Genomic DNA, 54,444 nt, shown 5'->3' on the forward strand with positions numbered 1-54,444 from the left:
CAATTTTAGTGTTTGTAGTGGTTTTTATGGTTTTTGGCCTATTTTAGGGTCGTTTATATAGTGTTTGGTTAATTTTAGTGTTTGTAGTAGTTTTTTATGGTTTTTGGCCTATTTTATTGTTTGTCGTTGTTTTTATGGTTTTTGGCATATTTTAGTGTGTGTAATCGTTTTTATGGTTTTTGGCCTATTTTAGGGTCGATATTTGGGATTTTGGCGAATTTTAGTGTTTGTAGTCGTTTTTTTGGTTTTTGACCTATTTTAGGTCGTTTATATGCTTTTTTGGCCAATTTTAGTGTTTGTAGTCGTTTATATGGATTTTGGCCAATTTTAATGTTTGTAATTGTTTTTATGGTTTTTGGCATATTTTAGTGTTTGTAGTCGTTTTTATGGGTTTTGGCCTATTTTAGTGTTTGTAGTGGTTTTTAATGTTTTTGGCCTATTTTAGGGTCGTTTATATAGTGTTTGGCCAATTTTAGTGTTTGTAGTCGTTTTTTATGGTTTTTGGCCAATTTTAGTGTTTGTAATCGTTTTATGGTTTTTGGCTAATTTTAGTGTTTGTAATCGTTTCTATGGTTTTTGAACTATTTTAGGTCGTTTATATGATTTTTGGCCAATTTTGGTGTTTGTAGTCGTTTTTATGGTTTTTTGGCCTATTTTAGGGTCGTTTATATAGTTTTTGGCCAATTTTAGTGTCTGTAATCATTTTTAAGCTTTTTGGCCAATTTTAGTATTTGTTGTCGTTTTTATGTTTTTTGGGCTATTTTAGTGTTTGTAGTAGTTTTTAATGTTTTTGGCCTATTTTAGTGTTTGTAGTCGACTTTTTATGGGTTTTGGCCAATTTTAGTGCTTGTAGTGGTTTTGTTATGGGTTTTGGCCTATTTTAGTGTTTGTAGTGGTTTTTAATGTTTTGGGCCTATTTTAGGGTCGATATTTGGGATTTTGGCCAATTTTAGTGTTTGTAGTCGTTTTTTATGGTTTTTAGTCTATTTTATTGTTTGTAGTTGTTTTTAGTCTTTTTGGCCTATTTTACGGTTGATATTTGGGATTTTGGCAAATTTTAGTGTTTGTAGTCGTTTTTATGGTTTTTGGCTAATTTTGGTGTTTGTAATCGTTTTTATGGTTTTTGGCCTATTTCAGTGTTGTAGTGGTTTTTAATGTTTTTGGCCTATTTTAGGGTTGTTTTTATAGTTTTTGGCCAATTTTAGTGTTTGTTGTAATTTTTATGGTTTTTGGTCAATTTTAGTATTTGTAGTCGTTTTTATGGTTTTTGGGCTATTTTAGTATTTGTAGTGGTTTTTAATGATTTTGGCCTATTTTAGTGTTTGTAGTCGACTTTTTATGGGTTTTGGCCAATTTTAGTGTTTGTAGTGGTTTTTTATGGGTTTTGGCCAATTTTAGTTTTTGTAGTGGTTTTTAATGTTTTGGGCCTATTTTAGGGTCCATATTTGAGATTTTGGCCAATTTTAGTGTTTGTAGTCGTTTTTTATGGTTTTTGGTTAATTTTGGTGTTTGTAATCGTTTTTAAGGTTTTTGGCCAATTTTTGGGTCGTTTTTATAGTTTTTGGCCAATTTTAGTGTTTGTTGTCATTTTTATGGTTTTTGGCCAATTTTAGTATTTGTAGTCGTTTTTATGGTTTTTGGGCTATTTTAGTGTTTGTAGTGGTTTTTAATGTTTTTGGCCTATTTTAGTGTTTGTAGTCGACTTTTTATGGGTTTTGGCCAATTTTAGTGTTTGTAGTGGTTTTTAATGTTTTTGGCCTATTTTAGGGTCGATATTTGGGATTTTGGCCAATTTTAGTGTTTGTAGACGTTTTTTTGGTTTTTGACCTATTTTAGGTTGTTTATATGCTTTTTTGGCCAATTTTAGTGTTTGTAGTCGTTTTTATGGTTTTTGGCCTATTTTAGGGTCGATATTTGGGATTTTGGCCAATTTTAGTTTTTGTAGTCGTTTTTATGATTTTTGGCATATTTTAGTGTTTGTAGTCGTTTTTATGGTTTTTAGCCTATTTTAGGGTTTTTGGCCAATTTTTGTGTTTGTAGTCATTTTTACAGTTTTTGGCCAATTTTAGTGTTTGTAGTGGTTTTTATGGTTTTTGGCCTATTTTAGGGTCGTTTATATAGTGTTTGGCTAATTTTAGTGTTTGTAGTCGTTTTTATGGTTTTTGGCCTATTTTACAGTCGATATTTCGGATTTTGGCAAATTTTAGTGTTTGTAGTCGTTTTTATGGTTTTTGGTTAATTTTGGTGTTTGTAATCGTTTTTATGGTTTTTGGCCTATTTTAGGGTCGTTTATATAGTGTTTGGCTAATTTTAGTGTTTGTAGTAGTTTTTTATGGTTTTTGGCCTATTTTATTGTTTGTAGTCGTTTTTATGGTTTTTGGCCTATTTTATTGTTTGTAGTCATTTTTACAGTTTTTGGCCAATTTTAGTGTTTGTAGTGGTTTTTATGGTTTTTGGCCTATTTTAGGGTCGTTTATATAGTGTTTGGCTAATTTTAGTGTTTGTAGTCGTTTTTATGGTTTTTGGCCTATTTTACAGTCGATATTTCGGATTTTGGCAAATTTTAGTGTTTGTAGTCGTTTTTATGGTTTTTGGTTAATTTTGGTGTTTGTAATCGTTTTTATGGTTTTGGGTTAATTTTGGTGTTTGTAATCGTTTTTATGGTTTTTGGCCTATTTTAGGGTCGTTTTTATAGTTTTTGGGCAATTTTAGTGTTTGTAGTTGTTTTTTTAATGGGTTTTGGCGTATTTTAGTGTTTGTAGTGGTTTTTAATGTTTTTGGCCTATTTTAGTGTTTGTAGTCGACTTTTTATGGGTTTTGGCCAATTTTAGTGTTTGTAGTGGTTTTTTATGGGTTTTGGCCAATTTTAGTTTTTTAGTCGTTTTTATGGTTTTTGGCCTATTTTAGTGTTTGTAGTGGTTTTTAATGTTTTTGGCCTATTTTAGGGTCGATATTTGGGTTTTTGGCCAATTTTAGTGTTTGTAGTCGTTTTGGCCAATTTTAGTGTTTGTAGTCTTGTTTTTTTGGTTTTTGGCCTATTTTATTGGTTGTAGTCGTTTTTATGGTTTTTGGCCAATTTTAGTGTTTGTAATCGTTTTTATTGTTTTTGGACTATTTTAGTGTTGTAGTGGTTTTTAATGTTTTTGGCCTATTTTAGGGTCGATATTTGGGATTTTGGCCAATTTTAGTGTTTGTAGTCGTTTTTTATGGTTTTTAGCCTATTTTATTGTTTGTAGTTGTTTTTAGTCTTTTTGGCCTATTTTACGGTCGATATTTGGGATTTTGGCAAATTCTAGTGTTTGTAGTCGTTTTTATGGTTTTTGGCCTATTTTATTGTTTGTAGTCGTTTTTATGGTTTTTGGGCTATTTTAGTGTTTGTAGTGGTTTTTAATGTTTTTGGCCTATTTTAGTGTTTGTAGTCGACTTTTTATGGGTTTTGGCCAATTTTAGTGTTTGTAGTGGTTTTTAATGTTTTTGGCCTATTTTAGGGTCGATATTTGGGATTTTGGCGAATTTTAGTGTTTGTAGTCGTTTTTATGGTTTTTAGCCTATTTTAGGGTTTTTGGCCAATTTTTGTGTTTGTAGTCATTTTTACAGTTTTTGGCCAATTTTAGTGTTTGTAGTGGTTTTTATGGTTTTTGGCCTATTTTAGGGTCGTTTTTATAGTGTTTGGCTAATTTTAGTGTTTGTAGTAGTTTTTTATGGTTTTTGGCCTATTTTATTGTTTGTAGTCGTTTTAATGGTTTTTGGCCTATTTTATTGTTTGTAGTCATTTTTACAGTTTTTTGCCAATTTTAGTGTTTGTAGTGGTTTTTATGGTTTTTGGCCTATTTTAGGGTCGTTTATATAGTGTTTGGCTAATTTTAGTGTTTGTAGTAGTTTTTTTATGGTTTTTGACCTATTTTATTGTTTGTAGTCGTTTTTATGGTTTTTGGCCTATTTTATTGTTTGTCGTTGTTTTTATGGTTTTTGGCATATTTTAGTGTGTGTAATCGTTTTTATGGTTTTTGGCCTATTTTAGGGTCGATATTTGGGATTTTGGCGAATTTTAGTGTTTGTAGTCGTTTTTTTGGTTTTTGACCTATTTTAGGTCGTTTATATGCTTTTTTGGCCAATTTTAGTGTTTGTAGTCGTTTATATGGTTTTTGGCCAATTTTGGTGTTTGTATTCGTTTTTATGGTTTTTGGCCTATTTTAATGTTTGTAGTCGTTGTTATGGTTTTTGGCCTATTTTAGGGTCGATATTTGGGATTTTGGCCAATTTTAGTTTTTGTAGTCGTTTTTATGATTTTTGGCATATTTTAGTGTTTGTAGTCGTTTTTATGGTTTTTAGCCTATTTTAGGGTTTTTGGCCAATTTTAGTGTTTGTAGTCATTTTTACAGTTTTTGGTCAATTTTAGTGTTTGTAGTGGTTTTTATGGTTTTTGGCCTATTTTAGGGTCGTTTATATAGTGTTTGGCTAATTTTAGTGTTTGTAGCAGTTTTTTATGGTTTTTGGCCTATTTTATTGTTTGTAGTCGTTTTTATGGTTTTTGGGCTATTTTAGTGTTTGTAGTGGTTTTCAATGTTTTTGGCCTATTTTAGTGTTTGTAGTCGACTTTTTATGGGTTTTGGCAAATTTTAGTGTTTGTAGTGGTTTTTAATGTTTTTGGCCTATTTTAGGGTCGATATTTGGGATTTTGGCGAATTTTAGTGTTTGTAGTCGTTTTTTTGGTTTTTGACCTATTTTAGGTTGTTTTTATGCTTTTTTGGCCAATTTTAGTGTTTGTAGTCGTTTATATGGTTTTTGGCCTATTTTAGGGTCGATATTTGGGATTTTGGCCAATTTTAGTTTTTGTAGTCGTTTTTATGATTTTTGGCATATTTTAGTGTTTGTAGTCGTTTTTATGGTTTTTAGCCTATTTTAGGGTTTTTGGCCAATTTTAGTGTTTGTAGTGGTTTTTATGGTTTTTGGCCTATTTTATTGTTTGTAGTCGTTTTTATGGTTTTTGGCCTATTTTATTGTTTGTAGTCATTTTTACAGTTTTTGGCCAATTTTAGTGTTTGTAGTGGTTTTTATGGTTTTTGGCCTATTATACGGTCGTTTATATAGTGTTTGGCTAATTTTAGTGTTTGTAGTCGTTTTTATGGTTTTTGGCCTATTTTACAGTCGATATTTCGGATTTTGGCAAATTTTAGTGTTTGTAGTCGTTTTTATGGTTTTTGGTTAATTTTGGTGTTTGTAATCGTTTTTATGGTTTTTGGCCTATTTTAGGGTCGTTTATATAGTGTTTGGCTAATTTTAGTGTTTGTAGTAGTTTTTTATGGTTTTTGGCCTATTTTATTGTTTGTAGTCGTTTTTATGGTTTTTGGCCTATTTTATTGTTTGTAGTCATTTTTACAGTTTTTGGCCAATTTTAGTGTTTGTAGTGGTTTTTATGGTTTTTGGCCTATTTTAGGGTCGTTTATATAGTGTTTGGTTAATTTTAGTGTTTGTAGTAGTTTTTTATGGTTTTTGGCCTATTTTATTGTTTGTCGTTGTTTTTATGGTTTTTGGCATATTTTAGTGTGTGTAATCGTTTTTATGGTTTTTGGCCTATTTTAGGGTCGATATTTGGGATTTTGGCGAATTTTAGTGTTTGTAGTCGTTTTTTTGGTTTTTGACCTATTTTAGGTCGTTTATATGCTTTTTTGGCCAATTTTAGTGTTTGTAGTCGTTTATATGGATTTTGGCCAATTTTAATGTTTGTAGGGTTTAGGGTCGTTTATATAGTGTTTGGCTAATTTTAGTGTTTGTAGTCGTTTTTATGGTTTTTGGCCTATTTTACAGTCGATATTTCGGATTTTGGCAAATTTTAGTGTTTGTAGTCGTTTTTATGGTTTTTGGTTAATTTTGGTGTTTGTAATCGTTTTTATGGTTTTTGGTTAATTTTGGTGTTTGTAATCGTTTTTATGGTTTTTGGCCTAGTTTAGGGTCGTTTTTATAGTTTTTGGGCAATTTTAGTGTTTGTAGTTGTTTTTTTAATGGGTTTTGGCGTATTTTAGTGTTTGTAGTGGTTTTTAATGTTTTTGGCCTATTTTAGTGTTTGTAGTCGACTTTTTATGGGTTTTGGCCAATTTTAGTGTTTGTAGTGGTTTTTTATGGGTTTTGGCCAATTTTAGTTTTTTAGTCGTTTTTATGGTTTTTGGCCTATTTTAGTGTTTGTAGTGGTTTTTAATGTTTTTGGCCTATTTTAGGGTCGATATTTGGGTTTTTGGCCAATTTTAGTGTTTGTAGTCGTTTTGGCCAATTTTAGTGTTTGTAGTCTTTTTTTTTTTGGTTTTTGGCCTATTTTATTGGTTGTAGTCGTTTTTATGGTTTTTGGCCAATTTTAATGTTTGTAGTCGTTTTTATGGTTTTTGGCCAATTTTGGTGTTTGTATTCGTTTTTATGGTTTTTGGCCTATTTTAATGTTTGTAGTCGTTTTTATGGTTTTTGGCCTATTTTAGGGTCGATATTTGGGATTTTGGCCAATTTTAGTTTTTGTAGTCGTTTTTATTATTTTTGGCATATTTTAGTGTTTGTAGTCGTTTTTATGGTTTTTAGCCTATTTTAGGGTTTTTGGCCAATTTTAGTGTTTGTAGTCATTTTTATAGTTTTTGGCTAATTTTAGTGTTTGTAGTGGTTTTTATGGTTTTTGGCCTATTTTAGGGTCGTTTATATAGTGTTTGGCTAATTTTAGTGTTTGTAGTAGTTTTTTATGGTTTTTGGCCTATTTAAGTGTTTGTAGTGGGTTTTAATGTTTTTGGTCTATTTTAGGGTCGATATTTGGGATTTTGGCCAATTTTAGTGTTTGTAATCGTTTTTATGGTTTTTGGCCTATTTTAGGGTCGATATTTGGGATTTTGGCTAGTTTTAGTGTTTGTTGTCGTTTTTATGATTTTTGGCCTATTTTAGTGTTGTAGTGGTTTTTAATGTTTTTGGCCTATTTTAGGGTCGTTTATATGGTTTTTGGCCAATTTTAGTGTTTGTAATCGTTTTTATTGTTTTTGGACTATTTTAGTGTTGTAGTGGTTTTTAATGTTTTTGGCCTATTTTAGGGTCGATATTTGGGATTTTGGCCAATTTTAGTGTTTGTAGTCGTTTTTTATGGTTTTTAGCCTATTTTATTGTTTGTAGTTGTTTTTAGTCTTTTTGGCCTATTTTACGGTCGATATTTGGGATTTTGGCAAATTCTAGTGTTTGTAGTCGTTTTTATGGTTTTTGGCTAAATTTGGTGTTTGTAATCGTTTTTATGGTTTTTGGCCAATTTTAGGGTCTGTAGTCGTTTTTATGGTTTTTGGGCTATTTTAGTGTTTGTAGTGGTTTTTAATGTTTTTGGCCTATTTTAGTGTTTGTAGTCGTTTTTTTATGGTTTTTGGCCTATTTTATTGTTTGTAGTCGTTTTTATGGTTTTTGCCCTATTTTAATGTTTGTAGTCGTTTTTATGGTTTTTAGCCAATTTTAGTGTTTGTAGTCATTTTGGCCAATTTTAGTGTTTGTAGTCGTTTTTATGGTTTTTGGCTAATTTTGGTGTTTGTAATCGTTTTTATGGTTTTTGGCCAATTTTAGGGTCTGTAGTCGTTTTTATGGTTTTTGGGTTATTTTAGTGTTTGTAGTGGTTTTTAATGTTTTTGGCCTATTTTAGTGTTTGTAGTCGACTTTTTATGGGTTTTGGCGAATTTTAGTGTTTGTAGTGGTTTTTTATGGGTTTTGGCCAATTTTAGTGTTTGTAGTGATTTTTAATGTTTTTGGCCTATTTTAGGATCGTTTATATAGTGTTTGGCCAATTTTAGTGTTTGTAGTCGTTTTTTATGGTTTTTGGCCTATTTTATTGTTTGTAGTCGTTTTTATGGTTTTTGGCCAATTTTGGTGTTTGTAATCGTTTTATGGTTTTTGGCTAATTTTGGTGTTTGTAATCGTTTTTATGGTTTTTGGCCGATTTTAGTGTTTGTAATCGTTTATAGTTTTTGAACTATTTTAGGTCGTTTATATGGTTTTTGGCCAATTTTGGTGTTTGTAGTCGTTTTTATGGTTTTTTTGCCTATTTTAGGGTCGTTTATATAGTTTTTGGCCAATTTTAGTGTTTGTACTCATTTTTATGGTTTTTGGCCAATTTTAGTATTTGTAATCGTTTTTATGGTTTTTGGGTTATTTTAGTGTTTGTAGTGGTTTTCAATGTTTTTGGCCTATTTTAGTGTTTGTAGTCGACTTTTTACGGGTTTTGGCCAATTTTAGTGTTTGTAGTGGTTTTTTATGGGTTTTGGCCATTTTTAATGTTTGTAGTCGTTTTTATGGGTTTTGGCGTATTTTAGTGTTTGTAGTGGTTTTTAATGTTTTTGGCCTATTTTAGTGTTTGTAGTCGACTTTTTATGGGTTTTGGCCAATTTTAGTGTTTGTAGTGGTTTTTTATGGGTTTTGGCCAATTTTAGTTTTTTAGTCGTTTTTATGGTTTTTGGCCTATTTTAGTGTTTGTAGTGGTTTTTAATGTTTTTGGCCTATTTTAGGGTCGATATTTGGGTTTTTGGCCAATTTTAGTGTTTGTAGTCGTTTTGGCCAATTTTAGTGTTTGTAGTCTTTTTTTTTTGTTTTTGGCCTATTTTATTGGTTGTAGTCGTTTTTATGGTTTTTGGCCAATTTTAATGTTTGTAGTCGTTTTTATGGTTTTTGACCTATTTTAGGTCGTTTATATGGTTTTTGGCCAATTTTGGTGTTTGTATTCGTTTATATGGTTTTTGGCCAATTTTGGTGTTTGTATTCGTTTTTATGGTTTTTGGCCTATTTTAATGTTTGTAGTCGTTTTTATGGTTTTTGGCCTATTTTACGGTCGATATTTGGTATTTAGGCCAATTTTGGTGTTTGTAATCGTTTTTATGGTTTTTGGCCAATTTTAGTGTTTGTGTTTTTATGGTTTTGGCCTATTTCAGGGTCGATATTTGAGATTTTGGCTAGTTTTAGTGTTTGTAGTCATTTTTATGGTTTTTGGCCTATTTTAGTGTTGTAGTGGTTTTTAATGTTTTTGGCCTATTTTAGGGTCGTTTATATGGTTTTTGGCCAATTTTAGTGTTTGTAGTCGTTTTTATGGTTTTTGGCCTATTTTATTGTTTGTAGTCGTTTTTATGGTTTTTAGCCAATTTAATTGTTTGTAGTCGTTTTTATGTTTTTTGGCCTATTTTAGGGTCATTTTTATAGTTTTTGGGCAATTTTAGTGTTTGTAGTTGTTTTGGCCAATTTTAGTGTTTGTAGTCGTTTTTATGGTTTTTGGCTAATTTTGGTGTTTGTAATCGTTTTTATGGTTTTTGGCTAATTTTAGTGTTTGTAGTCATTTTTATGGTTTTTGGGCAATTTTAGTGTTTGTAGTCGTTTTATGGTTTTTGGCCTATTTTAGTGTCGTTTTTATAGTTTTTGGGCAATTTTAGTGTTTGTAGTCGTTTTTATGGGTTTTGGCCAATTTTAGTGTTTGTAGTCGTTTTTATGGTTTTTGGCCTATTTTTGTGTTTGTAGTGGTTTTAAATGTTTTTGGCATATTTTAGGGTCGTTTGTATAGTTTTTGGCCAATTTTAATTTTGTAGTCGTTTTTATGGTTTTTGGCCAATTTTTGTGTTTGTAGTCGTTTTTTTTTTATGGATTTTGGCCTATTTTAGGTCGTTTATATGGTTTTTGGCCAACTTTGGTGTTTGTAGTCGTTTTTATGGTTTTTGGCTAATTTTAGTGTTTGTAGTCGTTTTTATGGTTTTTGTCTATTTTAGGGTCGTTTTAATAGTTTTTGGCCAATTTTAGTGTTTGTAGTCGTTTTTATGGTTATTTGGCAAAACGGTGTTTGATCGATCCAAAGCATGCACCTTGGACCATACCGCCCATGCAATGCAAGTGGACAAGAGACAGTAATGTGGTTTTCAAATTCAAGGACCCTGTTGCAATGCAACGCATACACGTCGCCTCTTCCTCATTTTGAATAATCCCCCGATCAACAAGTTGGCCCTCATTTGAAGGAAAGCTTTTCGAGAAAAGACGATAACCTTTTGATGAGAATCGCGGAGCGGTTGGAACAAAACAAGAGTTGTGATGATAGAGGTGGTGGAAAGACGCCACAATCGGGATGGAAAAATCCGATTGATAAGTCGTGAAGACGCCACAACCGGCTATGGAGTCTCCGGTTGATAAGTCAAAGATTAGCCTCACGACAAGCCGATAAGCTAAAAATGAGGTTCAGAGAACCAAAGAGAACAAATCTCATATTTTTACTCAATCCAAAATCCCTTTCTAGCAAGAGTTACATGCCTCCTATATATAGGAATGACTTATGATGATGTAATAAGCAAAAAGTAACTCCTAAGAAAACAAAAGGATTTCAGCCACTAACTATCATGATAGTGGGCCTGAATTATTACAAGGAAAATGGAAAATAAAAGAAGAGATAGTGGTGCTCTTTTATTGCTTGGTGCACCACTTTCATATGCTTAGTGGAGGAGCTCTTTATTTTCCATTATCACATGCTTGAATGATAATCTTCAACTTTGATTCTTTTTTTTCCAGGACCGAAATATTTCTTCTTGTTAAGGGATAGAATTTTAGGATCACATCATTCTCTCCCTCTTCAAGAGAAATCGACCTCGAATTTGTAGCTTGATAACCTCCTGGGTCAAAAATAAATCTATAGAATCCATGATATGTAAGAACTTCTACTTTAGAGAACTTTTCATTTTTATTAGCAAAAAGTGTGTGCTTTTCTTTCCATTGCTTTCTCTCAAATATGGAATTTCTCTTTTCTTTGATAACTTCTCTTTGAGATAATGAATCAAACATAACTTCAAGAGCACAAGAAGCAAAAGAAGCATTATCAATAGGAATTGTGACATTTTTCAGTAGTTACACAAACACTCTCAACTTATTTTTCAATAATTTCATCTTCTACCACTTTGTTCCCTTCATCATAAAAAAATGAAATGTTAGAGCAAGAAATAATATTAAAAGAATCCCAACATTTGACCACACAAACCAACTTAGAAGAAGGTACTAGTGTAGTTGCATGCCATAACTTCTCAACACTTTTCTCTTTCTCCCTCTCATTGATCTCTATTTTTTCTTTATTTTCCATCACCTCTACTTCTTCTTCTTCATGAATTTCTTTATAGTTCACCTCTTTCACAATTATCTCTTTTTCTTTCACCTCACTTTCAAGTATCTCCTTACACCTTTTTTTTTTTTTTTTTCATTTTCTTTATCCTTCTTCTCTAGATTTTTTAGGAGATATTCCTCCCACAATACTTCAAAACTTGTCATATGATTTTTTATTTGTTCCTCACTTTTCTTTCTTCTATCTTCTCTCTCCTTTTCTCTATCTCTTTTATCATAATTTCTTCTATATTTCATCTCTATGCGGTCTAACTTTTCATGAATTTTTTTAAACTCACTATGAAATAACTTCTCTAAATCATTGGTGAAGACTTGCAGCATTTCTTCATCCATCTTTTTTTTCCGGTTTTTTTTTTCACTTTTTTTTTCAAACTATGAAAAACAAAAATAAAACCAACAACAAAATTGAAAAGGATAGATAACACCTGATTTGAACCTGAGCTCTGATTACCAGATGATGAGAATCGCGGAGCGGTTGGAACAAAACAAGAGTTGTGATGATAGAGGTGGTGGAAAGACGCCACAATCGGGATGGAAAAACCCGGTTGATAAGTCGTGAGGACGCCACAACCGGCTATGGAGGCTCCGGTTGATAAGTCAAAGATTAGCGTCACAGCAAGCCGATAAGCTAAAAATGAGGTTCAGAGAACCAAAGAGAATAAATCTCATATTTTTACTCAATCCAAAATCCCTTTCTAGCAAGAGTTACATGCCTCCTATATATAGGAATGACTTATGATGATGTAATAAGCAAAAAGTAACTCCTAAGAAAACAAAAGGATTTCAGCCACTAACTATCATGATAGTGGGCCTGAATTATTACAAGGAAAATGAAAAATAAAAGAAGAGATAGTGGTGCTCTTTTATTGCTTGGTGCACCACTTTCATATGCTTAGTGGAGGAGCTCTTTATTTTCCATTATCACATGCTTGAATGATAATCTTCAACTTTGATTCTTTTTTTTCCAGGACCGAAATATTTCTTCTTGTTAAGGGATAGAATTTTAGGATCACATCAGATTTTGACAAGTGTTTTTTTAATAACTTCTAGTATCTAAGATTGCCACTTGTCCTTTTGAATAACTTCCGATAACTTCTTTGTAGGAGTTGTTTTCTTGATCGACGCACCATGTCAATATTCGACTCTTTGAATGACTTCTTCATATGTTAGTTTAGTCGAATTTCACTTAATATGGCTAATTTCGACAAATAAACACCAAATCTTTCTCAATACCAGAAACTTTATAATTTTGGTGTCAACACCCCGTTACACCTCTTTCCACATGAATTTAGATTGTATTTTAGTATTTTTTTATATAAAAAAAAAATTAAATTAAATGTCCATAATTATTTTCTCTCAACGATATTTTTTTAAATAAAGAACAAAAATAGAGAAAATTTTGTTTAATACTCAAATTAAAAATAAAAAATAAATATATGAATGTAATTTAAGATATTATTTAAGCGTTTATGATTTAAAAGAGGTGAAATCTAATTTTTAGTATAAGCGGGGCGGGTTCGGGGACGGGTTCGGGTGGGTATCAATGTACCCATTACCCGCTCCAACCCCATATTTTGAAATCGGGGAAAACCCAAACCCAAACTCAGTCAACTCGGGTTTTCCCCGTCAAAGCGGATATGATTTGGGCGAGTACCTGCGAGTATGAGTTTTATTGTCATTCCTAGTGGTGGAGCTTGTTGTTCTCCAAGGTTTACTCATCCACAATAAATAATAATTAGTAATTGAGTTAAAAATTGAATTAATACTAAAAATTAAATCAAAATAAAATGGGAATAAAAAAATATAAATTGGTGGGGTCAAGTATTTGTTGCTTGTTGCGATGATGACCATTGGAGTAAAATTGGTTGAAATTGCTTAGAGGTTGCTTAAATGTGCGGTAATTTAGACCCACAAAAAATAGCTCAAGCAACCGAAATTTATTCTTCCATTGGAGATGCTCTTAGTACACAATGTTTGTGGAGGATTTCTTTTCGGTGGCCCCCAAAAGTTTCTCTCGCGTTCTTTTAAAATACTAAAATATCACATGCACAAAAAAAAAACTAAAATATTCCGCTTACTATTTAAGTTGTAAACGATAATTTCTTTTAAACTTAAATATGTTGTTAGTCTCTATACTTGTACCTCATTTTAGTATTGGTCCTTTCAATTTTTTTGTTTGGTTCAAGTCCTTCCACTTTGAATAAAATTGATAAAGTTCTTGCTGTTAGTTTGACCGTTACAAAAATGGAAGAAACTAACATAGTGTCATGTGGCCCAATCATTTTATGCCAAGTGGCACAGTCAAAGTCATACCTATATATTGTTTTAAAATGTGTTTTAATATTATTTTATTAATTAGTAGATTTTTTTTTTAAAAGAAAATCAGCATCTCTTCGAATGCAGAAGTACTCTTAGTCCTGTTAAATTACCACCATGATCTATACCTCTGAATCTCACCACCATAATCACCATGTTTTCATCTTCTTTTTTTCAAATAAATAAATAAAATAAAAGAACAAAGTGGCACAAAGGACAAACAACACTCCACCGCTTCCCACTGTGAAACGAAAGCAGTCACAGAGAGAGCGATTTTTGCATTGCATGAACTCGAATTCACAAAGTGAGACAGTTACAGAGCCACAAACTCGAACAACACAGGCAGAAACGACAACAAATCGTGGCGGGCCGGCTGTTGGATTTAGGACCCAGATTTGGAGTTTAGTGTTTCGCTGATCTGGATTTCAATTATTACGCATGAATCTATTTATTTCAATAATGAATTTGGGTAGCGACTCAGTAAAAAATCGTTTGCCTGCAAATTTAGTTAAATCGCCAATAGAGAAACAGAGAAAATCACAACCAAAAGAGGAAAAGGTATTGGAAAGGGAGGAGCAAAACGACACCGTAAGGTTCTGAGAGATAACATCAGCCTACAATTCGTCGTCTCGCAAGACGTGGTGGTGTGAATATGTGTGATGATGAATATGAACATATTGGTGGTGATTGAAAGATAAATTGAAACATCGGCTGGTGATGCTTATTTTCTTCATTTTAGTTAATGTATTAATAAAATTATAAAAATAATAACATTAAAACAAATTAAAAATCAATGGTTTAAAAAAATGATACAAGCATGATTTTAACTGTGCCACGTGGCATAAAATATGATTGAGCCATGTGGCACTCTGTTAGTTTCTCATTTTTGTAAGAGCCAAACTAAGTAACTAGTAAGAACTAAAACCAATTTTATCCAAAGTACAAGGACTTAAATAAAATAAAAATAACTCACCAAAAAATAAATAAATAAATAAAAAATTGCAGGAATCAATACTAAAATGAGCTACAACTGCAGGGACTAACAACATATTTAAGTCTTTTTTTATCTCAACCTCAACTTTGCACCTGTCACACCCCCATAAATTAAAATATTATGAAAAACACAGTTTATTACTTAGAGTGCGAACCCAGTTTACACTTTAATTGGCCACTGTAACGGATGTGACATTGTATCGAACAATCATACACAAACATAGAATTCTATAAATTGAAAACTTTTTTTTTAGCCACTCGATCATTCGGTGTTTGTTTCATTCAAAATATTTTTCTAGTGTTTGTTTCACATTTTAACTATGAACCGTGTTTTATTTAAAAAAAACATGGGAGCATCAAAGAAAATGTATTAGATGATGTATAAGACTTCTCATAAAACATGCACCTAATCGCTAATAAACATTAAACGCAATTTAAAAGAAAACTTATTACTGCTTCAAAAAAAAAAAAAAAACTTATTACTCTTGCCAGTAGCAACTCTTTTTAGCATTTACTACACAAAATAACAAATAGATCAGTTAATTTAAAAACTCGCAAGTCGCAAGTAAAAACTATGAGAAAGAAGGATATTTTTAAGAAAAAAAATACTTTAGGCATAAATAAAGCACAGCACCAATAATAATGCAATGAACACAAATACTAGTCAGATCGCTTCAAGTAAGCTGTAAGCTGTAACCTGAAAAATAGATTAATGTAAGTCTTTAGTATAAAAATTATGAAGGTTTACATTCAAGGAAAAAGAAAAACAGAAACTGAACTATTATAATTGCACATTGTGAAAGAAGACTTACATTGGCTTCAATTACTCCATGTTGACAGCTGATGAAATTCGTTTCCAAATGTCTTAAACTTGTTTCCTTAATAATTTAAAGGATAAAATATGATATTTCATCTATGCAGTTCTCTTATATGTAAGACAGCCATTTGAAGTGACATACCAATTATATATCCATTTATAAATAAAAAATGCAAAATATATATTCAAAGCTTAAGCAACTAAACCTCTTCTTAAAATTAAGAGCAAAAAAGCAGCAGACAAATCATTTCATGGATCCAAGTAAATCTTTGACTTTCTGGATCTCTAATCTTTTGAGACTCTGATAACTATACCAGTTGGAGTCTGGTCACTTCTGAGATGACCGGAACCAATTAAATCACGAAGATGAAATCTGATATCAAGTGGGGACATTCGAAGACGCTTCTTTTCCAAAACAGCCAACATCATTTCCTTATATTGACGACGGCTGAGAAGGGAAATAATTTCCTTCCTTCCCTGAACAACAAAGTAAAAACAATTTCATTGTAATCAAAATATCACCTAAAGATCATAATACACAAAAGTTATAAACCCTATGGGGAAAAACAAAAGGCATCCGTCATTCTGGCTAAGAGTACAAATGTGAAAAGTGTAATGACTACCCAAACCATACCCCAACCAAAATGAAATAACTCAATCCGCACAAAATATCCACCGGACTCCTTAGAATAAATATCCCCGGCAATAGAATTCAAAGATGGACTTTGGCATGTAGTGGTGCTTAACAGTTCAAGCTCAACCTAGCAGAGATTAGAATTATGATGTAATCTATAATTAGACGTTCATCCGATAACTCCTAGTCTTTGTACGACTTTATTACTTTAGTGCTTTTTTTTTCACAGCTTTATTACTTTAGTGCTTGTTTCAGCTTAATTTTGGAAAAATAGTTGCTCTTTGCTTTCAAAAAAAGATCCAAACAAGTGAGATGGAAGTTCAATTTCGATGGTAACCACCTTTCAGACATGTCATAGTTTAGTTAATAGATTTAATAAGTAATACAAATATGTATATGATTGAGTACCATGCCCCTCACTTCCTCCCTCCCAATACTATACAGTGCCCTTAAATTCCATATAGCGGATTAACCTCAATAAAGCAAATACTGAACAAACAAACAAACAAACAATTGAAGTACATGTATTATTATTAAGATCAAGCATATTACATGAATGAATAATAGGAAGGTTATTTGGTTATTTATACCACGCGCTAACTTTTTTTTTAATGGCCAAAGTTAATAATTAGTTGTTAATGTTAGTATTTTTCAAGATGTGACAGAACTTGGTTCAAAATGTTATTTGAGATATACCTTTTTGTCCAAAAGATTCAAAGAAAATGAGATCTAGTTGCATTTTCTACTTCTGCATTAAAGCAAAAACTGAAGAAAAAAAAAAGGATACCTAGAAAGCATTATCAGAGTTCGCAAAAACAAAACAAAAAAAAACAAAAAAAAAAAAAAACAAAAAGAAAAGAAAAAAGAAAGCATGATCAGATTTGTTGAGAAGGCTCTTCTTATACTGAATGTCAACATGCAAGTCTCTCACTGGAAATAAGAAATGGAAATGATAGAGATTTGTGACGACAGGGGCGGAGCCTGGAGAGGGGAGAGAGGGTGGGGGTTTGTGGGAGAGGGTTGGGAACACTTGCACTCTCTCCCTTATTCTCAATTTACTATATAATTAATATTAGAGTATCTGTGTTTATCTCTTGAAACTAGTCTCTATTCTTATCGAGTATTTCAGATTATATCCATGATTTGTTTCCATATTACTTGGTTATTATGATATGTTTCTTAGAGTATCTTGGTTATTTAGGATTAGAAGTCTTGTATCCCCTCCTATACACGGGTGTTGTTTTTTTGTCATTTCATTTGTATCGTGTTATTTATTATCAATAATGTTCAAGCTCTTATTATTTCTCTCCTCCTTTTATCTTAAACTCGTAACTCCCAACACTATATTACCCTTTTAACCCTAATTTAATCTGGACAGGTTTTTTTAATAGTCTGAACATCTAATGGCTCTTTGATGTGATCCTAAAATTCTATCCCTTAACAAGAAGAATTATTTCGGTCATGGAATAAAAAGAACCAAAGTTGAAGATTATCATCCAAGCATGTGATAGTGGAAAATGAAGAGCTCCTCCACTAAGCATATGAAAGTGGTGCACCAAGCAATAAAAGAGCACCACTATCTCTTCTTTTATTTGGCATTTTCCTTGTAATAATTCAGCCCCACTATCATGATAGTTAGTGGCTGAAATCCTTTTGCTTTCTTAGGAGTTACTTTTTGCTTATTACATCATCATAAGTCATTCCTATATATAGGAGGCATGTAACTCTTGCTAAAAAAAGATTTTTGGATTGAGTAAAAATATGAGATTTATTCTCTTTGGTTCTCTGAACCTCATTTTTAGCTTATCGGCTTGCCGTGACGCTAATCTTTGACTTATCAACCGGAGCCTCCATAGCCGGTTGTGGCGTCCTCACGACTTATCAATCGGATTTTTCCATCCCGATTGTGGCGTCTTTCCACCACCTCTATCATCACAACTCTTGTTTTGTTCCAACCGCTCCGCGAATCTCATCACTCTTCATTTGTGTCCAACAGTATACCATCTAAAAGATGGTATATGTTATACATGGCCATCAATAATATAGATTAAACTACATAGCAAGCATCCAGATTCCAGACATAAAGACATGGTAAACGTTAAATATTTATACCTGAACAAGACCCTTAAGAAGTGAGCCAATATTTGGAATTGCTATCCAATACATGTTTGGATCAATAAGTTGCCTGGTCTGAAAAGTATAAAGCAGAGTTATATATATACTCAACCAAAAGAACATATATTCACACACATATTTTGGATGAAACTAAACATAAGCCATAAGAAGGAGACAATCAATATAAAATAAACTCAAAGAATCACATAACTGCGTAAAGTAATAGAGAAATTTGTCTTGATAAAGATTCCTAGCAAATTTGTGTTGATAAATATAATATGCTTAGTGTTGATAAATATAATATGCTTAGTCAAAGAGAAAGTTTTGCCTTGTAGGACTTTAAATCTTGAAATAAGATAGTGAGGCGCCAAGATTCTCAGTGCAGCTAACAACGTTTAATGTTAATGAAGGAACACACAAAATAAAGTGCTTCAGGGATTTTTAATGATGCCTAAATAAATCAACAATTTCATGTAGAAAAATGCCCATGAATATAAGATAAGATAAAACAGGAAACTGACATGTTAGAATCAGGGGATACTTTTCTTTTCTTTTCCTAATGAAAGAAAGAAAGGAAAAATAAGGTTTCATACTTTTCATAAAAGTGAATGCTTTTGATGTTGCCATGGTATGTTTAACCGAGTTGACAAAAGAATTATGAAGTTTTTGTAACCATTTAAAGCCACAAGTTGAGAAAAACTTGTATATGATTGAAAATCTCCAAGCAAAGTTGTGACAGTTTAAAACACAAGTGTTTGAATACAACCAAAATGAGCAATGTTACAATCCATTTCACTCACAAGGATGCCAGCATTAATTAGAAGGGAAATGTGGTTGTCCTTCACCTTTCCCCCAAGTGACAAGAGTGAGCACTGCATCAAAATGAATAGCCATCAGCATAAGAACTCATTTAGTAAAGATAACATGTATATTGAGCCGCTTCATGATTTAAAGTCAAGGTAAAAATTTAACATGGTAAAGTTGAAAAAAATGTCTTAATATTAGTACTTAATTTTTATCAGTAACATATATAGTGATGATTTATCCCTATATATGTGGACATGTCAGATTTTCACATTCTGTATTTGCATTCTCCCAAAACCAGACATTTATCAAATTATAAACATTTCTGATAAGTAGACAGTATAATAAGCAGAAGTGGAAATGATTAAAAACTGTAGGCTAGTTTGCATATCTTACTCACAAGCTCCTGATGTTCAATGCCGGTTTCTAGCTTTGAATCTAGGACATGACTTTTGAACCAATCAAAAACTTCACATTCTGCTCCTACCTTTCCTTCCATTCTTTTAACAACACGATCTATCTATGCATAAACAGTTAGAAAAAATAAACATGACAGTTCATCAACAATCCTTCAGAATCAAACTCAGTCAGAGTAATATGATCAAGGAATGGAAATAAAATAAAACAAAATATCCAAAATGAGGGTACTGGGTTAGCACTCGAAGTTTAAAACTATAATGACCATTGAACAACTGACATTCTATCCCAAAAAATACATTCTTGTAACTGAAGACATATATACAATATAAAAAAATCAAACCTAGGTAAGGTTTATGTGGATCAAGTAATATCATAAAACCCGCATCATTTATTTGATTTAGAGCCTATTTGGATTGACTTATTTGAGCTTATCTATTGGCATAAGCACTTGTGAAACTGTTTGTCAGAGTTTACGAAAACAGCTTATGATATGTCCATAAGTTTTTTTCAGCTTATTTCCATAAGTTCTTCAAGATAGTTTATGAAACCAACTTAAAGCTTATACGGAAATATTTTGAATTTATTTTATCTTTTGTTGTAGAAATAGTTTATACATAAGCACCTATATGACAAGCGCTTATGATCGCTTTTTTTGTAATGGTGCGCTCGCTTAATCAAGTTGTTTATCCAAACAGGACCTTAAAGATAAAGATAAACCATTGACCTCCAAATCTCTTTTAATAGTTTGGAGAGACAAACTAACAAGTAACAATATACATAATATTTTAAACCAACCTGTTTTAGGTAATCATCCAAAAACATTACAGCATGATCATCTTGTCCAGTATTTAATTTAAAAAGGCGAAGCATTTTATCCCTCCTTAGAGACTGCAAAAAGAAAATGTAATCTTAATACAAGTTATCACATAAATTAATCCATCAAAACTTAAAAGAGCTTAAATTAGCAACAAAACTAATCAGTAATAACAAGAGACAAAAAATTTTTAAAAAAATTAATAAAAAACCAGACCTCTAATTCCCTATCAACTTGTGTTCTGTCCTTCACACTGCTATACAATTGAGACTTCAAAATAAACGGTTCAACCGAAACCTAGAAATATAAGCATGATTAATCAAAACTTAATCATATATATATAAGTAGAATTCACAGGCAGAGGAAGAGATGAGATAATTAATGTTGTTACATTGTGAATTTGGGGAAATTGAGCTCGCATGATTCGAAGCGCAATAAGAGTATCAGAGAATGTAAGATCGTTCTCTGCGAATTGGAATGGAGATTAATCTAAATTACGAGTGAAGAGAAATAGAGGTGTGGAATGGGAGAAGATTGAATACCGAGTGATGATGAGGTGTTTCCGGCGGCGGCATCGGGATTATCAGTTCGACGGCGTTTGGTGCCTTTGGATGAAGATTCTGGAACGTTCTCCATGCTTTCTAGTTGCGGCTTCCAACTTCCTACCTATAATAACGCAGAGAAACTGATAAAAATCTAAAAGATGTAGTTCTTTGATTTAATAGAAACTAGCTGGAAATAATAATTTATTGAAAAGTAAATTAAAAGATAAAAAAAAATCAGAATCAGAAAGGATATAATCTTTTACCAGTAAAAGGAAGGTTGAATTGCTCCTAGGCCTTCATTGTGATGATGTGGCATGCTTTAGAGAGCTCTCATATCTATTTAAAATTTGTCCCACAATTTATTTTGTATGTAATTATCTATATGTTACAATAATAATGGCTCCCAATATTTTTTTTGCAAAGAACAAAAAAATAAATGCTATATTGATGTTGATAATTATACATGTGAAGTTCAAGTGACAAGTAATTTAAATTAGTAGCAAGTGTAACATATAACATAAATAATAGTAATAATGAAAAAAAGACAAAAAAAAGAGATCAAATTATAAAAGAAAAAATGAATAGATATATGCTCTTTCATATTTTACACTACCAAACATAAAATATAAACTATGCATGCATAAATATAATTTGCACTTTGCAAAAATTTACTTTAAATAAATAAACCAAATAAAAAAAATTACTACTAAAAAATTTTTCATACTTGACAAAATAAATAAATTTTATGAAAAAAAATACTTTAGTTATATTGTTTATTAATTAATTATTATTGTGCTATTATTTTTTTAAAAAAAAAAAACTTTGTCATACCAACTTTTAAACTATAATTCTTTCATATTCCTTAACTCTTATTCTTTAACTATGACAAATAAATTTATCATACAATCCTTTAAACCTTCATCTTTTCTCATTCCTAACCATTGTGTGTATAAATATATATGATTTTGTGCACAAATGTTAAATGTTTGTCGTGCAAATTTGAGTTTTCATCATCACTTTTCTCCAACCAACTATTGGATAGATGCTCTTCAATAGATTCTTCATCTTTTTCACAATTTATTAGTTTCTATATATATAGCAACTTATTAATTGTGTTACTCTTACATTGTGTGAAAATTTTAGAAATCCTTATTTTTATTGATATAATGTTTGTTAGCCTACTTTTCTAACTTTTTTCTTAATTTTTTTTTATTTCTTAACGTAGATTTGACAATTTTTTCATGTGAATTAGGATAAGCGAATAAAAGAGAGACCTTTATTTTTGTCTTTGTTGCGTCTTTGATGCTCAAGAAGTCTATGAAAAGTGACAATTTATGTAAGTATATATCTTTGAGTGCATTTCCACTATATATGTTATTATTCATAATACCATATTTTTACTTACTACCCTACAACAATATTGCTTATTTTTTAAAGGAAAATATCACTAAAATTATTAAAACAACAAAACCATCATTTTAATTGTACCAAAAAAAACATCATTTTAATTTTGATATTACTTATTCTTTGCGATAAAGCAATTATTATATTCAATTAAATTTGTCTTTTTAAGTAATCGTGAAAATAAAACCACAAATCCACCTTCATTTGTAAATTAGTTACAAAAAGAAAAATAAATGTATGAGAAAATCAAGTTTCTTATAACGATAATAAATTATTAAAAAGTTTGTAAATTACAGTTACTGTGTGGCGCATGTGCATAGACTACAGGAGGTTGAATCAAGCAACAAGGAAGGATCACTTATCAGCACAAGGCAAGCATGACTACCTCTAACATACAAAAGTAAAAAAAGCAACGGTAAGAAAAAAAAAGTAAAAAAACAAAGCAAGTTGCGACTATACTACCACGATGCATAAAAAGAAAATTAAGTTCTCATACTATTACACTATTAGAATAAAATATAATGCACCTCTTCAAACTTATGAATATTAACAAATATACACTAAAAATTATATTAGTTGTCCTTAATATACATAAATCTACTATGTAGGTTAATATTAAACAAAATCTTTTTTTTAATAACCTTCTTATTTTTAATATAGATTTATATTAAATATAACCATGTTACTATATTTAAAATATTAACAATCATTTAATTATATATGATTATACTAATCATAATTATTATTTTTATTGATAAAAAGTATTTTAAATGTGTGTGTTTAATCAAACCCATGAAATGAAAGAAAAAAACAAATCTTTTACTAGTAAAAGGAAGATTGAGTTGTTCAAAAGCAAGCATTGTGATGATGTGGCATGCTTTAGAGAGCTTCTCATATCTATTTAAAATTTGTCCCACAATTTATTTTGTGTGTCCATTCATCCTCCAAAATAATTATCTATATGTTACAATAATAATGGCTCCCAATAATAATGAAAGAAAGAAAAGAAAAAAAAGATCAAATTACAAAAGAACAATGAATAGATATATGCTCTTTCATATTTTACACTACCAAACATAAAATATAAATCATGCATGCGTAAATATGATTTGCAATTTGTAAAATTTTACTTTAAATAAATAAACCAAATAAAAAAATTACTCCTCAAAAAAATTCCATGCTTGACAAAATAAATAAATAAATTTTATGAAAAAAAAATACTTTAGTTATATTGTTTATTAATTAATTACTATTGTGCTATTATTTAAAAAAAAATTAATTTTGTCACACCAACTTTTAAACTACCATTCTTTCGTATTCCTTAACTCTTATTCTTTAACTATGACAAATAAATTTATCAAACAATCCTTTAAAAGGAAGATTGAGTTGTTCACAAGCAAGCATTGTGATGATGTGACACTCTATAAGAAAAGTTTACAATCTCTATTAAAACCTTTTCATATTTTTTCATATAATAGAGTTACTCTAATAATAAATAATAATAATATATTAAAAAAAAACTAACACAATTTATTGTTGTTGAATTGAGACAAAAATGAATTGCAAGCAATGAAAGGTGGAATGGTGCATCATGTTATTGTTTTAATTGCATTGCAATATATTATTAAAATATATATTGTATGTTACAATTCCCTATTAATGCAATTGAAAACAAAGAATTCTTGGAGACACTAATATTGAATATGTTAATTTAACTAATTGTCAAACACAAGCTCTATATAAAGTTAACCCAAAAGCTGATTATCACCACCACCATATCAGGAAGTCTACCTTCTATGTTTTAACAAAATTTTAATTTATCTATCTCATAGCAAAAACTCTATGGTTTCTTTGTCTAACATCTCCATGAGAAAAAGTTATGCTTCTTCACCTTTCATATGTTAAAGTTACACATTATAGTGTCTTGAATTGATTTAAAAGCTATTGTGTGCATATATATAGTTACATCATAAGTATATTGGTTTTTGTCCTTGGTAGGTGATGGTGTCTAACATCTTAAAGTATCAGGTATGTCTACATTTGATTGATTAAGAAATTGATATACATATATGTGATAGCTGCCTATTAATATGTTTGTAAATTGGAATTTTTCTATTACTCTGAGTTTAGAACATCTCTAATCATTTTTTATATTTCTTTTTTAGGTTGGATATTTTTTTAAATATCAACCGGTGTTTTGTTCGATGATTAATTAAACTTTGAGTTGAATCAATTAATATGAATATGACTATTTTTTCATGTGAAGGAGGAGAACAGGATAAAACATACTTCTATTTTTGCTTACGTTGCATCCTATGAATGTTTGTAAACCTATGAAATGGCACCTCATGTGAGGATGTGTATTTAACTCTGATGGCAGTTTGTAAACCATCATTTTTTTTAATTGATATAATGTTTGTAATTAGACAACTTTCTTTTTTCATTTATTATTTTATTAGTCTAATGTTTTAGCTTATTTGTTTCTTATTTTCTTTTTCATTTATTATTTTATATAAGGTAAAAGATTTGTATAAAAAATTGTTGATTAATGGGAATATAATTAATTATTTTCATGTGAATAAGTTGAAGAGGATAAAAGAGACTTCTATTTATTGATTTTGAAGTCCCTTAAAATTTATATAGATCGATGGTATATTGATGTTGGAGGCATTCAATTAAAAAAAGACAATCCAAATAATTTAAAAATATAAATATGTGTCTCATTTTTAAATACTATATTGTCTACAATGTGTAGGTAATCTACTTGATCTCAATCAAGAGAAATATAGAAACAATAACAAAGTAGAAATTAAAATAAGTTTTTTTTTTTTGTAGTTGATACTCAAGACATGTGGTTCTTATAATTGTAATACATGCAAGAAGTATATTGATTCAACTTGACTTAGAGGTTGTCCAAATATATAATCTTCATGCATTTATCGTATAACACTTGCCTAAATCTGGATGGTTCAATATGAATATATATGAATTTTAGATGATCCTATTTTAATCTACGCATGACATCTTATTCTTACAACCATAAAATGAATCGATGAAAATAATTGTGCTAAAAACATGTTAGTTTAGAAATTGTGCTAAATACTTTTTCCTCCCACTTAGAATTGTACTAAAAACTTTCTAAATTAAATTAAAAAAAGACAAAAATTATTAAATAAAAATTGTTGATGCTCATTTGTCAAAATAAATTTTAGAAATTATTAAAACCGTAGATGTTAAAATATATTTACATATATTTAGAAAATATAATCACACATATATTTAAACATATTTACACACAACTAAAATTCACCAATAATTCAAAAATTATTAATTTAATTTACGTAATAATATAACTTTTTGGATAAATTAATTACATATTCTAAAAGAATGTTTACGTTACGACTGAAAATAAAATAGTGGAATATTTATAAGAATAAGATGACATTTTTTTAAGCAAATAAGAAAATGACACATGTTAAATCTTAAATTCATCTATAAGACTTTCTTTACCTTAACCAAATAACTAAACCTAAATTCAAATATATAAAATCTTCGTCCAAAGTTATATATTGACAACAACAAATATTCAAGTTTATATAATATAATAAGAAAAATAAAATAAATGTTCAAGAAAATATTAAATAAGAGGGACAAAAACTAACAATAATTTTAAAGAGACACAAACCTCACAAAGAAAAAGAAAAACAAACCAAAAACAAAAGGACCAAGCAAAAAAAAAAGTGAACCAAACGATAGACTAAAAAATTGGGACTAATAAAGTTGGAATAAAATTTCAGCAAGTGAATAAGTGAGAATAAACTCCAAGAGAACGAGAGATGAGTAAGTAGATAAGCTATTTGAAACCTTAAATTGCATAGAACGTAGTAAGCAAATACGCTGTTTGAGACATAATTTTCAAAAAATGAGATCACGTGGAACAAATAGTCAAAGCCACCATATATGAATCATATTCTATAATCAAAACTTATTTTAACATTTCTCATGAGCAATATTGTCTACAAGTATAATTAGGTATGCCTACAACTCTTATTGAAAATAATAAAATAAGGGATACATCAAAAATAAAAAAACAAAGTGACATTTGACTATAAAATTGCAACTCATATAAAGAAAACTAAAATCTTATATGATTACACTAATAAAATAAAAAATGATACATCTTTTCAAACTTATGAAATATTATAAGAGATCTATTACATTAAAATATGAACAAACTACGATATAAATTAATAAAAAATCTAATATTTCTAAACAACTTTTTTTTACCCATATACTAATATTAAATATAATCATATTTTAAAATAATATCTATTATTTAAATATATGTGATTATAGTTATCACAATTATTATTTTTTATTTATAAAAATATTTTAATTATATATTTTAATCAAACCCCACGGGGTTACCCCTAGTCATCTATAAAAAAAGAGTACTGCATTTTAATAAGCACTACTAAATTAAATTGAAAATCCGAATAAAAATTATTAAATAAAAAAATTGAAAGCAAAATGAGCGGAGAAAAACCCCATAGAAAAAAAACCAAGCAATAGACAAAAAAAATCGAGACTAATAAAACCGGGATAAAATTTCACCAAGTGAATAATTGATAAGAAACTTCAAGAGAACGAGAGGGAGGTGAGTTGATAAGTTATTTGACATATTAAATTGTATAGAAAGGAGTAAGCAGTAACGTTGTTATTTGATAGGTAATTTTCAGAATACGAGATCATGTGATAAAAAATGTCAAAACCACCATACTTCTTAGTTCAACATTACTCATGAGCAATATTTTCACCAAGTATAAGTATGTATGACCTCCAACTCTTATTGAAAATAAATAAATAAGTGATACATTAAAAATAAAAAAGCAAAGTGATTTGTGACTAAAATGCAACTCATATAATGAAAAACTAAGATTTTATACGATGACACAATTAAAATAAAATATGATACATCATTTCAATAAAAATTATTTTAATTCTGAACAACTTTTTTTGTTTTTACACATATATAATATTAAATATAACTATATCGTAAAAAATATTTAACAATATATTTTAATCGAATGTGTGATTATACTTATCACAATTATTATTTTTAATTTATAAAAATATTTTAATTATGTATTTTAATCGAACCCATGCAACGCACGGGTTTACCCCTAGTGGAAAAAGAAAAGGAAAGCATGTCAATAAAAGAAAAGGCAAATGAAAAAATTACTTGAAAGAGACGAGGGAAGAGGGGTGCAGTAGCAGAGCTGTAGCAGAAGGAGGAAGAATACGTGAGAAATAAAATAGAAGCAAAACATAAAAGAGTATTTTTTTTAACTGTTGTTCGCCGAACTAAAAGTTATCCCCCACTAAGTGGGTTACAAAAAATGGCTTAGTTGTCCTGCTATCAGAATTTATTTTGTGTTGTCCTTCCTTCTTTTTTTTAGATCAAACGCTTAATATTTATATTTTTATTTTGTCATGTCTCTATTTTTTAGCAGAGAAATCATACTATTTATTTCCTTCGAAGAGACATAGTTTTTTTTTTTCTTCTTATTCTTAAAATGTTTATCCACATTTATTAACCCCACACAGGAAAAATGATAAGATTACAGCTAGATGGTACTTTAGAGCCATTTACACATGAGAAAAAAGATTTAGATCTCGCCACCATATCACAATCCCTATGAATGATGAATAAATAAATAAATAAATAAATGAATACAGTATATGAATATAATAAAAATGGAATTCTCTTATTCACCCTTTTGCAACATTTTTCATTGTTTGTTTTCTGTTCCAAATCAAATACCTCACTTTCACTCTTTCTAGTTTCAACCCATCCAAGTTCAAGGTACGTTCTTTTCTCACTCTGTCTCACTGCTTCATCATTCCCCATTCCTCAGATCTCTTATTCATCATACCCTTCACATTCTTTCGTTACTTTTTGGATTTCAATTGCTACTTACATTCATAAAAATGCTATCTTTTCGCTCTTTCTGCATCTTTCCACCCCAAACTCTCTGTGCTATCAGTTTCTCTTCAATCACTGAACTATTTTCATCAAATGGGTCATTGAAAGCTGTTGCAACTGTCGGTGATTTGTTTTCCTCCGTACCCTACCTTTTCCCTTTGCATAATTTATATGGATTTCATTTTCATTAGCTTATTAGTTATTATGCTTTTTTTTACAGTTATTAGTTATTATGTTGTACAGTTAAGATTTTGATTTTCTGTCCATAAATCTTAACTCAAGTGACAATGTCAATATTGTTAGGTTGGACGCCTTCACCCGGGTTTGAACCGGAACCTCGCATGTGTGTGAGTTTCGGTGGTATTTACCATTTCGTCTATAGACCAAAAGAAAAAGAAAATTGATTTTCTATTTAGTGTTATTTTTCTATGATTGCTCTATCATTTTGTCTAGAATATTTTCAATTATTTGGTCTGATTTTAATGTTACCTTTTTTAGGGTATGTGCATAAGGTCCCAAATTCCCAATAATTGATGGTTTTGTTTTGAACCATAATACTATGATTGCTACAACTTGATTTCTATAGCATATTCTTGTGCTGTATTCAGTTAGTCATGAGTTATGACATTGCAGTTTGGTTTTTAGTTTTTCTGTTGAATCAGTTTGGTTTTTGGTTTTTCTGTTGAGTCAGTTTGGTTTTGTTTTACAAGCTTTTAGTTATGATAGTAGTGTTATTACTGTTTCATTGATTTTAATTTGAACTTTGTATGCAGTTCTTGATTTGTGGTTCTCAACTGCATCACCTAGGCACTTTGTGGAACTCGAGTCATTAAGTCGAGGGCTTCCTGGGTGAATTTTAAATCAGTGAGTGTGGTGAGAAAATTTTGCGATGGTTATTGACTGAATAGTTTCTTTGCCTTGTGAATTATTGATTTTTTATTTTGGTGGTTGAGTTCATATAGTAAAATGTGATTCTTGTGTAGTGGCAAGAATGGCTAGAGGAAGAGCAGATGGGAACCCAAGAAAGCGATTGGTCACAACCGTGTTGGTTTTATTCATTGTTGGTGGTTTAGTTTACCTGTATTCTCGAAATAGTGGTTCATCATCTTCCATTGAGTACACTAGTAAATCATTAAATACTGGAGAAGAGGAAAGTGCTGTACCGAAGACCATTCCCGTGAGTTATCTCAACCTGAACTGAACAACTTTTACATTTTAACCATTGTTGTCAAATAGCAGTTATAGCGTTGTAGTAATACAGTGTAGCGGAATTTTAACAATCTGCTATTGTTCCGCGATATGCGATTTAGTACGAAGTGTTGTCAAATAGTGGCTAGAGCACTATAGTGTAGTGGAATTTGAACAAACTATTGATTGGTAACTCTCAACACTGATTTTAAACACTTCCCGTCAACCTCAAGTGTTGGTGTCTACTATGAAGCATTCAAGTTATTTTACTCTTTTATTTTCCCTTTTCAAGGTTTGTGATGATCGACACTCAGAGCTGATTCCCTGTCTAGACAGAAATCTCATATACCAAACAAGATTGAAGCTTGATCTGACTTTGATGGAACATTATGAGCGACACTGTCCAATGCCTGAGAGGCGTTATAATTGCTTGATTCCCCCTCCTCCAGGGTATAAGGTGGCTTTCTCATAGACACTGCTTCTTATATGGAATTAAGAAAGTTCATTATATTGCCTGTTCAAAAAAAAAGAAAGTTCATTATATTTTGAAATATTCCATGCTTAAAGCTTTAAATTTCTTGTCTTGTTCTTGATAGATTCCGATCAAGTGGCCAAAAAGCAGAGATCAGGTATGGAGAGCAAATATACCTCATACACATCTTGCAACTGAGAAATCTGACCAAAACTGGATGGTAGTAAAAGGTGAAAAGATAGTTTTTCCCGGTGGCGGAACCCACTTCCATCGCGGCGCGGATAAATATATTGCATCAATTGCCAATGTAAGCTAGTTTCTTACTCTTATTTGAGTTGATGAACTAATCACAAACATGAAACATTAAACTCAACTGGAAAAAGGAATGATTTGATATTTATGATTGGTATTACAGATGCTCAACTTTCCAAACAATAATATAAACAACGGAGGAAGACTCCGCAATGTTTTCGATGTTGGCTGTGGTGTTGCAAGCTTTGGAGGATATCTTCTTTCTTCCGATGTAATGGCAATGTCATTAGCACCAAATGATGTTCATGAAAATCAAATCCAGTTTGCTTTAGAGAGAGGAATTCCAGCGTATCTTGGTGTCCTAGGGACGCTAAGACAACCTTACCCTAGTAGATCTTTTGAACTTGCCCATTGTTCACGCTGTAGAATTGATTGGCTTCAAAGAGACGGAATACTTCTTCTTGAACTGGATAGGTTACTCAGGCCAGGAGGCTACTTTGTTTACTCGTCTCCTGAAGCTTATGCTCAGGATGAAGAGGATAGAAGAATATGGAGAGAAATGAGTGCTCTTGTTGGGCGGATGTGTTGGAAAGTAGCTGCTAAGAAGAACCAGACTGTCATATGGGTCAAGCCTCTCACAAATGATTGTTATTTAAAAAGAGAGCCTGATACACAACCTCCACTCTGCAGTTCTGATGATGATCCTGATGCTGTTTGGGGAATTAAAATGAAAGCTTGCATCTCACGTTATTCTGATCGTGAGTGATATTTTCCCTATTTCATACAATGATTTAGTTTTTTTTTTTAATCTCAAGATTACTTTTGCTGTTCTCAGATAGGTCCATGTTCTTTCTGATTGCATTATATTTGACACAATTTACACAACTGCATATTTGCATATATAAATGTTGCACATTGTTCTGTTCCATCAGCAATTTCTGGAATTAATTCATGAATTTTGTATTAGAAGTTGAAAAATCAATAACCAACCACATATTCTGCTGGTCTGTGCAGAGGTGCATAAAGCAAGAGGAAGCGGTTTGTCTCCTTGGCCGGCTCGATTAACTTCTCCACCTCCTCGTCTTGCCGACTTTAACTATTCTAGTGAAATGTTTGAAAAGGACATGGTAATTTGAAATATATCGTGTTTCCCACATTTAATCAAAGGCATGATAGTTTCACAGCCAACAAGTCTGATTATGGGGTGTATGACCTGACTAATTTTGTGCAGGACATTTGGCAACAAAGAGTTAGTAATTACTGGAAACTAATAGGCAATAAAATAAAGCACGACACAATTCGGAACGTGATGGACATGAAGGCAAATTTGGGTTCTTTCGCTGCTGCTTTGAAGGACAAAGGTGTTTGGGTTATGAATGTGGTGCCTGAAAATGGGCCAAACACGCTCAAGATCATATATGACAGAGGGCTGTTGGGAACACTTCACAACTGGTATGGATCTTCATATGGTTATATATAATATTAGTAACTATTCCTGTCAAATTTATCGCTTCGATTTTCAAAAATACTCTCCCTTGAAGCAAATGATGAACATAAAATGCAAGATACCAATTTGAAGCCACTGTTATCAGTCTTATAATAGTAAATGGTTAAATATATTTTTATTCCCTACAAAATGCAAGTTTTACAAGTTTAGTCCCTACATAATTTTTGTTCAATATTTTATTTTGAAGCAAATTTTTGTTCAATTTTAGTCCCTATTTTGATTTTGGAAATGCAGGACTAAAAGTACTCATTTTTTCTAAAAGAGTTTCAAAATAGGGACTAAAATTGAAAGAAAAAAATTTATGTAGGGACTAAGCTTAAAAAGTTGTAATTTTGTAGGGAGTTAAGGAGTAAACACATATTTAACCCTTAAATAAAAGAAGAGGCCAGTCCCAATCAAGATTCATGCTTGTTGATAACTTTTATGACCTTGTTTTGTGCATCAATGTAAACAACAGGTGTGAAGCATTTTCAACGTACCCTCGTACTTATGATCTACTCCATGCGTGGACTATATTTTCTGATATCATTGAGAAAGAATGCAGTGTACAGGATTTATTGATCGAGATGGATAGAATACTGAGGCCAAAAGGTTTCATAATTATCCGTGATAAGCGATCAGTAGTGTTGTATATAAAGAAGTTCTTGCCAGCATTGCACTGGGATGCAGTGACCAAATCTAATGTTGAGCACGATTCAGATAAAGGTGAAGATGATGCAGTGTTAATAATTCAGAAGAAGATGTGGCTTACAAGCGAGAGCGTCCGGGTTTCAGAAAATTAACATACTCACACAATGGACTCAGACAGTCTTTGGCATTTCACTTGAAGTTTAAAACACTTCAGCAATGTGATAATTGAGCAGATCAACGCAAAAATTTGGTTTCATGTGTTGTAAGTGTTCCCTTTTATGATGTTCCTCTTCTATACACTACAGGCATGAGTTACAATGAAAGCTCATCCTAAATCATCTTTTTGAACATATTTGATTTTGAAGGCACCTTGTTATTGTGATTAGGAGGAAAATTAGATGAATCTGAGACGGCGATAGTTTTATACTGTCAGTGCATATAGATTAATCTCTATCGAAATTGATTTGAAGAAGTTAATGGGTATACATAGAAGCTTCAATTATTTACGCGGTTAGTGCATATAGATTAATCTCTGTCGAAATTGATTTGAAAAATCATTTGAGAATAATGCTTCAAGTTTTATATTTATATATATATATATATATATATATATATATATATATATATATATATATATATATATATATATATTACGAAGTTGTTCTATATATCTGTCATTATTAAGTTCTCAAATTAAATGACATAGTATTCTTTCTAGAAATTTAACATTTTATTGAAGGCCAGGAAAATGTAATATGTGATTATTTGGAAACTTGATGACAATTACATTGAAATAAGAAGCATGCAAGCTTTTGCAGTAAAAATTGGGGGATGGAACCACAAGCCTTTCAATTGGACATTAGACTTTTACTGTGGGAGTTAAGAATTAAGGTGCAAGAAATGAAGAGCGTGATATAATTTTGTGATCATAAAGACATAAGTGCTTAATGTATACTACGTGTCTTAAATCATATATATTTTGGAAATAAATAAATAAAAGGGTGTTATAACGAATCAGAAACTAGTTTGTACCCAGTATGAAAATGTTGGGAATTAATTAGAGTTATATTTTTGTCTCATAAGAAATTTGTGAGAGACCAAATGTCTTCACTCTAAATAAAATAAAATAAGAGTAGAGAAAAATATAGCAAGAGAATCTCTACTCTGTATATAGAGGCTCTATGACTCACATTTGACCAAACTAGAGGACCTGTCTATCTGCATTTTTGTTGTTGTACTTCATTGTATAATATTTATTTGAGTAAATTATATTTCTTTCCTCGAGAGATTTTTAAATTATATTATCCTCCTTCTTATGTAAAAATATCAAAGATATTTATCACAAAAATATTCATTTTTGTTAAAATAGACTAAGTGTGTATATATATATATATATATATATATATATATATATTAACATAATGGAAGAGGAGTGTAATTCAAACTTTTTTCAATATGATCTAAATTTAGTTAAATTTGCAACATCAAAGATTATGCTATTAAGAAGAAAATAATTGTAAAAGAAAAATATTCAACTAAAATAGATAGTTTTCAAGTGTCTTATGTTTAAAAAAAAAAAAAAAAGTGTCTTATAATTGTTATTTAAATTTAATCTAAGGTTTGAAAGATAAATTTATCCAAAAAAAAAAGGTGTGTAGTGTGAGCATATAGTAAAATAGTTGGCAGTTAACTTTTGAATTGTCATTATATATCATTATGTAATTGGTATAGATTACAATGAGCTTTATTGCCAAAAAAAAAATAAAAAAATCGAGATCGTAGTAAAATGTAGATAAGTCTAAAATGTAAGATAAATCCCATTTAAAAAGTCGTTAGATATTTCAAAATAGTATCTATAAAATGTGACATGATCAAGTTAAACCAAGATAGGCTATTTGTGGGGATGGCTTCATCAGAATAAACCAAGATCAAGTAAAAGCTTACCTCGTGCAATATAATGATCTCTAAATTTGTCATTAAATAATACAACAAAGGTCCTACAAAATTGGATCAGTATCATAACTCTAGAGGAAAACTCTAATGCTCTTATCTCTTTATGAATAGACATTATTTGTTTCACTCATGCAGATTTCAATTTGGTCGATGTTAAAGCAAGATAGGAAAGAATCCTGTGTCCAAAAAACATTGTAAAAACTCCCAAAAGACCAAGTGTTTTGAGTGTGGTAAATAGGTCCAGCTGCAGAACAAAAATGACGAGAGTAAGTACTCCAGAGAAAAAGAATGAAACTGACAACATAACACTGTTCCAATGAAAACCACCATGGATGGGTGATAATAACTCCAAATAGAAGAACCTGACTTAACCAAGTTTAATTTAATTAGAACATGTAATATCTTAAATGATTGTACAGTGGACATACCTTCAACCAGAAAAGCACATAAAGCAACAGAACTGCAGCAAGACCAAGATGGAAAAGGGTGGCAAATGTAGCAGGTACTGTTGAACCAGGGAAATTCTTCAAGTTCACTCCCAATCGTAACAACTGTAAATGATATAAAAGAGAACATATAACGTTAACTACCAAAAACTACAGATCAAATCAAAAGAAAATAAAGCTGTGTAACAACATTGTTTTTCCTTTCACTTTTTCACTTCTACCTTCCTATGCATAGGAAGAAGGTAAATATACCTATATATTATTAACACATAGAGCTGCCAGCCTAGACTGACAATAAAACAACTTAAACGCTAACAACATGCAGCCATCAATGCCGTTCAAAAAGATAACATGGAGCCATCGATGGACCAGGCCTCGAAGAGGCCTAATTTTATAAAGATAACTGCTCCAAACTTTAAAGTTTTAAGCAGCATCTACAAAATATTACATGTTGAAGTTTAAGAATAGTATCCTGTATGTCATGAAACAGTGCTCTTAACTTGAAATACTTAGTACTCCAAGGAAAAGACAATTTCCCCTTCATAAATCGTATGCATTTCTGATAGAGAAATATATCTCATTGGGAACTGGTAAGAGAGTGTCAGACTATTCTATTTGGGTCTCAATAACCTAACTTAGGTTCATGAAGAGTTTTTTGTCCTATTATTAGTTTTATCAAAAGACTTACGCCGACCAAAAAGCCAATGAATGGCAAAAGGATCAAACCCAAAAACACGAGAGAAAGTTTTTGGGGTGGTCGCTTTTCAGGAGCCCTGAATATGTGGTTAATCTCCGCATTGGGACCATATCTTGAGTAAGGATCAACAGGTGGTAGAGGAGGACGCGCTGCTTTCTCAGGAGCTTCTGGAAGATCTAATTCGACATGGCCCAGAAGTCGTGAGAAAGAGTTCTCCTGAAACAAAATATTTTTATTCAGATTTCTGTATAATAATATTAGAGAAGAACAGGTAACTTTAAAGTAGTAAGTTGTGCAAGATACCATGACAGCATCACCAACAGTCAGCTCAATGTCATATTTGCCAGAGAGATAAAAAAGTTTTTCCACCAAGCCAAGAAAATCCTTAGAGCCAAAATAACAATGTCAGCAAAATAAGGAAAATTGGAGGAAGATGAGAATCAGAGTAACATACAGCCTCCCCAGATGTACAAGGTAAAAATACAACATTATAAGCAATTATCACCGACAAGCTCAAAAACAGACTGATCTATTACACAATTTAACAAATTGAACTAGTACTCGGGAGAAATAGTTAACTCTAGACAATGAGATATGTCATAAAAGATACTTACAAAAATTATCTCAAACTTCTTTCCAGTATTTCCAACCAAAAAGATGTGTTCAATCTTAGTTTCATGGTGCAACTTTAAAAATGCCTGCAGAACAACAAACCCCCAATAAACAGAGCATTCAAATGACATTCATTCATAAGGTCATAAGAAACAACTGCAAACCTGATGAGGCTTAAAAACACGACCATTAGGAGTTTCTAATTGGAAAGACAGTCTCAACTTCTGAAGGTGGTTTGCCGAGAGTGAAACAATATCATTTCCAGACAAATCTAGCCTGGATAGGTAAAATGTGAGCGTAAGTTGAAAATGAACAAATTGGAACCATGCATGAAGCATGAATACAGCATTACGATACAAATCTACATGCAACACGTTCAGATTTCAAACAGATGACATGATAGAATGAAGAAAATCATCACATGACATACTAATCAGAAACCGCAATTTTTCTAAATGTCACTGCAGAAAATTTACAAATATAATGCTAAACAAAAATAGAAACATACGTGTTATGGGTTTCAACATTTCCAAGATCACTGTCCAGAACTGCAATTTCTGCATTGCCAACTTTAATAACGCCGATGACATATATTGGCACATGAATTTGGCCTCCAGTAGCATAGACGTTTTCACTTTCAGAATCATGTAGCACAATCTGCAAAGCAAGATAAAATATTTTCACCAATAGGTTGATACAAATATACCTTGATGCAACTAAAATGGAAAATATATAAACTAAACTACACAGACAGGAATACCTCCAAAACAAAAACATATGTCCCCACATCAACATTTTTTGGGAAAGAATCCAAGAAATGAAATCCACTTTCTTGGTTATACTGAAGCTCCTGGATCATGCAAAAATAAAAGGCACCAAAACATAAGAAGGATTTCGACTAAACTAAAGAATTGTATATAGGGAAAATATTATCAAATCTCAAAAGAAGTCAATGAAACATCACTCACCTTGCTGTCAATAATAGCTGAATCTTTTGCACCAGTGCTAAAAGCTCGAACAAGCTTAACTGTTAGAGGAGGTGCAGCTGAACCAAACACCGTACTGACCTTGACCTGATTGATTTGTAACGGTTATATATTCTCAACAGTAAAAAGTAACAGAAATGCTGCAGAATCACAAATTTAATTCTTTGACGAGACTACAACAGAAGATTAAAATTATTTGGCTGAGTGAAGAAGATGCTGCTGCAGATATTAACATGCAAAAAATAGGTGGAAATGCAACATTGGAACAAGGAAGAGCTCATGTATCTTCTTTCTTTAAAAAAGCCTAATCAGAAATCTTAATAGCTTTGATAAATTTTTCAGACTTCAAGTGGTGGAAAATATGAGCTTGCAGGGTTGTGGCAGACAATCAAAATGAATTACAACAAAAGAGCTACTGGATTCTGCTTGTCCTTTATTGGACAAAAACGCCAAATGTCATAGTTGAAATTCCACATTGACTACAGATATAGTCAAATATAATCAAAGTAGTTTTTATAAGGTTTGGCCAATCCTCCCTTCTTGTTTTAGCTTTTGGGGTTGAGTCAGACCGAAAGCTCAAATTCAAAGATGGTAAAAGAGTCTATCCTAAATCCATTATTGTCCCTCTAGATGTGTCTCATGATTCACATTCAGCTACGGATGCAGCCCTGAATTGAGTCATGTTGCACGACCCAGTTTCAAAAAGGCATGTTAGGATAGTTCTTTTGCATTTATATATAGAAGGGGCATTAATCAGTCAAAAACATATATTCCAAATAATTCTTTAACACACATTTTTGGTCCCCACTCCCTCCAACACTGGGTTTTATTATTCTTCCGGTTCCGGTCTATACAGAGTTTTGCACCCTCTCTCCTTTCTTATCTGCTTTTGGTCCCCTTGTCTTGTTCAGGGACAATGTTGTCTCTTCTTTGATGGCCGCTTGCTCCAACCACTTGTTCTGAGTTTTTTTGTCACTCGTTTTTATATAAAAGTAAAAATTTCCTTTTTATATATTATGTATCATAATAAGATTATAAGATTCAACTCGCGATTTGGAAAATAAGTTTTCCGATTCACGATTCGAATCTTCATTTGATAACCATGATTGGGACAAAAACACAATGTATGCCATCAACTACTCACCAGATTCCAAGTTCTAAAAAGTGTCATCATAATACTAGCAAAATAAGTATTCTAAATCCACTAACTTAGTTACATACCTTAAACTGGCCTTTCTTGGTCAACGAATATACTGTTTCGGGAAGTGACAATATCAATGGAATGGAAATCCTACCCACAATAAGAAATCCAAGTTAGATATTGTTATTGAAATTTGAACATCATAGAGGCCAATACATACATCAACACAGAAGAAAACTTAAGTATCTCCATAAAACTCCCTTTGTCCCACAATGAGTATCACATTTGCATACAAAAATTATCCTAAAATAAATGTCATTTTCAATTTTCATTGTAATATTAATTACTTTTTATTCCAATTGTATCATATAATTAGTCTTTCCATAATTTGCGTTAACTAAGCCAGTGTGACACTCATTGTAGGATGGCGATTGTTCCTTGGAAAGCACTTGCCTGTTGCTATCTAAAAAGGATAATGATTCAACTTGATTGAAGAAGTCCTTGGCATCTCCTGGGATTCCAATGCTGAGGAAAAATTTTGCTAAACCCAATATTGTATCCCCTGGAAGCTGGAAAATGCAAAGCCAAGACATCAACATCAAATTCTAACATATTGAAAAATTAAATAGCAATTCCTCATTCCTTACTCACATTTATTTTCCCAGAAGTTACTGCAGCAAACGCATTAACCCCTCGAACAACAGAAGAGGTTGTAGAAAGAGAACCTTGAGGCTCAGATCCTCTAACAAATTTCTCATCAAAATAAAATGCTCCATCATCTGAAATATAACATGTTAAACTTAGTCCAATACGATAAGGGCTAAAGGCAGGACAGTTCGTGCGATACACAAATTTTAGGGGAAAATATATTTAGGTGGAATAGGGAAAAGAGCATTTTTAATGCACAAGTGCTTCAAGAAAATTATGCCACTTGTTGTCAATTGACACACTGCATGACCAAAATGCACTGCAAAATTGCATGCGTACAAAAACCTCAACCCTACAGGATAAGTAGAATTTGATTTAATGTATTTAAGATTCAAGCAACTTGAAAATGTGTACCCACTCGACTCAGGATATTTAACTTAGTTCATATAAGCAGGCGCTAAGTTTATCAATTTTTATCAATAATAATAAAACGGTCCTGTTACATGCAACTGACGTCGGCAGTTGATCTAACATAAACCATCAATTCTAGCAGTTTCCTCTAGGGAAGCTTACACCTACAGTCCCAAACTATCGATCTTAAGGAGGTGATTGTAACTTAATCAACTTATAAACAGCCCCTCTCCAAAGAAAAAACCAAATAAGAAATCAAACGCGATGAAACATAAAATGCACTAAGCGCCATTAACAAGAAGAAATTTTGAATACACCACTTACCAAAGAACAAATGCAACAGACACCACGGCTACTAAAGCAATGCTAGGTAATTAGAAATATATAAATAAACATGAATAGTAATCACTTTTAAAGGGTTAAAAGCGAAGAGCTTCACATACCATACTTCTCAATGCTGTCAAAAAGCTTCACAATACCATTTTTTACTATACTGACCTGCCAATATAGAGCTAACATAAGATATTGATATAAATGCATATGTTGGCTAGATGTATCAAAAGCTAGAAAAGTATGTGTAGCATAGGCTAAAATGGATATTCAGATGTAGCAATAGCATCAGTGAGTTTAACTTCAGATTCACAATATGGTCCGTAACAAACTGTGTATAACACAATTCCGTGCATGAATTTCTGGAAAGTGTATGAAACTTATTATTCAACTTTAGAAGCTTTATAACAGTGAAGCAACCACTACAAAGATTCAGAACATTACCTTACTCTGATCAATTTCAGAAGATGCTAGTGAAATCACTCCAGAAAGACCTTCAAGAGCTAATCCTGTGAAATACAATATATGATTATAATGTCAGTACAGATAAATGATAGAAATTTCAATCTTTTGAAGGACCACAAAATGCTCGCTTCAGCAACAAGAGTGTTGCATGTATTGGGAAAAATTAACAGCCCTTTTATTTAAGATAAAAAAAAAAAATCATTTTACTTTGTATAAGAGTTGATTATTTTTTTCAAAACGCTAATTTGTATGTTTATAATTATAAAAATCACTTTTTAAAATTTTCTCTCACCTACCAAACCCATTCTTTCTCAGAAACTACTCAAAGTAGCTGTTTCTTATATCAGATTTCACATTTTTACATTGAAAATCCTCAAAAGTGATTATTTCTCCAACAATTTTTTTTTTCCTTTCATAACGAAAGTAATAAAAGAATAACAAATGAGCTCTGAATATCAACAAATTTCCATGCAATTTGCAAAATATTACCGGAAGCATAGGTACTAGACTCTGGATTATCGGAGCTGTAGCGCCATCTTCCATCACTTTGGCTTAGAGCCTGCCAAATTTAAAGGACGTGGAATCAAATGTGAGCATGACAGTTTCAAGTGAAATTGCAGAATGGTTGAGGTAGAAAATCGGGGAAACTAATAAAATTGGGTGCCGTACAGTTATTATACTAAATTTCCTATCACCCACATTAATGTGGCCAAGAGAGTAGTCACCAAGAAGCAACCCTAGTTTAATCTTATTTAATAGAAAACAAAATAAGTACGGACCTTAATTGAATGAAAAATGCCATTAGCATCAGTAAGAAGAACGTCAACATCAGAAGCCTGATCCTGCATACAAAGAAGGTAAGGAATGGAATAAGGACACTAACGGAACATCACACACAGTAATTGAAGAGAAAATTAGGGTACACTCTGCATAAGCTGATAAACAACTTACAACAATAACCTATCTAGAGGAGCTTATGAAAATAACTTGAAAATAGCTTATAAACATATCAAAATCAATTTACATATGCTCTTACAAACACTAGCACAAGTGCTTATGTCATAAGATAATTCCAAACACTAGCACAAGTGCTTATGTCATAAAATAAACCCACTTGGGGTTGGTCGAGTGGTGTTGGCTTGGGCCCTTGGAGTATGCTCCTCTCAAGGTCTCAGGTTCGATTCCCACTGGTGCCAATTTCGGTGGGCTAAGTCCATACAGAGCAAAAAAAACTCTGGCTTTAAATGGGGCCCCCGCAAGTGGGCGGTGGGATTGGTCCCCTTGGATTAGTCGGTCCTAAGGCCGGATACCAAGTTTTCAAAAAAAAAAAAAAAAAAAGATAATTCCAAATAAGCTCCTCCAAACAACCACTAAAAAAGTAAGTAGTACTAGTAACGTGCCAAATATCTAAAATTGACATAAGAATATTTTGTATATTCAGTGAATAAGGGGTGTATCATATGAAAAAGTAAGAGAGAGATGCAGATAAATGTATTCGGTGTCTGTATTTTGGGTGTTCAAATAACAAATGGTATCAGATAAAAATCAGTGTGGGTGCTTGATATCTGTGTTCACAAAGAGTAAAGTAGAAACCAAAGATTACCTTTATAAGAACCAAACTTCCAACTGAGTAGTATATGTCAAGCAAAGTACTTGCATCATGGAGAGTGGCTTTAAGTCTTGAGGCAATATCCTTTACAAAAATAAACAACAGTGGCTTCAGTTTTCAGCAAACCAAAAGCAACCACACAAAATCCTCAACGAAACAATAACAATAATTAATGCCAATCGAAGAAACACAGAAAATGAGTACCTTGAAAATTGTGCCATCAATATTGCATTTTAATATGCCATTAACTTTCAACGCATAGAACACATCCTTAAGAGGGGAAGAAGAGCCTAGATTTTCCAACACTTTTTTACAAGTGTCTGCGGTATCAAGAGGCTTCTTCTCAATAGCGAGAATCTCAAAAACTCTCAGTGCCTCATACGCATCTTCTAAACTGATAACACGCAACAAACACATCAATTAATTAACCTACGCGTTTAAAATCACTAGAAAACAAAATCAATTATATAAATCTCAATCTTTCCAATGTTATGTGCATAGATCAGAATTAATCGGTTAATTATCACATAATTTATATTCTGTAAAATAAAAGGATTTGACGGAATCGATAAAAAGGAATGTAATGCAATGGATCGGAAATCGGAGTTGAGATGAGAAATGAGGGTTTAATTAGGGGTGGGGGGGGGGGGGGGGGGGGGGGGGGGGGGGTTAGTTGTGACCTTGGAGAGATTTGATTGAAGAGATTGGAAGCGGCGGATCGGTGAGAATCGGAGATTGGTTGAGGGATGGAGATGGAGAATGGGAGAAGTAGCAGCAGGAGAAATGCTGCTCCTACTGCGGTTGTGGCCATTCCTGCAGAAGAAGAAGAAAGCGATGATGGTTTAGGTAAAATGCATTCGGAAGAAGAAGAAGAAGATAAAAGAAGATGCATACGTTGGATTGAATGAGAGGAGATCGGAGAGTGTGTGGTTTGTTTCAGAACAGTAAACGCAGGCGACGACTTGCAGTGCTACTGTAATGTAACTGGCTACTTAATTATACCGGTGTTGTTGTGTGATTTTCGTTCGATAATTTGATGGTTTAAGAGAAAATAGGACCCTCGGGTCTAATAGAATGACATTGACACCCCTGTTGTTTAAAAACTTACACTAATCTTTTATATTATAAGCTTGTATACACAAGTAAATTCTAAACCCTAATTTGTTTTCTCTATTTTGTCTTGACTATGATTCGAACCTACAACCCTTCGATGCAAGACAATATTTCCAACCACTATGGCAAGTATACCAATTATGATTAAAATTATGTGCAATAATTGATAAGCACCATCAATTTTAAAAGTATATCATATTAAAATTATTGTTAACTATATTACTCCCTCCGTCCCAAATTATAAGGAAAATTAAAAAAATCACACTTATTAAGAAAAATTAAAATATGATAATTTGAAGTACGTTTTTGTGGGTTTTTATTGGAATAAGTTGCATAGAAAGATGTAAAAACAATTTTTATTGGTTGTTGTTTATTGAGAAAATGAGAGAGAAGAAATTTTTTATGAAAATAAGGAAAAAATATTCTTGAAAATGATTTTTTCTCTTATAATTTGGGACAAAAAAAATGTACTTTTTTCCCTTATAATTTGGGACGGAGGGAGTATTTATTATCACGAAATATTTTTATGTCTTTTCTGATCAATGATTTTTTTTACTGGATCATAAATTTAGAGAATAATTATCATGTGAGATTTGAAAAGTTATTATCACGTGTAATTTGGCAAGTTATTATCAAACTCAATTCTGCTAAATCAATTTTTTTGCAATACAACCGAACACAACCATGGTCATGTCACTAATCACATTATTTATTTTGATTTTAACATTGCAGATTTAATATTAACCGATGATCAATTGATACAATATGCACTAACAGACCAATTGTGATTTAAATTATGTCCACAAAGTGTTAAGCTCCATCAACTTTCATAGGAAAGATTTCATACGACAATTAAGCACCATCAATTTTCATTGCACAATTTAAACAATTAAAAACCGATAATCTCTTATCTCTTATATTATAAGCTTGCTAACATAAGTTAACCCTAAACCAATTTTTTCCCCTCTCATTTTCTCTTTCTTTTTATTGCAGCTTTATATTAAAAAAATACAGATTTGTTTACGATAGGAATCAAACCTGCATCCCTTACTTACAATAAAACATTTTAACCGCTAAAACATGTGCTTCAATTATGAAAGAATTTAGGAATCCTAATATGTTAACCCTGTTTTCAATAGATTTGAACGGCAGAATTAATCACAATTTTTATTTATTTATGGATGTCTACTTAAGTTTATGTTCTTGATTGTGTCTTTAATTTTTTTTTAACCTTTAATTATCATCAATATTTTAACCTTTAGTTATCAACAATTTTTTTTAATAAGTAAACAAAATGATGGGGTTCCAAAATTATTTTAAAAATATATAAAATATAAAATAAGCACATAAACAAATATAGAATAATTAGTTCATGAAATTCTCTATAATACTCTTATTGAAAATGCTCTTAGAATTTTTATATTTTATTTTTTATTGTTACATATTACAGCTAATTAGACACATAAACCGCATTGGTCAAAGTTCTAGTTTCCCTTGAGTTTTCATCAAATACTATAACCATCTAGGGATGAGCACGGACCCGCCACCCTCAATCTCGAGTTCAGGTTCCCACCATTTATTATCTCTCCATTTATTCTTCATTTAGAGAGAGATAGACACAATAAAAAATTAGTGGGGTCCACAAATTAGTGGGACACACTTTTAATGGGTTCCACTAATTCTTAATGTGTCTATCTCTCTCCAAATGGAGAATAAATGGAGGGATAATAAATGGAGAGAACCTGAACTCCTCAATCTCGTAGAGTTGAGATCAGCTCCATTAGTATATCCTCTTTTTCCTCCATTAGTTGCCTAGATATGTGACATGTGGCAATAAAACAAATCAACGGTTCAGGTTAAAAAAGACAAAAATTGAAAGAAACATGTAAACTCTTTGCTAATCATTCACCACTATCATCTCCTTACTCCTTGCTAATCACGTCCCTCTTCTTCTTCTTCCCTTACGCAATTTCACTATTAGGATTCCTTGCTAATCATTCACCGTCGTCATCTCCTTGCAACTCGCCGCTGAAATCAACTCTCCATCTGTCTCAACACCATTCTCCGCCATCACCTCTCTTTGTCAGTACCAGCACCGCTCGCTGTCACCCTCTCTATCCGTTTCGCCGTCGTCGCCGTCATTTTCACAGTTTCAGTTTAACGGTAAATGGTGATTTGATACATTAGTGATTTGATACATTAAAATGTTAATAATTTGATACATTAGTTTCACTATAATAATTTGATATATTAGTTTCACTATAATATTTTGTTCTTCTTCACATTCTTAGTTAAAATGTTAATAATATGTTTACAAATGTTGGTATAATATGTTATTACGATGTACATGTTTAAAATATTGGTTTCACTATAATATTGGTTTCACTATAACATTAGTTTCACTGTAATATTGGTTTCTGCTATATACTAACATGAAGAAGACTATACTTTTACAGATAACATGAATTCATCATCAATTCCGGTAGTCGATTCCGTTCTCTCTCTTTTCGATCTGCAATCTTCCACTGTTCTCTCTCTTTTCCATCTGCAATTTTTCAATCCACACTTAAGAAAATCTAGACGACATAGCATGAAGAAATTTCAACAACATTAAAAATTTGCAGCAAGAGAGCAAGAAAAAGACACGGTTACTAAGCCGCCAAAGTTTTGATACCACATGGTTTGCTCGTTGTTCCACTTCATCGCACGATGCAGCGCTCACTCTTTCTCTCCATCGCAGCTCGCCGTCATTTTCACCATTATTACCAACTTCAGTTTTAGGACAAACGAGTGCCATGAGCGATTAGGTTTCAACTTTAGGATCGTTTTTTTGTAATAATCAATTGTAGCTGTAATTTTAACTTTCAATTTTAGACTGTAATTTTAGCTTGTAATATTTCTACTACATTGTTATAATAAAGAAAAATTAACAGTTGTTATTTTTGGTGTTTTAGCATTAAAACTCTCACTTAACTGAGTAGACTTCATACTCGCTGTGAATGTTTTCCGAACATAAGTCCATGCCGATTTTTCCTTCAATTGAAAAATCGTATGCAACCACGAACCTTCCGAAACATTATGCTCAACAAGTAAAGAACTTCATGCTTGTAAAAATTCACCTTCCTCTTCGTGTAGATCTATGCATGCTTCAAAATCCTTACCAAATTGTGAACTCTTTTGATATAGATGGTTCACATGCCTTATAGCATTTTGTCTTATATGCCAAGTGCACAGTCCATGAAATGTTTCCGGCATAACTAAAGAAACAGCTTTCGCCATTGCGGCATCTTGATCTGTTAGAATTGTTTTAGGCTTTGCTCCACCCATTGCTTTGAGAAAAGTTTCAAATAACCACTGAAAAGAAGGGATTGTTTCATCATATAACAATGCTGCCCCAAAAATGATTGTTTGCCTGTGATTATTAAGTCCTACAAATACTCCCAATGGCCGATAATCCTTATTTGTCTTATACGTGGTATCAAAAGTGATGACATCACCAAAATACCCATAATCATTTATCACTTGTGCATCCGCCCAAAATATATTTGTTATTTCATCATCAACATCCATTTGAAAGTCATAAAAGAATGAGGGATTTTCACTTTCATGTTTGAAATACTTAATCAAGGCACCCACTTCACCAAACTTTAGTGAATGCATCCTTTTGGTTCGAAGGTAATTCTTAAGGTCTTGTTTTGTAAAACCAACTGTCTCTAACCCACCAGCTTGCTTTGATATATATATATATTCATGTAAACCTTTTGGTCTTAATCCAGATTGATCCCCCAATACAATTTGTGTTGCTTGTGCCTCAGATATGCGCCGATGAGAGCGAATCATGTGAACATACTTTTGTGGCTGAAGAGGGTGGTCGTGTTTAGCTACAAAGTCAACAACCTTATATTTCCCTATCTTCCGATCAAGTCGAATAACCATACGCGCTTGGCAGTCCGTTCTAGTTTCTGCTCTATTGCGCTCCCCTGTCGGCTGACGGCTTTTGTCAACACCTCGTATATCCTCTTTGAAGCATGTGAATTTTCTTGAAGTTAAGACTCCATCCTTTTTGCTTTTGTTTACATATTCTCTGCGAATACCGAATCCAAGTTTTTTACTGTACTCATTATAAAAATCATAAGCAGCTGCCTCAGAGTCAAACTTCATTTCCAAGTGTGGTTCGCTATCGACAATACTGTCTTGCCCAGGTTGCACATTTTGTTCATGGATATTGTTCACCCATTTATCGACACAATCGACTACCGGAATTGATGATGAATTCATGTTATCTGTAAAAGTATAGTCTTCTTCATGTTAGTATATAGCAGAAACCAATATTATAGTGAAACTAATGTTATAGTGAAACCAATATTATAGTGAAACTAATATTATAGTGAAACCAATATTATAGCAGAAACCAATATTATAGTGAAACCAATATTTTAAACAAGTACATCGTAATAACATATTATACCAACATTTGTAAACATACTAGACCCTTACCCGTGCGATGCACGGGTGTTATTTTTTGTTTATAATATAACGTCAACTAAAAAATTTAAATAATTGAAGGAGGAATGACCTATAGTTGAAACTTGAAATAAAAAAATATCATGAACATACATTTTTTCTAGGCAATGACATACATAGTTCATAAGTTGTTTTTTTGGTACAAACGTATTTCTTCAAGTTCTTCCAACTTTGTAACCAAAAATTAAACAAACAAATCAATTATTAAGCATAAACAGTGTCAATTACTCGGAGAAACACAATTATACATATAGATAAAGTATATCAATCTCTAAATTAAAAGCAAAATATATATAATGCAAACATAAAAAAGTATAAATAAATAAATAAAAAACAATACACTATTTAATATATATATATATATATATATATATATATATATATATATATATATATATATATATATATATATATATATATATATATATATATATATATATACTCCCGTAATAGAAACTCAAAATAAACAGTAGCATATATAAAGACAATTGCATAATAGTAGTATTACATTATAAATATATAAGCAATCACACCAAGTCCTACTTCCATGATGATAGTAATATCTACCTGGACAAAAATTAAAATAAAGTATTTGTTAGATCAACCAATGTAAATATATCTACAAAACAAAAGATTTTATAGATATTCAAAGCGTATGAATTAAAACTACTGCTGTAAATATCTTGAATGCAAAGTAATTAAGAGGGGAAACAAAAATAGTTAAAATGACGAACTATTACCTAATACCATGAGCAAGCACATTAAAAAGGAACAACATGAAAAAATAAGAAGGATGAAGAGGTGAATGTGAAAGGAAGATAAAAAAAACATAGGTAAAGAAGAAAATCAATTATTTCCAAATGACTAAGGGTGGAAGGAATTTAAAAACAAACAAAGTATTTATAATGTCCACCGAAAAGATAGGTCCTTATATGAAATTAAATTTTTACAACTTTTCATTGCTTAAAAAAACTTTTCATTGGAAACCATTAAATTTCTTGGTAATTAAAATGTGCATATGAAAAGGATAATGGTGTATGAATAGAAATGAAAAGTCATATGAATGCTTCAAATTAAATGTGGCATATGACAAATTATTAGAATAAATGTGGCATGTGGCTAAATAAACAATTAATTACAATTGTTAATTTTTTTTTTTAAAGAAAATGATTTAAAAGCTATGATTGGTTAATATAATTAGGGTTAGGATTAATGGTAGGAGAACTATTAGGATTTATATATATAGTTTTTTTATTATTTATTTTTTAAAGAAAATGATTTAAAAGCTATGATTGGTTAATATAATTAGGGTTAGGATTAATGGTAGGAGAACTATTTAGGATTTATATATGGTAGGAGAACTATTTAGGATTTATATATATATATATATATATAGTTTTTTTATTATTTATTTTTTAAAGAAAATGATTTAAAAGCTATGATTGGTTAATATAATTAGGGTTAGGATTAATGGTAGGAGAACTATTTAGGATTTATATATATAGATTATTAACATTTTAACTAAGAATGTGACGAAGAACAAAATATTATAGTGAAACTAATGTATCAAATTATTATAGTGAAACTAATGTATCAAATTATTAACATTTTAATGTATCAAATCACTAATGTATCAAATCACCATTTACTGAAACTGTGAAAATGACGGCGACGACGGCGAAACGGATAGAGAGGGTGACAGCGAGCGGTGCTGGTACTGACAAAGAGAGGTGATGGCGGAGAATGGTGTTGAGACAGACGGAGAGTTGATTTCAGCGGCGAGTTGCAAGGAGATGACGGCGGTGAATGATTAGCAAGGAATCCTAATAGTGAAATTGTGTAAGGGAAGAAGAAGAAGAAGAAGAGGGACGTGATTAGCAAGGAATAAGGAGATGATAGTGGTGAATGATTAGCAAATAGTTTACATGTTTCTTTCAATTTTTTTCTTTTTTAACCTGAACCGTTGATTTGTTTTATTGCCACGTGTCACAGATCTAGGCAACTAATGGAGGAAAAGGAGGATATACTAATGGAGCTGATCTCAACTCAATCTCGTATACTCTTCACTTTGTTGTTTTTATCCATTTTCAATATAAGAGATAAATGTTATATTTTACAAGCTTATAATATATCGATGAAATAGGCGCAAAATGTATATTTATACTTCTTTTCTAATTGATCTATTATTGTCTTTAGATCTACAAATTTGAAACAAAATAACATCATCACCTTGTTTATTTTATTTTTTCATTTAGTTCTCCTATCCTTTGTTACATTCTGCACAATATATTGAATCATTTGAAAATTAGAAATTTTTGAATAATGATGTTTTAGATGTAATCAAAATTTCAATCTAACCTGCAATAACTGACCCGAACAAACCGAAGATGTAGGCGGTGGCATTGGGTCCGATTTAAATGGTTGCGTTTTTTATCAGTTTTATGATTTTCGGCACGAACCCGACCGAAATCGATCAATGCTCATGCCTATAAAACATCTCACTTCCCTATTAACACTGTTAACTTTATGTTGATTTTTATTGTTAAATTTTTTCTTGCTAACATAAAAGATTTAAGAAGAAGAAAAAATCAAGTCATGATCCCAAATCTTGTGAGAGTATCAAGCCGAAGACGAACGCCTCTTCAAATATATGTCACTCGTGAATGAGAGTTTGCTTGTATGTCACAGTCAACGACAAACTCAATCGAAGAGGAGCTCCGTTGACCACAACTGTTCTGATAAGATAATATCAGCTATAAAATTAATTTATATAAATTTATATTTTTAGCTTATGAAAAATAATGTATTCAAATTTTATATTTTATATTATTATTAATTCTTACTAGTTAAGTTCATGTGAGCTTAGCTCAGTTCGTAGGGACATCGCATTATATGTGCAGGAGCCCGGGACACTCCACTTATCCACCTTTAAGGTGAATTTTCTATCCACTAGGTTACTTGAAAAAAAAAATCTTACTGGCCAAAATTGTACTTTTATAAACATTTTTTTTTTCATAAACAATTTTAAATAAAAACTGTTTTGTAAAAATTAAATCTATATATATAAATCCTAGATAGTTCTCCTACTACTAATCTAACCCTAATTGTGTCAACCAATCATAGCCTTTAAATTATTTTCTTCATTTTAAAATTAATTGTAACAATTTTAATTACAACCTATGAATGAAAACACACCTAATGTATAAGATGAAAAGTTTTCATATCATTGAATAAATATACAAATAAAAAATCACAATTCATCAATATTATTGTAGATTAATATTGTATTATTTCCACTATGATGGAGTGTTAAAATGCATGAACCCACTATTATGATGGAGAATTAAAATGCTTAAATGCTTTCATATTTTTAAAGTCAATGTAATTGCTTACCACCTCTCAATAAATTCTTATGTTTGTAATTCTTCACCCTTTTCTATTCTTTTCATTACCTCTCAATATATATTGATGCTTTTAGTCTCTCTATTTCATTTAAATACCTCACAGTGAACCATTCTCTCCATAAACCTCTTTCTCACCCTTATTTATTCATTTCTTTCCCTTTTTTGTAATATATTCAAGTTTTATAAATATGTTGTTTGTTGATGAAAAAATGAAGAATTATCTTGATATACTTCTCTCATTTTAACAAAATCTCTATTGATGTATTTTTTTAATTATTATTATTGACTTTTTTCCTTTTTTTTTTACTTTGATCATCCAGAGCGATAAGATTCATGCTACTGTGAGAGAGTTTGGTGTCAGAGATTTAAAAAAATGGTTCAAGAAGGATCAACATATGAGGTTGAAAAAATATTGATTGAAGGAAGTGATCCGAAATACAAAATTACACCACATAAGTATAAGTTGAATTGCATGTTTACTACCACATAAAAATATTGTTAACCATGATGATGATGATGAAGATACAAATGTAACTTCAAATGTCGTGTATAGAGAAATTTTTTCAAATGTATAAACACATCTCTTATGTATATCTTACATTTACATGACTTTTAATATTATTATTGTTGTTGTTATTATTATTTTGATAATACTTATTATTTTAATTTATACGAATAATTTTTTAATATTATAATATAAAATAGCTCATAGTACCCGTGCATCGCCACGGGTAAATAAATAATCCAAATGAAGTAACAAGCGCTTATCTTGTGCTATAATAGCTGTTTGGATAAACAAGGCAATATAATTATGAGGTTTTTGATGAGTAAGGAAAGAAGAGGGAGGAGCTAAGGTGAGGATATTGGTAATGTGACTGTGTATCTATCTTCCTAAAGCAGTTAGTTGGGAGAGAGAGAGAAAGACACTGCACCAATCTTCAATTTTCTGATTAAATTGAACAAAAGATAACGCGTCTTTCAAATTCATTCAAATTAAACTCTCTCAAACTCAAACGCAACCAAAACGATGTCGTTAGAAGAAGAAGATGAGGGTTTCGAGCACACGCTACTTGTCGTACGCGAAGTCGCTGTCTACAAGATCCCGCCGCGCACAACCTCCGGCGGCTACAAGTGCGGCGAGTGGCTTCAATCCGACAAGATCTGGTCAGGTCGGCTCCGAGTTATATCACGTAAGGACCGATGTGAGATCCGGTTAGAAGAACCGAACTCCGGCGATCTCTTCGCAGCGTGTTTCGTGTTCCCTGGTCAGCGCGAGGGTTCTGTTGAACCGGTTCTCGACTCGTCTCGCTACTTCGTTCTCAAGATCGAGGATGGTCAAGGTAAGCATGCGTTTATTGGATTAGGGTTCAATGAAAGGAATGAAGCTTTTGATTTCAATGTTGCACTGTCTGATCATGAAAAGTATGTACGGCGAGAGAATGATAAGGAATCCGGTAACTCCGATGACGCCGAGGATTCTCAGATCGACATTCATCCTGCCGTTAATCACAGGCTCAAGGTATTTTTTTTTCTTTTACTAATTTTGTGTAATCGATCTAATTCTTACGAATGTTTCCAATTTTCAGTTGAAATATGCTTTCTAATCAAAATCTTAGTGGACATGTTCATTTTTAGCATGTATATTGATGTAGTTCTTGTGTACTTTTGATTAGTGTCAGTTGTTGATGAGCTAGAGTCAATGAAGCATGGTTCAATGTTGTGGTTAAACAATCATTGAAATACTCGTGTTATGATTACAGTTGCTTTATGCTATTTTCATGATGATGGTGAATTGAAAAGGGTGGTTTGTTTTGGTGAAATTCGATTTTTAGAGCAATTTGTTTGTTTGTCAGACAATGTTTTATATGGATCCGGCTTCTCTAAAGCAATCCACTTTAGAGTTTAAAGTGTGTAATTAGTCATTGATTAACAAATCAAAAGTGGATATTATAGGTGCACCATAATAAATCACAGGGTTGTTAAACTAACAACCATTGATTTCCTCACTTTAGAGGATCCAAATCCGTTTTAAATCATGGTCCCAGTCATGATCCTTGGCATTATGGATGATTCTGGTCAAATAAGGCTGAAGCAGCTTCAATAGTGGCTGCAGTCTGGAGAGACATCAAAATTCATAGACTTTGATGTTGTGACCTAGATTGCTGACCTTGTGGGCGTGTTTTTCTCCCTTATGGTTCATGGTTTTTCCTATATTTGATTGTATTTGTCAATTGGTCTGTAGGCGGGGGAAACCATTAGGATTAATGTGAAGCATAAGGCAGCTGGTGGAGCTGGCATGCTTTCAGCTGCTGGCCTAACGGGCGGGCATGTAGCAACACCAAAGCCAAAAGTATTGAACCTTGCTCCCCCACCGGGTGCAGCGAAAATCAGATCTGCTCTCCCACCCCCACCAAATGATCCTGTTGCTGTTCGGATTGCTTCTACCATTACTGGATCTAGTGTCAAAGGGACAAACGAAGACGCGAAACACTCTACTGATTCTCTATCAGATCTTTCTCAACTACAGGTATGCTGGTCCTGCTCATTCTCTTAGACAATTTGAAGATTATTCTAATTAAATCTAATTTTGAAGATTCTGTGTCTTACCTATCTAATCTTAGTACTTAGGTTGGAATTAATTACCTTTACTTTTTCATTGTTGCCATCTCAATGCTGTAACCCCCAAGTTCTAAGTTTTTGTTCCTTTCCTTACAAGGCGTTTAACAGAATATTTGGTACACTGGTAGTACTATTTACCCTCTGCTAATGAAGTAATAAAGTAAACACTTAATAATAACAATACTAACGACATTTCTTTGTTATGCATATAATAATTCTGGCAGTTTTGTTTATTGAGTTGTAGTTTCTGATCCCATGTATCAATCTAGATTCCTACATAAAGTGACTGTTTTAATTTGCAAAACAAGCAATTATATTGGTTATCCATATCCATGATCCTTTGACTTTCCAGTTTAATTTCCCTACATGGGCTGAAGTCCTAGACACTATCTAAAATGAACCATTAGTAAGATATTTAATGTTTGCACTTACAGAAGAATCTTCCAAAACCAGCAAATTCTGGATCAACAGCTGCATCAGGATGGGCAGCCTTCTGATTATATATACAGACACTCCTGGATCGAGAGCTGCATCTGGATGGGCAGCCTTCTGATTATATATACGAGTATAACTACGAGGCTTTTGTTACTCTCTGGTTTATTTTTGGGGTTATTCATTCTGAGAAAAGAAATAGTGGAGGAAGCTGAAGAAAGAGGTGTGTCATAAGTATAGTTAGCACAATACTGAGTAATTCGATTGCTCGAGGAATGTCCTGGAAATATTCATGTTTTTCCTTGGTTTGTAATAACAGGTTTCTATATCCATGTAAAATTAATTTCTCCCTGATCCCTTGATTTCACCCAATATTTCTTGATCGAGGCATGTGCTTGTGATTTTCGTGCTCAAAGAAGGGTTCTCCCCATGCCCAATTTGTTAACATGGGAGACCGCTTTTCCAAATTTATTTGAACCAACTATGGGAGGAAATTATTGTCGATGTATTAACTGAGTTGTCTTATAAGAACATCAAAGTACAGACGGTGATATTTATCACTATCTCTCTTTTACTTTTTTATTTTCTACAACTTTCATGTATTTCTAAAATATACATAAATTAGAAATTGTCGATGTATTAACTGACTTGTCTTATAAGAACGTCAAAGTACAGACAGTGATATTTATCACTATCTCTCTTTTACTTTTTTATTTTATACAACTTTCATGTATTTCTAAAATATACATAAATTAGAAGACACTGAATTTGTCATCAAATTATGGTGACAAAATATAATTTCTTATTAACTATTGTGGTTTTTATTCCATAATAATAATGGTAATAGTTCAATACGACAATTTCAACAACTGGTGTGCTTAGTTTCACGCCCAAATACAACAGCTGTGGCACGATTTGGATTGCATGAGAATTTGGCGTACTTAGTTATGCTCAGACTTCCGATCTTGGCTCTAAATATATGAACTCTTTAGTTAAGTGTTCGTAGATATATACATTTCGACTA

General features: G+C 31.7%; 4 protein-coding genes and 1 pseudogene across 13 annotated transcripts; 2 read left to right on the forward strand and 3 right to left on the reverse strand.

The window, feature by feature from the left end:
- Positions 1-15,015: 15,015 nt before the first annotated feature.
- Positions 15,016-20,746, reverse strand: LOC123902371 (serine/threonine-protein kinase 19). 2 transcript variants are annotated; one of them, XM_045952073.1, is made up of 9 exons: positions 20,589-20,746; positions 20,438-20,511; positions 20,263-20,343; positions 20,028-20,120; positions 19,213-19,332; positions 18,809-18,880; positions 18,006-18,083; positions 15,255-15,736; positions 15,016-15,139 (listed from the first exon to the last, which is right to left on the reverse strand). In XM_045952073.1, the coding sequence occupies exons 1-8, from the start codon at positions 20,680-20,682 to the stop codon at positions 15,545-15,547; spliced, it is 804 nt and encodes a 267-aa protein (XP_045808029.1). In that variant the 5' UTR covers positions 20,683-20,746; the 3' UTR covers positions 15,016-15,139; positions 15,255-15,544. The 2 variants fall into 2 exon arrangements, with proteins under 2 accessions (XP_045808029.1, XP_045808030.1); XM_045952074.1 differs by lacking the exon at positions 20,438-20,511 and having other exon boundaries at positions 20,589-20,743.
- A 6,932-nt stretch (positions 20,747-27,678) lies between these two features.
- LOC123884389 (probable methyltransferase PMT3) lies at positions 27,679-32,532 on the forward strand. Of its 8 annotated transcripts, none has more exons than XR_006800755.1 (10): positions 27,697-27,861; positions 28,755-28,845; positions 28,965-29,158; positions 29,462-29,626; positions 29,766-29,948; positions 30,057-30,651; positions 30,908-31,020; positions 31,125-31,345; positions 31,858-32,292; positions 32,417-32,532. XR_006800755.1 is itself a non-coding variant. In XM_045933492.1 (10 exons), the coding sequence occupies exons 4-10, from the start codon at positions 28,973-28,975 to the stop codon at positions 32,180-32,182; spliced, it is 1,788 nt and encodes a 595-aa protein (XP_045789448.1). In that variant the 5' UTR covers positions 27,698-27,861; positions 28,285-28,341; positions 28,755-28,854; positions 28,965-28,972; the 3' UTR covers positions 32,183-32,462. The 8 variants fall into 8 exon arrangements, 7 of the variants coding, with proteins under 7 accessions (XP_045789444.1, XP_045789454.1, XP_045789459.1 ...); XM_045933492.1 differs by adding an exon at positions 28,285-28,341 and having other exon boundaries at positions 27,698-27,861; positions 28,755-28,854; positions 31,858-32,462; XM_045933475.1 differs by adding an exon at positions 28,285-28,341 and having other exon boundaries at positions 27,698-27,861; positions 31,858-32,462.
- A 1,426-nt stretch (positions 32,533-33,958) lies between these two features.
- On the reverse strand, positions 33,959-42,417 carry LOC123907859 (dolichyl-diphosphooligosaccharide--protein glycosyltransferase subunit 2-like). 2 transcript variants are annotated; one of them, XM_045958401.1, is made up of 20 exons: positions 42,223-42,417; positions 42,009-42,141; positions 41,533-41,722; positions 41,323-41,412; positions 40,499-40,561; positions 40,209-40,278; positions 39,699-39,763; positions 39,368-39,422; positions 38,517-38,644; positions 38,319-38,434; positions 37,946-38,015; positions 36,707-36,811; positions 36,499-36,588; positions 36,247-36,395; positions 35,903-36,014; positions 35,741-35,824; positions 35,430-35,510; positions 35,118-35,342; positions 34,412-34,534; positions 33,959-34,227 (listed from the first exon to the last, which is right to left on the reverse strand). In XM_045958401.1, exons 2-20 carry the CDS (start codon positions 42,137-42,139, stop codon positions 34,111-34,113), a joined length of 2,064 nt encoding a protein of 687 aa, XP_045814357.1. In that variant the 5' UTR covers positions 42,140-42,141; positions 42,223-42,417; the 3' UTR covers positions 33,959-34,110. The 2 variants fall into 2 exon arrangements, with proteins under 2 accessions (XP_045814357.1, XP_045814274.1); XM_045958318.1 differs by having other exon boundaries at positions 35,118-35,510; positions 42,223-42,378.
- A 2,934-nt stretch (positions 42,418-45,351) lies between these two features.
- Positions 45,352-46,719, reverse strand: LOC123894883 (annotated as a pseudogene).
- A 4,376-nt stretch (positions 46,720-51,095) lies between these two features.
- On the forward strand, positions 51,096-53,994 carry LOC123922068 (uncharacterized protein At1g03900). Its single transcript, XM_045974813.1, has 3 exons — positions 51,096-51,888; positions 52,612-52,896; positions 53,423-53,994. The coding sequence occupies exons 1-3, from the start codon at positions 51,397-51,399 to the stop codon at positions 53,483-53,485; spliced, it is 840 nt and encodes a 279-aa protein (XP_045830769.1). The 5' UTR covers positions 51,096-51,396; the 3' UTR covers positions 53,486-53,994.
- Positions 53,995-54,444: the final 450 nt, after the last annotated feature.

The sequence above is a fragment of the Trifolium pratense genome, linkage group LG1 (genome assembly GCF_020283565.1).
Source record: "Trifolium pratense cultivar HEN17-A07 linkage group LG1, ARS_RC_1.1, whole genome shotgun sequence".
Taxonomy (NCBI): Eukaryota; Viridiplantae; Streptophyta; class Magnoliopsida; order Fabales; family Fabaceae; genus Trifolium; species Trifolium pratense.

Coding starts and splice junctions, on each gene's coding strand:
- LOC123884389 (XM_045933498.1), top strand. Junction 29,627..29,765: donor CCCCTCCTCCAGGGTATAAG/GTGGCTTTCTCA, acceptor TGTTCTTGATAG/ATTCCGATCAAGTGGCCAAA. Junction 31,346..31,857: donor TTGGGAACACTTCACAACTG/GTATGGATCTTC, acceptor TGTAAACAACAG/GTGTGAAGCATTTTCAACGT.
- LOC123922068 (XM_045974813.1), top strand. CDS start 51,397: ATGTCGTTAGAAGAAGAAGATGAGGGTTTCGAGCACACGCTACTTGTC. Junction 51,889..52,611: donor CCGTTAATCACAGGCTCAAG/GTATTTTTTTTT, acceptor ATTGGTCTGTAG/GCGGGGGAAACCATTAGGAT. Junction 52,897..53,422: donor CAGATCTTTCTCAACTACAG/GTATGCTGGTCC, acceptor TTGCACTTACAG/AAGAATCTTCCAAAACCAGC.
- LOC123907859 (XM_045958318.1), bottom strand. CDS start 42,139: ATGGCCACAACCGCAGTAGGAGCAGCATTTCTCCTGCTGCTACTTCTC. Junction 38,435..38,516: donor TAACTTCTGGGAAAATAAAT/GTGAGTAAGGAA, acceptor TGCATTTTCCAG/CTTCCAGGGGATACAATATT. Junction 35,511..35,740: donor AGAAGTTTGAGATAATTTTT/GTAAGTATCTTT, acceptor TTTGGCTCTAAG/GATTTTCTTGGCTTGGTGGA.
- LOC123902371 (XM_045952073.1), bottom strand. CDS start 20,682: ATGGAGAACGTTCCAGAATCTTCATCCAAAGGCACCAAACGCCGTCGA. Junction 18,084..18,808: donor TAATTAATGCTGGCATCCTT/GTGAGTGAAATG, acceptor TATACTTTTCAG/ACCAGGCAACTTATTGATCC. Junction 15,737..18,005: donor TTCTTAAGGGTCTTGTTCAG/GTATAAATATTT, acceptor TTTGTTGTTCAG/GGAAGGAAGGAAATTATTTC.